At 37.9% G+C, this 72,089-nt stretch overlaps 1 protein-coding gene and 1 non-coding gene across 2 annotated transcripts in view; both read right to left on the bottom strand.

Annotated features, from left to right (window-relative positions):
- Window positions 1-35,415: 35,415 nt before the first annotated feature.
- On the bottom strand, window positions 35,416-35,522 carry LOC118491981. The gene has a single exon (XR_004892425.1). It is a non-coding gene; the product is annotated as a small nucleolar RNA R71 (small nucleolar RNA).
- A 24,519-nt stretch (window positions 35,523-60,041) lies between these two features.
- LOC110933186 (triacylglycerol lipase OBL1) overlaps window positions 60,042-72,089 on the bottom strand; it is a 13,723-nt gene continuing 1,675 nt past the window's right edge. Inside the window, exons 3-7 of the mRNA XM_022176419.1 lie at window positions 67,939-67,993; window positions 67,800-67,908; window positions 62,561-62,594; window positions 60,713-61,350; window positions 60,042-60,296 (exon numbers count right to left, since the gene is read on the bottom strand). Of these exons, the coding sequence (XP_022032111.1) occupies window positions 60,042-60,296; window positions 60,713-61,350; window positions 62,561-62,594; window positions 67,800-67,908; window positions 67,939-67,993 (1,091 nt within the window). The remainder of the gene's footprint in view (window positions 60,297-60,712; window positions 61,351-62,560; window positions 62,595-67,799; window positions 67,909-67,938; window positions 67,994-72,089) is intronic.

Here is a 72,089-nt window from a genome sequence, read left to right as displayed (position 1 = left end):
CAAAGAAATCTGCTCCTAAGCAACTAGAGGGTGTTGCTGTTGGTGTAGATAAGGCTGAAAAAGGAACTCCACAAGTTCCTCGTTTTTAAAGAAATCAACCAAGATTTCAGCCTCAATCTACATCAGGCAGATATGAGAGATCTAGAAGTAGTTCACCAAGAATAAACAATCATAATTCAAATAATTTCAGAAGTCAAGGTCAATATCAAAATCGATACCAAAATAATGGTGGTCGAACTTTTTATAACAATGGCTTTAGAAATTACAACAATCAATCTTCTTGGAATCAAAACTCAAGGTTTCAAAGTCAAAATTTCCAAAGGTCACATAGTCCAAACACATATAGGAACCCTCAGGACCATAGTCCTAGTGGAAATCAAACCCCATTTCCATCAACAGGTCCAAGATCCAAGACTCCAGTAAGGAGTGATGGATATTGGTTGGATGTTTCTGTAGTTGATGAATCTGGACGACCCAAGACCATTAAGGCTTGGGTCCCCCAATCTAACTAATCTTTTAGTTGGTGTGTGCAAGAGCTACTAAGGAGGATTATCAACTTATGGTATGTTGATAGTGGCTGCTCTAGGCACATGACGGGGGATGCGAGGTTGTTTTCTGAATTTGAAGAATATGATGGTGGACATGTAAACTTTGTTGGTGCTAAAGGTGGTAGGATTACTGGACAAGGAAAAGTGACGAATGGGAAGATCACTTTGGAAAAAGTGAACTATGTTGAGCAGCTTAAACACAATCTAATAAGCGTGTCACAAGTCTGTGACGAGGGTCACTCGGTCCATTTTACAAAGTCTGGGGCTTTGGTGTTGAAACCGGGTTTGGTGATACCGGACGATTGGATAGTAATGCGTGCACCAAGGAAAAATGACACTTATGTCATGGACATGGGTGCTAAGGATCCGACTGCTGCGGTGGCGTGTTTGCTATCAAAAGCATCTGAAGCTGAATCAATGTTGTGGCACAGACGCATGGCCTATATTCACTACCGCAAAATGAATTACATTATTAAAAATGAGCTAGTGAAAGGGGTTCCGATGCAGAGGTTTCAGTGCAAGATAAATGTCTTCCATATCAAAAGGGAAAACAACACAAGAAACCTCATAAGTCTAAAACATTAAATTCCATTAATGCCCCTTTTGAATTACTTCACATGGATTTATTCGGTCCAGTGAACGTAAAGAGCATAGGTGGAAAGTACTACTGTCTTGTTGTCACTGATGATTACTCACGTTATTCATGGGTTTTCTTTTTAGGTACAAAAGATGAGATAACGGAGATGCTGATAGATCTTTTTACAAAACTGGAAAACGTCCATGATACAAGGATCAAGAGGATAAGGAGTGATAATGACACGGAGTTCAAGAATTGGATTCTGGATCTCTACTGTCTTCGAAAGGGAATTGAACATAAATATTCTGCTCCTTATACTCCTCAACAGAATGGAGTCGCTGAGAGGAAAAACAAGACGTTGATTGAAGCCGCTAGGACGATGCTTTCAGATTCAAAGCTACCAGTTCTTATCTGGGGAGAAGCTGTGAATACAGCTTGCTACATCCTAAACAAAGTTTTAACCGTTAAACGTTTTAACAAAACATGTCATGAATTAATGTTTAACGAAAAACCGAACTTAACAGGCTTTGAACCATTTGGATTACCCTGCACCATTGTGCGCAACAAAGATAAACAAAAATTCGGTGAGGTGGCTGACGAAGGCTACTTTCTAGGTTACGTGCCTGGCACACCGAATAAAAGGGTTTTCAATCTAAAAACTGGTAAAATTGAGGTTGTTTTTAATGTAGAAATTAGTACCTACAAACCTCAACAATCAACGAATGGTCCTGCTATGTTATATGATTATGAAAGTGTTTTTAAATCATTTAATATTCCTGAGTGTTCTAATGCAAATGATTCTCAATTGCTTTAAACAGTGATCAGTGAAGACGATGAAGGCGAGTTCATGCCTAGATCGAATGTTGATGTGACAGATGCTCCGAAAACTTCCCAAGGTGCTGCTGATCCTGATTCAAGCGATAGTGACCCTGAACCTATTCAGGAGGAGGATTTCATTAATCCGTTTGCAAATCAGAATATTCAGGGGGAGGTTGGATCAAACCTGGGTGATAATCTAGAAGTTGATGACGTTGCTACTACACAAGCAAATAGAGATCATCCAGTTGCCATGATACTTGGAGATCCTACTACAGGTGTTTAGACTAGAAGAAGCATAGCAACAAATTCTGGGTTATTTGTTTCGATTGAGAAGACTGGGATTGTGAATGAGTGCTTGTATAGTTGCTTTATTTCCCAAGAGGAGCCAAAGAACATTCATATGGCTGTAAAAGACAATTCATGGGTCGAAGCTATGCAAGAGGAATTGGCCCAGTTTGCAAAGTTGAAGGTTTGGGAGTTAGTTGACCTTCCTAAAGGTGAAAGAGAGATTGGCACTAAATAGGTATTTAGGTGCAAGAAGGATGAAAGAGGAATTGTAACACGCAACAAGGCTCGATTGGTGGTCAAAGGTTTCAATCAGCAAGAAGGGATTGATTACAATGAAGTGTTTGCACCAGTGGCAAGGTTAGAAGTAATTCGTTTATTTCTGGCTTTCCTTCATTCAAGGGCTTCAAATTTTATCAACTAGACGTGAAGAATGCATTTCTTTACGGCAAAGTCCAAGAAGTGGTGTATGTCTCACAACCAGATGGGTTCATTGATTCAGACTATCCAAATCAAGTTTACAAACTTGATCAGGCTTTGTATGGATTACATCATGCTCCCAGGGCGTGGTACGAGACACTGTCTACACATCTGATCAAGAATGGGTTTGAAAGAGGTCAGATTGACAGTACACTGTTCATTAAGAGGAAGAAGGAAGATTTTCTGCTGGTATAGGTATACGTGGATGACATCATCTTTGGGTCATTAGATGAAAACATGCGTAAAGAGTTTGAGCAGGTGATGAAGAGCAAGTTCGAAATGAGCGCTATGGGTGAGTTGTCTTACTTTCTGGGATTACAGGTTGATCAGAAGGAGGATGGGATGTTTATCCATCAAACAAAGTATGCGTATGACATTTTGTCTCGATTCAAAATGGAGGATTGCGCTACTTTCAACACACCCATTTGCGAAAATCACAATCTTGGCCTAGATCATGAAAGCACTGAAGATGTTGATCCAACTCAATACAGGGCGATGATTGGTTCTCTAATGTACTTGACTGCTTCAAGACCTGACATCATGTTTTCCGTATGTCTGTGTGCCAGATATCAGGCTAATTTGAAAGAGTCACACATGAAAGCAGTGAAGCGTATTCTTCGTTACTTGAAGGGGAAACCCTAACTTGGGTTGTGGTATCCGGCTGATAGTGATCTGAATTTCGTTGCTTACATTGACTCAGACTTTGGAGGATGCAAGTCAAACAGAAAGTCTACAACAGGTGGTTGTCAGTTCTTAGGAGGCAGGATTGTGTCTTGGCAATGCAAGAAGCAATCTTGTGTGTCTACCTCTATGTGTGAAGCTGAATATATTGCTGCGGGTAGCTGCTGCTCTCAGGTTCTCTGGATTCAACAGCAGATGCGCGATTACGGTTTGGATTTCACTCGTAATCCTATTATGATAGATAATAACGCCACTATCTCAATCACAAACAATCCCGTAAAGCACAGTAGAACTAAACATATTGACATACGTTATCACTTTATACGGGATTGTGCTGAAAAGAGACTAATTGAACTACACCGAGTCCACACACTTGATAACCTTGCTGATCTTTACACTAAAGCTTTTGATAGAGCTCGCTTTGATCATTTAGTCGAAATCAACGGGATGGGGAATCCTGAATAACTGGTTTTTCCTAAGAATTTTGTAAATAGTTTACTGCTTTCTTAAAAATTAAAAATACAAAAACATTGAAAAATCAAATACATAAAAAAATATATAAAAAATAAAAAATGAGTTATCACTGTGTGAAAAAGAAGAAATGATAGTACATCAGCAAGTTAGACTGTCACACTCAAACTGAATTAAATTGCTTAAGTGTGATAGCAGCTTCATCATATGATGTACCAGTACGCAAAAAGCATGGAATAATCAACTTACCAATGTGATATAAACCTAAATGCACTGAGTATGAGTGGGGAACACATCAGTGGTGTATGGTTTAATGACCTTAAATCTTGCGTTGATAGATTGCCAAAATATGAGGTTTTGGGTCTTTATACTGTTATTTCATCCGGGGATATCAGGGTTGTCCTTCTGTTGCATCCAGATACATGCTGACCTAGGCACAACTAGGATATCTTAAAAGAGCTAAAAATGCCAAAACCCTGAAAATGAAGAAGCTCTCCTAGAGAGTCATTCAAAAAGTGCAAAATGCATAATTCGTACCAAAAATTGGTATTTGTCTTAGCCCTTGTTAGATATTTTGGTCTCTTTGCTGTATGGAAGTACTGACCTGATCACCAGTTATCTAAATGTTGAAAAACAAAACGGATGAATTCAGTATACTCACCTACTACGATGAATTTTTGTGCATACCTTGATTGCGGGGGTACATCCTGAAGTGGGACATGCTAGTATATAAGTAATAATATTACCTTAACGTATCATACGGTAATGGTACTTGAAATATTCATGCATTTTGTTTAAGTGGAAAAACATACTGGTAATCGTCTTGAACTACTTTTCACGAAAATTACATAAAGAATTATCTAATGGTGTGAAACAGTTTAATTATGCTGATTTGATCTTCTTACCAGCGATTCTCACAAAAATAGAGTGTTTATTGTTTTTATTGTTAATTTGCTTTCAGAAAATATAAAAAATACAAAAATAGTGTCTTTTTTCTGTTAAAAATTCTTAACGTACAGAAAACTATTATTCTTGGAGGAGTTGTTACCGATAAGGGGAGACAGTGTTAGAAAGTGGGTTCAAAATTTTAAATCATGCAGGTTATAGGGTGTATGTATAAAATTTGTTGCATGTTGGTGCTGAATGGAAAATTGCTTAATCTGTGATACAGTTGAACTATCTCTTGAATAATAATAATTTGTTTAACCTTGTTGAAAATTCTTATGGTTTCTCGAGATGTTTGTTTTATAGTATACAGATTGAAGCAGTATGTTGCTGAGAAGTTGCTGTAAAGATGAGAGTTTGATTGGATGCATGGTAGAACCTCCTTTCTACATTGCAAACAAAGTTGAAGAGTTTGAAGATTGCTGTACAAATGCTGAACTTGAGTTTACTCAAGTGCTAACGTTTTGAAGATTTGGTGATTGGATGCATCAGCTTAGGGGGAGTCATCTGTTACTGACAGAAGATGTTAAAGCTGAAGCTATCCAAAGACCAAAAGACTGTGAGATTCTGAAGACTGAAGTTACCTTTGCGAGCTATTGTCAAGGGGGAGTTTGTTGGTGCATATTTGTGACAACAGCTTTTAGATTTGGTCTTTGGATATCTTGTAATTAGTAAAACGATAAACGGTTAGCGGGTTTAGCTTTGTAATAGTTATTTAAGAGTGATTAGGCTAAACCAAACCCACATATGGGGGATGGTAGGCGAAATGCGCCTTGCCCATGACCTAGCCCATATGCAAAGCTTGTCCTATATAAACAAAGCTTAGAATTAGGGTTTAGGTTAATAACCTTAATCACTTTTGGAGAGAATTCGTGAAAGACAAAGGCTTGGACGAATTAGAGATCTTAATTGATTGTAATCGTTTGAAGATAATCAATAAAGATCAGGTTTATAGAGATTTCTGTTTTTCTACTCGTTTTCTGTTAAATCTGATTTAGGGGATTCTGCACTCTAGGTTAGATCGACGATTCTATTACGATCCACACGGATTAGGGGACCTACAGTAAGGAACTTAAAGAAATTCCAGTAGTATCAGAATACTCTGATGTATTCCCAGAAGAGCTACCTGGACTTTCGCCAGATAGGGAAGTAGAGTTTAGAATTTATCTAATTCCTGGAACTGCTCCAATAGCTAAGGCACCTTATCGGTTAGCACCCACAGAAATGTTAGAACTGAAAAGGCAGTTAGATGAATTGTTAAGTAAAGGATTCATACAACCTAGTTCATCCCCTTGGGGAGCACCTGTGTTGTTCGTGAAAAAGAAGGATGGGTCGATGCGGATGTGTATCGATTATAGAAAATTGAATAAGGTTACCATTAAGAATCGATACCCATTACCTAGGATTGATGATCTTTTCGATCAAATTCAGGGAGCTAGGTACTTTTCTAAGATAGATTTGCGCTCCGGATACCATCAGTTGAAGGTACAAGAAGAAGACATACCTAAAACTGCTTTCAGGACTAGGTATGGTCACTAGGAGTTTACAGTCATGCCCTTTGGGTTAACAAATGCTCCTGCAGCATTTATGGATATGATGAATAGGATCTGTAAGCCGTATCTGGATAAATTTATAATTATCTTTATCGACGATATACTTATTTATTCCAAAAGTCAGGACGAACATTGTGAGCACCTACATGCACTCTTAACCCTGTTAAGAAAGGAAAAGCTTTACGCCAAATTTTCAAAGTGTGAATTTTGGCTACAAGATGTACAATTTTTAGGACACATGGTGAATCACGAAGGCATTCACGTAGATCCCTCCAAAATAGAAAAAATCACAAACTGGAAGGTCCCACAATCAGCTACCGAAGTTAGAAGTTTTCTAGGATTAGCTGGCTACTATAGGCGCTTCATCAAAGACTTTTCTAAGATAGTTGTTCCATTAACTAAGCTAACCTGTAAAACAGTTAAGTTTGAATGGGGACCTAAGCAAGAGGAAGCCTTTAGAATCTTAAAGCAGAGATTAACAAATGCCCCAATTCTTGCCTTACCAGAGGGGACAGAAGATTTTGAAGTCTACTGTGATGCTTCTAAACTAGGATTAGGTTGTGTGCTAATGCAATGCAAAAAGGTAATTGCGTATGCATCAAGGCATTTGAAAAAGCACGAGGAGAATTATACGACTCATGACCTAGAATTAGGAGCAATAATTTTTGCCCTTAAGATTTGGAGACGTTATTTGTACGGAAGTAAGTTTACTATCTTTACAGATCATAAGGTTTAAGGTACATATTTGGGCAAAAAGAATTAAACATGAGACAAAGAAGATGGATGGAAATTTTAAGTGATTACGACTGTGATATCCTATATCACGTAGGTATAGGATCGTTTTCGGCCCTGAATGAGTCGATCAGAAGAATTCCTATCCAAAACAAGAGGCGGAAACTAATGTCTTGGTGCGATTTCAGCAATATTCACTTTTAACTGTTGTTGTATTGATTACTGAAGCGATTACACGTTCTGACAACACTTCGGCAGCACTTCGTGGCTTGCCGGAAGAGAACACCTACAACTATATATATGATTTCGCTCTTACAACACTATATATAGGATCACAGATTTCGCTTTTATGTACACGACATATGAGAGAAACCTCACTGTTACCATATAAGCGAAATCTTGCTTTGACACATGAGCGAAACCATAGCTTAACACATGAGCGAAATCACTAACTAACACACGTTTCTTGGATTTCGTGCCCTGTTCTAACCTATTCACCACAAGACTCGATACAAGACGTAGTCGACAGACGGATGCACCAACAAACTCCACCTCGGATGTTGACGGAGTCTTCAGTGTCGAGTCTTCGATTGTCAACCTACAATCTTTATCAGTCTTCGATCTGCCTCTGAAGTATTTGTCGTTGCAAGAATCCGCATTCTCTATCTATAACTTCAACAAACTCCTCTTTCTCAAATGTTGAATATCATGGTGTCTTCAGACTCCCCCTTTCAATCTGCTTGGGATCGTAGTCTAGAATTCACAGCTTCAAGATTCATTCCAAGATCATGATCAGGCTCTCATCTGGTTCAGGATCGTCACCTGGCACACATTTACCTGCACAATCTCTACCTACACATAAGTTTCTTTAAAGATTAAATCTTTTAACAATTTAGAAACTATGTCAGACATTTTATAAAAGATTTGATCTTCTAAAAACCACTTGTAGATACAAAACATTTTCACACTCTCTCCCAAACCTGTTCTTCATGTTTAGCACTTAGAATTTTGAAAATCAGCTTCTCAACATCAGCTGTCGAAAATCTTTTTGAATTTTATAAAATTTATGCTAAAACACACTCAAATCTTTTTGGATTTTTTTGAAAGAAAGTAAATGCAGAAACACATATTTACAGACAATATTTTTGTGAGTTCGCGCAAGAGGATCATATCAGTTTTGAGACATATCACCAACACCGTTAAGCTTGATTTCATTTTAAGTTCTAAACAATTCACCTAGATTGTCAGTATGTTTGTCCACTTAAATTCTCACACAAAGTTCAACTGTTTCGAGATACGCAATTAGTGTTTTAATTACTTAGACGTATTCGTGTGTCCCACCACTTGAATATACTCCCGTATCCAGATCCCAATATTCAGTCTTACAGGTGAGTATACCACAGATGATATCTGTAAAGGGGTTATGTGCGAGGGCCGTGAGAGCTCAGGTCGATACTTCCGTATACGCAAAGAGATGACGGCTTCGACTTTTGGTGTGTCCCCTTTAGAGGATCTTTTGATTACAACAGCAGCGACTGTCAATTTTATTGTTTCATCAGCTTGCTGAGGGCGATGCTATATTTCAAGCATTTGCGGAAAGCATTATCCGGGGACTAGGTCAGTATTTCCATACAGCAGAAGTCCCGGGATAATACCCCAGATATCACAGAGCATAAAGACCTAGTATCTCAGAATAAGGGACCTTTCAAACAAGATTTCAGGGGTTACCTATATATCCAAGAAGTTGTTAACCCACAGAATAAGCAAGTTTGTATTTTGGTTTACATCTCATTACAGTTTACTAAATGTGTAAAAACCTACTGACACATCCGCAGTGAGATTGTTTATCACTTTTTGACTTTACATTTTTTTAGCATGTTGTGACAATCCACTGATGTACTATCATTTCCTCTTTTATGCAACAAAAACTAATTATTCAGTTTTATCATGTTTTTGACTTTTTCGAATTTTCTAATGTTTTTGGATTTTCTAAAAATTTCTTACTCCCCCTAAAATTCAAAAACATTCAAAGAAATTGAAAACAAACTGTACAGAACATGACAACTGATATCGAATTGCCTCAAATTTCATCCGTTTGGCTTAAACAATCAGAACTCCCCCTCACAACAAACTATTTTCCCCATAATGATTTCAAAACACTCAAGTTTGTTTTAATCTAAATGGTTTTTCTGGAAAATAAGTTTTGTTGATTTTACCACTTGTAAAAATTAGGAGATCAAATCATCACATTGTTTGCCAATTTTATGAATGATAGTTAATTAAAATTCAATTTAATGACCTTGATTTAACCACTTGTAGTATCAACCTGGATCACTTGTAAAAACAATCATACATACCACTGGTAGAATTTAACAATTCAGCATTTCAAACCTGTTTTTTAACCAATTACCATCTGTTGGTTGAATTTTCAAGATGCCGATTCCTACTCCTCGCTTACAAACCTGGGAGTTCCGGCAAGTCCTGCAAAACTTCTGAAACACAGATTAAGAAAGATGCTGATTCATGATCCGCGATTACCAACTTGGGATCTCCGGCAAGTCAGGTTTTTACTCTTTGAAAAATATATCCACCCAAGCCTGACCTTCCTTGGGTGTAACAACATTTTCTTCTTCATCTTTTCTTTCAACAGACTTGTAAACACGTCTTTTAGAAGCATAAAAGTCTTTGACACTTTTGGCCTTTCCATTGACCATTTGTCCAGAGATACGTTTCACGTTTCCGTTGAAAGTCTTTTCAACATCAAATTTCTTCTTATCAGAATAAAATTGATTTGAAATTTCAACTTTTCCAACTTTCGTTATAAAATTTTCAGCACGCAAAGGTGGAAAATTTTCATCGTTCATAGTTGGAACTGATTTTTCAACCTTTTTCTCAATACGTGGCTCCTCTGATTTTGTGGAATCAGATTCATCACCAGATTTGTTACCTGAACCCTTCACAATTCATTTTTGATTTTTCAAATCTTCTTTTCTTTTCACTACATTCTTTGAACATTCTCCTTTTTCAAAAGTTGAATTTTCAAAGCCTGTAAACTTTCGGGTTGAAAGTTCAGTTTTCTCGACGACTTTCTCTTTCCGTTTACCAGAGACTTCCTGTTTTGGTTTGAATGTCTTCGGACAATCCTTAGCAACACGACCAACAGTTTTATACTGAAAACAGGTTCTCTTTTCAATCTTCTTTGGAACATCATTCTTCTTCAACTCTTCTTGCTTCTTGGCAAGGAATTCTCGGTTTGTCTGCTTTCTGAATGCTTGTTCTTTCTCAGCTTCTGATGTTTTACCTGAAACAAACACAATTTTTGGTTTATAAACTTTTTCATTATTATAGTTTTTCGGTTGAATAAAACCAAGACCTTTCTTTTTGAAATTACGATTATGGTTTGGTTTCTTTTGGAAACTGTAACCACAATTGTAACCCATTTTCTTGTTAATTCTTTGTTGTTCTCTTGAAGTGTATTGTTTAGGTTTTCCATTACGATTTAAATCTTTTATTTCAGAAATATTAATTTCTGTAATTTTGAAAACCTTTTGAATCATTTCAAATTTAACACTTCTTATTGGAAAAACTTCATCAGAATATAATTTGTCAGAATCTTTCAAAGTATATGCCACTTTGAATGATTCATCATTCAAATTAGATTTTGATAGCAAAAACTCTTTATCATAAACCCGTTTGTCCTTTTTGACTGTTGAATTTGACGCATCGGACTCAGACTTTGACTTGGATTTGGTCTCCGGTTTTGACTCCTCTATGTCATCTTTATCTAACACCTGATCGATCACACTTTTTATCAACTTTGACTCATGATCAGTGTCGGATGACGTATATATGATATCAATATTTTCTGGCAAATTATCCGACGGACCAGACTCCCATTGTAAGTTTATTGCCTTTTCGACTCTTTTGGAATTTGGATTTCGAAGTGAATATCCATTTTCGACCGGGGGCGGACATCTATTGTAGACCACACTTGGTTTCTTTCCAGAAATCTTCACTTTATCTTCGTCTTTTATCACAGATTTCTCTTCTTCTGAAGTCTTTACTTCTTCAAAAGTCTTCAAATTCTCCACAACCGGATAAATCCTGTCAACAACAAAAGTAGAACATGAGTAACTTTCTAATAACTTGTTGACTCTTTCAGTTTCGATTCTTTGTGTTTCCAGCTTTAATTCCAGCTCAGCACACTTCTTTATGTGAAAATTGACATTATCAAGCTGTCCTGTGTAAGCTCTCTTCAGTGTAATTGCAACAGCTTGTTCACCGTTTGAATCAGTATACTTGTTGATTTCTCTGTTCATTGTATCATAGGATTCTTTCAATCTGTTTATGTTATGCAGCAACTCATTGTTCTGTTTGATTAAAGAATCACAATTCATGCACTTTTCAGGAACTTTGACAGGTTCTGTATCAACTTTGACTTCAAATTCAGGAACATCCTTGACTGTTCTGTTTGATCGTAAAAATTCAGCTCTTCTCTTTTTCTCAGCTTCAGCTTCAGCCTTTAATCTCTCTTCCTCTTCTTCTTCTTCTTCTTCTTCAAGCTTCTTCGTCTTGCTTCAGCAGCTTCCATTACTTTTCTACACTTTTCGGCACATTTCAAATCGTAGGCATTAGCAATGAAAGCGTTAACACTTGAAGTGTTTTTGGACATCTCTTTGGCCATAAGTTCTTGATCTGGGCAAAAATTGTCCCAACAGAAACCTTCAGCCAACTTTTCATCATCTTGTTCTGCCAAACACACTTTGCTGTTTGTTGGAAGATATTTATCCCAGCTAAAATTATCATATTTGCCTTGATTAACTAGACATGCTCTTTTTGAACCTTCAATCACATCTCTTCCGTGTGCAGTATGTGCCTGATGCGGTGCTGGTGGTGTGACTTGATGATAAATCGCCTTTTTGTGATAATCGTTGTTTCCAAAAGGATTCTGGGCTCCACTAGCTTCACGATTTTTGCACTCCCTTTTGAAATGCCCCTTTTCCCTGCAACGAATCCATGTAACTTTAGATTTATCAAAGCCTAAAGTTGAAACATTTACATCACGGAAATCATCTCTTCCCGTAATTTGTTTAAACTTCTCAGCTCGTCTCAACACACTAGCCATGCACCATTTAATGTCCATCAATTCCATTTCCTCAGCATCTATTTGATCGTAATCTTCTTTCGTGAGCATTGGATTACCGATCTTTCCGGCCACAAAACTACTATAGGATTCCAACACCATTCCCAACAAAGACATTTGATTTTTAGCAACTTCTTCAGAATAATCTTGATCATTTTCAAGACTTAGAACAATATTGCACTGAAGTTTTCTTCCATTCTTAGTTACTGAAATGTTTGGATCGAATGAAGAAAATCTTGTGCTGCTTGATCCCTGGGATGATTTCTTTTCAGAAGAATCTTTCACACTGAAAGCAGTTTCAATTTTTGGAGAATGATTTGTTGTTCTAGTAACACCACTCTTGTAGTACAAGCTGATGTCCTGTTCTCCATCATAGTTCTTCATCCTGGCAATCTTCCTCTGCTCCATCTCTTGAGTTTCCAGATGTTTGATGAAGTCTCCCAGTGTCAAATTTTTATAATCCTTTCTGTTGGATCTCAGCATCATCAGAAATGTTCCCCATGTTTCGTGTGGTAGCGCATCTGCAAGTTTTTCAATCAATTCATCAGTATCTTTCTTAATACCAAGTTTCGACATATTTCTCACCAAGTTACAATATCTTTTGATAATTTGCTTGGTGTTCTCAGATTTCAAACCACGAAACAGATCAAATTCTTTCTTCATGAGAGACATTTTGTTTTTGAGCATATCATCACTTCCAACAAATTTTGCTTCCAATTCTGTCGCAATTGAATAAGCAGTTCCATCATGTTGAAGCAGTATCAAGATATCTTATTTTATCGCTTGCTGGAGCAGACTCACCATCAATTTCTCATCCCTATATTTCTTTTTATCTTCAGTACTCATTTCTCTAAGTGTTAACTAAGCATTATTCCTTGTGGGCCTAACATATGGTTCTTCAGTGTGTTCCCACGCATCCAAGTGATAAGCCTCAACCCAGTTTCCAAACCGTTCAGACCATGCATTGTAATCATCAATATCCATGAGTTTAGGCGGTTTCTGAGATGTCCTAGTTTCATTTTCAAGTAAAGCATTTTGTGTGATTGTAATCGGGCTAGCAAAAGCGTTATAGAATTCAGTGTCCATTGTTCAAAATTCACAAGTTCACAAATTTCCAAGTTTAGGCAAAATTTATCTTTGGAGCGAAATCCCAAAGTTCCACAAAGACGAAATCAGACTTGTTCCTTGGAGTGAAACCCTAAATGTCACAATAAACGAAATCCTAAGTGTCACAAGAGCGAGATCCTGAGTGTCACAAGAGCGAGATCCTTAGTGTCACAAAAGCGAAACCCCACTATGTCTTATGAGCGAAATCACTCTTGAATTGTCCACAAAAGCGAAATTAGCTTGATCTCTGGAGCGAAATAACAACTAACTTGTTCCTATGAGCGAAATCAAAGATCAATTATGAGCGAAATCAACTGATGACATCATCATTCTCACGAGTCCCTATGAGCGAAACCTCAAAAATACAAAGTTTTAGGTCAATTTTAGCTTTGAAACTTTCAAGGGTTTATTAATGCATGATTATGAGTGCTGTGTGTGAAATTGAGCTGGTTTTACCGTGAAAAATTTTCAAATTTTGAAGAAAGTGTAGAAAATCAGAATAAATGCAGCTGAAATGGCAAGAACTCTTCCTCCTGAGCTCTGATACCACTTGTAGGATCGTTTTCGGCCCTGAATGAGTCGATCAGAAGAATTCCTAACCAAAACAAGAGGCAGAAACTAATGTCTTGGTGCGATTTCAGCAATATTCACTTTTAACTGTTGTTGTATTGATTACTGAAGCGATTACACGTTCTGACAACACTTCGGCAGCACTTCGTGGCTTACCGGAAGAGAACACCTACAACTATATATATGATTTCGCTCTTACAACATTATATATAGGATCACAGATTTCGCTTTTATGTACATGACATATGAGCGAAACCTCATTGTTACCATATAAGCGAAATCTTGCTTTGACACATGAGCGAAACCATAGCTTAACACATGAGCGAAATCACTAACTAACACATGTTTCTTGGATTTCGTGCCCTGTTCTAACCTATTCACCACAAGACTCGATACAAGACGTAGTCGACAGATGGATGCACCAAAAGTAGGAAAGGCAAATGTAGTAACAGATGCCCTAAGTCGTAAGTACCATGAGAAACAAAGGCGAGTCCGTGCTCTTAGACTAAATCTACAATTAGATTTAATGGAACAATTGAAAAATGTTCAAGAAATAGCAATCCAGGATGATGCTGAAGGAATGAAAGGATGGATAAAGGAATTAGAACAAGGGACTGATGGAATTTGGAGATTCCATAAGAAAAGGATTTGGGTACCTAGACAAGGAAACTTACGAGATAAGATATTAGAGGAAGCCCATAAATCTAGGTATACGATGCATCCTGGTAATAACAAGATGTATCAAGATTTAAGGAATAACTTCTGGTGGATAGGAATGAAAAAGGACATAGCTAGATATGTTTCTAAGTGTCTAACTTGTTCGCAAGTTAAGGCAGAACACCAAAAATCTTGAGGTTTACTCCAACAGTTAGAAATGCCTGTGTGGAAATGGGAACTACTAACAATGGATTTTGTTACTAAGCTACCCAAAACTAGGAAAGGTAACGATGCAATCTGGGTAATTATAGATCGGTTAACCAAATCGGCTCATTTTCTACCAACGAGAGAAACCTTTAGCATGGAAAGATTAGCTAAGTTATACGTAGACGAGGTAGTATCACTACATGGAGTTCCACTCTTCATTGTATCAGATATGGATAGTCGTTTCACTTCACATTTCTGGACAAGTTTCCAAGAAGCAATGGGGACACGATTAAATTTAAGTACTGCATACCATCCCCAAACAGATGGACAAAGTGAAAGGACGATCCAAACCCTTGAAGACATGCTTAGAGCATGTGTAATCGACTTCGGTGGAAACTGGGATGACCACTTACCACTAATAGAATTCTCCTATAACAATAGTTATCATACCAGCATCAATGCTGCCCCATTCGAAGCACTTTATGGACGAAAGTGTCGAACTCCGGTATGCTGGGCAGAAATAGGAGAAAGTCAATTATCAGGTCCCGAAATTGTGCAAGAAACCACCAACAAGATAACTCAAATCAAGGAAAGACTGAAAACGGCTCGAGACCGCCAGAAGAGTTATGCAAACAATCGATGTAAACCGTTAGAATTCCAAGTTGGGGATAAGGTACTATTGAAAGTTTCTCCTTGGAAAGGGGTAGTTCGGTTCGGTAAGAAAGGAAATATAAGTCCAAGGTACATAGGACCATTCACAGTTACCCAACGAATAGGACCAGTTGCCTATCAGCTGCAATTACCAGAAGAGCTAGCCGGGGTACATGATGTGTTTCATGTATCTAATCTTAAAAAGTTTTTATCTGATGAATCACTGGTAGTACCTCTTCAAGATATAGAGGTGAATGAAAAATTGAAGTTTGTGGAGAAACCTCTTCAAATAGAAGACAGAAAGGTTAAGAACCTCAAAGACAAGAGATTGGTGCTAGTCAAAGTCAAGTGGGATTCGAAAAGAGGACCTGAGTTCACATGGGAACTGGAATAGAAATGAAACGAAAGTACCCTTACTTGTTCCAGTAAATCTTAAGGATGAGATTCTAAATAAGGTGGGGAGGATGTAAGGACCTGCACAAAAACACCCTGAAACACTTCGTAAATAAAAACCAGAACCCCTAAAACCCTAAATTTATGAAAAATCAAGAAAACAAATTTTATTAACCGGTCGCGGGCTGCGAAGGAATTAAGGTGGGTCTATGCGAGGCGCGACAGCTCTGCAATCTCCGGATAACAATTAAGGCCATGTGTCGCACACGTGGCAGGTCTAGGGTGTGACACGGCCGCCCCAGCCGTAGCTAGGGTGGCCCTCGCGGGCCGGGAAGGAACCCCCTTCAAGTTTACACGGGCCGCGAGAAACCTAAAAATTCAGCTATAAATAGAACATTGCATAGGCAGGCTTCTGTGTTCGAAAATTCCTTTCTAAAACGCCATATTCTGCTCAAATAACATATAATTAGTGTCGAGACGCTACTACGATAACAGGGTAATAACTCGATCACTGCTACGACCCAATGTCCGATCGATTAAAACCAATCCGTTGGATGTTTAAGTGCTGCCTGAATTCGGGCTATACTTTGTCATTCGTCGTGAGGGTTTGGATCTCGTGAAATTATCGTAAATGTTGTATTAAGTTACTAACCTAGTTTTGTTTGCATTATTTAACTAGGTTACCAGGCTTAATCAGTAGGCAGACTCTGTCCATTTAAACCTGCAATGTGAGTCATTCTGTTTTTATCAAAGTTACTATGTAAAACCCTAAATGTTTTCCAGTTAGAATTACAGGGATTAAGTCTTTGCAAATCTTTAATTACTGGCAGTAAGCGGGGTATTGTGCACATTACTGCTCTTTTATCACTATTAGGTGGGCGAGCCTAAATAGTGATACTCATCACTATTGGGTGACATGACCCAATAGTGGTATGACCACAGTCATAGATCCGGTCGAGTGACAACTGGACCAGTTAATTATAAGATAGGAGCAAATATAAAAACTCTTAATACTGTAAATTATGACAATGTGTCATTTTGTACAACTTGAATGACTCGCCAATATTTCTCGCTGATCAAATCTTTTTAAAACATGTTTCAGGTGATTTACTGTGAACAAGAAAGGTGCCGCGTAGCACTCCAGTTTGAATGAAGTGGCTCAGTAAATAAATAAACATGTTTTTTAATCAGGGGATTTCCAAGTGAAATTCCTTTATTGTAAATTACGGGTTTTGTCCCAAAACTTGAAATAAAATATTTTAGTATTTTCAGTTTAAACGATCCTATAAAAATTTTCGCTGCCAATTAAACATTAACACCACAGGTTTCTGTCCCGCGACTTCTCAACATGGTAAATCGGGTCGGGGGCCGTGACAGTGCAACATGTATATTATACAAAAACACGCAACACTTGAGACTTGTTTATCCAAAATCACACTCTATCCACTTTTAAACATGAAAACATGTGATACTTGTTAATCTCATATGCTATGTATAAATTTGTGTCTATATGCTCATTAACTTTGCTAGCCTACCTTAACAATTATAGAGCTATAGGATTAATGCACCACCCTTGATTCTTGGGGTATTGTTAAGTAAAACATGTTAAACTCCCTTCGTTTCGACGATGTTGGAAGTCAAGATTGCGTTGGAAACTTGGGATTGACATATAGTGACACTAGTTCAGCATATTAGTAACTTGTATGTGTTATTCATGTTGGATATGAGCATGTTTAAACATTTTATTCTTATTATGCTATGTATCAAACTTGTATACTCACCAACATTATTGTTGATCATTATTTTAATACATGTTGCAGGTTGATAGACGAAGTGATGAAGAAACAAGCTAGGGTGAACTTAGAAACACACCTTAGAAATAAACAATGTTTTGATTTATGTTTAATACAATTGGGTTATGTTTGAATCATGTATGACATTTTAGTATTTATTGAAATTTTGATTTAATTATATTGTCACAATTAGTGTTATGATGCTTTGAGCGATTTGTTTTTCGTCTCACTCCGATGTTTCTGCCATCGGTTGGGGTGTGACACTCAAACTCTCCCCAAGAAAAAGGACACGGGGTTGCCGGTGTGTCATGCGGTTTTAATACTTAAGTGTTCAAATTTAGACCATTTTTTCGCTTGATTTCAAAATTTTTTACAGTTTTTCAAAAAAAAAAATCCCCCATCCCCACACTTGGGATACATTGACCCTAATGTATGGCTTTGGAAAGGAATGATCGCTATCAACATCACAACATCAACTTTTGTTTCTCAACTCAACCCACAATTTTTTTTATATTCTAAATTCAAATTACTAACACCACCAGCTTCCACAACCTGACAACATAAACATTGAAACATTAATACGCCACCCTAACCACCCAACCATGAACATAAGCACAAATATATACACAAAATATACAAGATAAGACTAAGCACAACCTGGTCAATAGTAGCGTGGTTGAGGAGGTTCAAAGATGGACGTCATCATCTCCGAAAATTCCTCAAATCCAAATGCTCCACTTCCACTACTACCTTCACCGGATTGCTGACTTGGCATTGGCATTCCCCCGCCTTGATGTGGATCCACCCATTGAGAATGGTGCAATGGTGGGGTGGGATAAGTCACACTATCGTCATAAGGCGGCAACGTGATATAGTCTATAATAGAGGGATCTGCCACAACTGGTCATCCCGTATGCCAGTCATCATGCAACCTCCGGTTTTGATCATCAATGTATTGGTTGTTCATCTCTTGTTCAAAAGAATACACATGGGGTCCTATTCCACTGTTCTTGACGGTCATAATTTTGTTTCATTAACCTCTCCATGCTAGCACCCATAAACGTTGATGATCGAACACGGTTTGGGCCGACTCATCCCAATCCGTGTAAGTTGGCGATCGTGCATTCCCAATCACTTCTTGCATCGTACCGTGGTGAGCCCAATTTGGATCCATTTGCCTTTGAGAATAATCAAAATCACTCGGCCCACCACGCCTTTTACTACCTTAACTTGAACCTCCTTGAACCCAATCCATTGGTTCATTCTCGGGTTCAGAAACATAATCCTCATCTCCACTTGGCTGTTCACCGGCACTCTCAGGCTCATCCTCCTCGTCCGGTTCCAATGCCCTCACATCCATCGTTGACCCTCAGATTTCAATTTGTGATACCTTTCTGATTCTGTGTATGTCCATCCCGAAACCAGTTTTGTCAGCTCAAACGGTTTATGCTTTTTTGGCGCCCCCTTATCATCCGGCCCGATTTCCCATTTAACTTCAATAATGTCGTGATCAATCGGCAATGGGGGATGATTCTTCGCCCCCCTCCTTGTTTCGGTAAATCCATACATTGTTAGGTACTAGAAATTGGAATGGAACCAAAGGTGCCCCATGAAGTAACATGTAAAGAACGGGCACCTCCGAATACCGGACCTCAACCTTGTCTCCTCTTCGCGGCATCACGTTGCAAACAACAATCATCAAGAACAACTTTGCTTCAATTTTTAAATTTCTTCTATAAAGTTGTCGCAACCCTCGTTCCCTAACAACCTGGGAACGGGTGATCGCGGCCAGTTTGGGTGGTATCTCTTATTTTATCCATTTTGGCAGCGGAAATTACATTAGGACCGTAGTTAGGAAATTATTTATCAGAGTAAAATACCACGCTTTTAATATATTAAACACATGGGAAAAACCCAAGTTTCAAGTACACACATTTTCATAGGGATAAACCCTATTTTATTTAATAAAAACATCTATTTATTTTAGGTAACTTTATTGCCACTTTTCCAAGCCTTCAGTGCTGTTCAGCTGGCTTCTATTTGGCTTTCACAATTTGTTACCTGAAACGCATTTAAAAACATTTTGTCAGTGGGAAATACTGGTGAGTGAATCCCAGTTTAATCAAGTTTAAATAAAAACCATTGTGCAGTATTGAGGGCGATCGCGCAATTACATTTGTTTCCAAGTCATACTAGTTACCACCCTCGGTACTGTCAACCCGACTTATTGAAATGTTACTCCTCTCAAGGCAGTAACAAATTTTGTATACAAAACCCCAACATACCGACGATAATTGTATCCTTACAAATACTCAATAAGTGTTTTATATATATTATTAATCGTGTGAGGTTTTGTAAAAACTATTTGCAAAAAGGAGATTACTCACATTGCTGTCTTAGCTTTTCTGTAAGGGTTTCCTGGTGAAAATCTATAAATTACACAATTTAACATGCGTTATTATAATAACCCATTTTAACACTAGTAATACCCTCCCCGAGACGGCATTCCAACGACTACGTCGGGCAGAACCACGACAGCCGTTACGGAACCCCAGATCAATCGGGTAGCGTATCTAATACGTATCCAGGGGTTATGATACTTACAATGGAGCAGAAATTCGTTAATTAGGGGGGTATTATGCCCGAGAATTATATTAATTCTTCAAAAATTTGAGAGAGAAAGAGTTTGTGAGCGATTTTCGACTGAAGGCCCGAGCTCCCACTTTATAGGGCCAGATTTCGAGTTTCACGCGGCCTGCGTAAGACGTAGCAAGCGGCTACACGGCCCGCGAGGCTCCCTAGGGTAGGCCCTAGCTCGTCCGACTCAGCCCTAGCTTCGACACGCTGCACGACACGTGGCAGCACCAGGTGTCGCCCTGATCCCTTGCTGTCGCGGCCCGCGTAGGCAGTAGCCAAAGGCTACGCACCCCGCGAGAGCCTCATTTTTCTTATTTTTAATTAATTTTAATAATATTAAAGGTATTCGGGCCCTGTTTTCGCGTATGGGGTATATTTTAGGACATATTGGGATATTTTAAATATTTTTAGGGTGTCGGAAAAATTTCAGAAGGGTTTTTATATCCTCCCCACCTTGTTTTGGAGCTTGTCCTTGAGATCTACTGGAACAGGTGTGGATATTTCCTTTGCATTTCTGATTCAAGTTCCCATGTATATTCTGGTTCTCTTTTGGAGTCCCATTTAACTTTGACCAGAACTAGTCTCTTGTGCTTGAGGTTCTTAACTTTCCTATCTTCAATTTGTAGAGGCCTCTCAACAAACTTTAACTGTTCATTTACCTGTATGTCCTTAAGAGGTCCTACCAGTGACTCATCGGCTAAGCATTTCTTGAGATTAGATACATGAAATACATCATGTATTCCTGCCATTTCCTCTGGCAGTTGTAGCTGATAGGCTACAGGTCCTATTCTTTTAATAATCTCAAAAGGTCCAACATACCTGGGACTTAGCTTTCCCATTTTTATGAATCTTACCACTCCTTTCTAAGGAGAGACTTTCAATAACAGTTTGTCTCCTACCTGAAACTCCAATGGCTTGCGTCTATTATCAGCATAACTCTTCTGTCGATCACGTGTTGTTTTCAATCGTTCTTTGACTTGAATGACTTTATCGGTTGTTTCTTGTACTATCACAGGTCCAGATAATTGCTTTTCTCCAATTTCTGCCCAACAGACTGACTTTCGTCCATAAAGTGCTTCGAATGGTGCAGCATTGATACTTGTGTTAACTGTTATTATAAGAAAATTCTATTCAGGGTAAGTGATCATCCCAATTACCTCCGAAATCAGTTACACAAGCTCTAAGCATGTCTTCCATTGTCTGAATCGTCCTTTCGCTTTGTCCGTCCGTTTGAGGATGATAAGCTGTGCTTAGATTTAATTTGGTTCCCATGGGTTTTTAGAACTTGTCCAAAAATTAGAGGTAAAACGGCTATCCCTATCAGAAACAATTGATAAAGGAATTCCATGTAATGAAACTACTTCATTTACATATAACATAGCTAATTGTTCCATACTGAAAGTTTCCTTCATTGGTAGAAAATGAGCTAACTTAGTTAGCCTGTCTACAATCACCCAGATTGTATCATTACCTTGTCTTGTTTTGGGTAATTTGGTAACAAAATCCATTGTTCTCAATTCCCATTTCCACACTGGCATTCCTAACTGCTGCTTGGTTTTGTAAACGAACCGAACGAACACGAACATAGGCATGTTCATGTTCGTTCATTTAACTTTAACCAGACACGAACACGAACACATACTCGAACACATTTTTTTGTTCATGTTTGTTCATTAAGAAATCGGGCATGTTCGTGTTCGTTTATGTTCGTTCGTTTAAAGCCTAAACGAACAGTTCACGAACATAAACAAACACAAACGAACATAAACAAACATAAATTAACATAATTGAACAAACATTAACGAACACAAATGAACGTGATTGAACAAATATAAACACACACAATTTAACATTAGTGAACACAAATAAACAAGTCTAATATTTTACAGTTTATCCGAAAACACATCTAAATTTGGGTTCATGAATGTTAAAATTAAGTAGGTTTTTATATAAATATTACGTAAGTGATCGGTTACGATCTAAGAAAAAGTTTAAGATTCATTTTTTTTACAAGAAACTTAATTACTAATTAGTTATATTTATATAAGTAGTTAGAAAAGCAAATATTCATTTAAATATAACTATTGATGTATTTACTAAAATTTAAACGAACATAAATGAACGTTCACGAACATTTCCCATACATACATTTACCAAATGGGGAATAGTGCCAGGCAGCTGCCTCGCACTCCCCCATTGGACCAACAATTTTATTATTTTATATCCATTTTTAAATTACGTTTTTGCTCCTGTTTCAAATTACCGTTCTACCCCAGCTCAAAATAAAATTACGCTTTTGTCCCCCATCTTAAAATTATGATTTTGCCACATTTACCAAATAGGGAATAGTGCCAGGCAGCTGCCTGGCACTCCCCCATTGGACCAACAATTTTATTATTTTATATCCATTTTTAAATTACGTTTTTGCTCCTGTTTCAAATTACCGTTTTGCCCCCAGCTCAAAATAAAATTACGCTTTTGTCCCCATCTCAAAATTACGATTTTGCCCTCAATTCAAAATTACGCTTTTGCCTGGCCCTCCCCCGTTAAACTAACCAGTTTATTATTTTATATCCATGTTAAAATTACGTTTTTGCCCACAACTAAAAATAAAATTACGCTTTTGTCCCCAGCTCAAAATTACGATTTTTCCCTCGATTCAAAATAAATTGTGGTTTTGCCCCCAGCTTTGAATTACCTTTTCGCCTCCTAGTTCAAAATAAAATTCTGTTTTTGCCCCCAGCTAAAAATTACGATTTTGCCCTCTGTTCAAAAATGTGATTTTTCCCCGTTTAAAAAATTATGATTTTGCCCTCAGTTCAAAATTACGTTTTTTCCCCAGTTCAAAATAAAATTATCCTTTCGCCTCCAACTCAAAATTACGATTTCGCCATCGGTTCAAAATAAAATTGTGGTTTTGCCTCCAGCTTAAAATTACGATTGTGCCCTTAGTTCAAATTTATTTTACGATGTTACCCCAAGTTCAAATTACGAATTTGCCCCTGTGAAAATTTACAAATTTGCCCCTGTGAAAATTTACAGTACTGCGATCATTTTAGCTTTTGGCAAATTACGATTTTACCCCAGTCAAAAAATACAACTTTCCCTCAGTTAAAAATTACAATATTGCCATTGTTTTAGTTTTTTTTATCAAAACTATGAAAGTGTTTTGTTTTAATTGGTTGACTCGATTTAATTGTTAGCTGCCTGACACTCGCTCATTATTCGGCCATCGCCCCGCAACACGGGCGGGCATCCACTAGTTAATGAACAAACACGAGGTGTGTTCATGTTCGTTCATTTAATTAAATGAACAAAATTTCTTGTTTGTGTTCGTTCGTTTATTAAATAAACGAACATAAACGAACTTCCCGCCGAACAAGTTCATGAACAGTTCATGAACGTTTGGTTCGTTTACAGGCCTAACTGCTGCAACAAACCTGAGGGTTTCTGGTGTTCAGCTTTGACTTGTGAACAGGTTAAACACTTAGAAACATAAGCTGCTATATCCTTCTTCATTCCTATCTACCAAAAATTCTTTCTTAAGTCCTGATACATCTTATCACTTCCAGGATGCATCGTATACTTAGACTTATGGGCTTTTTCTAATATACGGTGTCGTAGCTTTCCTAATTTAGGTATCCACATTCTTTTCTTATGGAATCTCCAAATTCCATCAGTTCCCTGTTCTAATTCCTTAATCATTCCTTTTAACTTTTCAGTATCGTCATTGATTACTGATTCCTGTGCTTTTCTAATCTGATCATTTAAATCTACTTGCAAATTTAATTTAAGAGAACGTACCCTTTTTCGCTTTTCATGATACTTTCGACTTAAAGCATCAGCCACTACATTTGCCTTTCCTGCATTGTTTTGTTCAAAAATTACCTAAGCAATTAAGTGATCAAATTAGTTTTGTGAGGTAGTGTGCTAGTAATAGTTTGTAAGAAATATGTTGGTTTGTTAGTTTGCGAAAACAGTTTCAGGATACGGCTCAAGATATAGAGTTGTATCTGTGATCAAACAATGAGAAGAAAAGTAAAGGTTGACACGTGATGTACGAGGAAAGCCCTTGATCAATCTAGATCGCCGGCATAAAACCTCGGGAGCTGACAATCGCAGCTGCCTTGTTCTTCTTATTGCTTTAAACTTCAGGATACAGTGCAGGATGTAGAGCGAATCAACTAGGTGTTATAATGTGATTTGAATACAAGTGTTTGTGTGTAGTGTTTGCAGAGAGCTAGAGAGAAAGTGTTTGAAAATGTGAAAGTTGCGTGCCTTAATCTGATCCGCCCCCATCTATTTATAGTAAAACAAATATAACAAACTATCCTAAATAACCGGGATCCAACGAATATTCCTCACTCGAACGTTGTAGACCTAGTCTTTCGGGTTCAACGTCTTTCCCATAACAAACATGCCCGAGTCTTGAGGAGATGAAGTCCATTTGACCGTTTGCAAACCCCAGCCTTTAACCTGCACGTGGTTAATTCAAACAACCTCAGGATATCGCCCAGGATGTTAGCAATATCCCCGTCCAGTATCCTGGTCACAAATAAACAACTAGAAGCAGGATATTGATCAAGATATGTACGCTTAGAAAATGACCCATAACAATTGTCCCCAAATATATCTGTTGGTATACCAATCCAACGGATATATTTTAAAAATTTTATCTCATAAATTAAAGCAATTAAACCTAGACGACGGTCAAAATTACATCATAACCTCCAACGCGCTTTTAACTCGATGGAGATCCACAATGCCCCTATATCTTCTCTCTTCTTGTTTGAAAAGCAGATATCTTCAACAAAGTCTCCAGGTAATCCCCTACTTCTTGTTCATCTTTCATCAATCTTTCTTTCTTCATCTGCCATGGCCACCAGGACTCATTCCCAAACCGGTGAATCATCCGAGACTTTTACCCAACAGAATCTTCTCAAAAATCCTGAGAAAGCAGTCTGTGCCTTTGATAATGCAGACATTGCGGCTTTGAGAGCTTCCGGTGCTTTTCCTGATAACACAGTCTTTAGACCATTCGATCGGTCAATTCGATCGGATGTTTCTTCCACAGATTGGATTTGCTTTCCAGCATACCCTTTTTCACTGGGTCTTCGATACCCCTTTCCCGAATTCATGATGCAATTCTTCCGGACCACCGGCATCTCTTTTGCTCAAACCATGCCTATGGTTTGGAGAGTATTAATCGTACTTAACCAAATCAAAAACCTTCACTGTCCCGACCTTTGTATCGAGGATCTGCCAATCTCTTATCGCCTCCGATCTCACGGTTCTAGCCGATTTTTGCTTTTTTCGACTTCCAACAAACCCCTTATTCTTAAACCTACTAAAAAAGAAGACGGATGGCAACGCAAATTCTTTTTCGTCAAACGAGACTCCATTGCTGAGGGTGCCAGCCTTCCGGTGGAGTGGTTAACCACCGGTAGGGTCATAAATGTTCTCATGTATCCTTAGATTTTTATTTTTTGCTAATATCCTTCTTTTTGATTCTTATGCAGTAAATTTCAAGGAAGTAGCTCCCCCTACCGCTGAATCAGAGGAAAGAACCAATACTGTTTACCGATTACCTGCAATAGACAGGAGTTTCACCACACATATCCCGAGTTCCAGTCAATACTCGTCATCTGAAATGTCTGGTAAGGACTACTTTTAAAATAGTTAGTTAGTATAGCATAATAGAATGGAGAGTAATAATAATGTAAAACTTTTTCCTTTATGCAGCACCGGCTAAGATCCCTGAAGTCTTTGATCTCGACGAGTTGGACAGCTATTCTGATCAGCTTCAGATCAAGAAGGAACCCAATCCTAAGGCCACAGCCTCATCCAAACCCAGTGGTTCCAAAGCCATTGTCATCACCAAACCTTCGTCAACTACCAAGCCCCGGAGCTCCAGCTCTCATAAAAGGAAAGAGCCCGACTCCCCCGTCATCTCTGACACTTTTCCCTATGAGAAGCACGGGTTCATCGAATCCAGCGGGTTTATGACTTCCTTTCTTAACCAGGTTAGTATTCTCAAACCACATCCTGCAGCTTATATCATTTACAAAGATTTATCAAAATCAATACCTGTCCTCTTACTTTCGCAGGGTCTTGAACGTCTGGTTCATCTATATCAAGAATCCTGCGGGCTTAACAAGACGCTTGAGTCCAAGTTGAAGGAAGCAGAAGTCACGATCTCCGATCAAGGCATGATTGCAGCCGCCAAATCTCGTCACTACGAGGAGAAGTTCAAGGCTATGATTCAAGAACACCCGACTACTCTCAACAAAGCTACTCTTCAAGCCCAAGCCGATCTTGAAGCTGCCCATGCGCAACATGAACGGGATATGGTCAGCTACCGAGATAGCCTTAAGAGTTCCATCGTCACTTCTCTTCTCCAGGCCAGGCTGAAGATGGCCCATGAAGCCAAAACACTAGGTTTTGAATGCCCTTCTTGGGACGTTGGTGCCTGGGAAATGAAGCTAAAGAATCTTGGCGGCATTTCTACCACACCAACTGCCGAAGGATCTTCCAAAGTAGCTGAAAAAGCTAACGATGCTGAGAGGGATGTTGAGGTGGATCCCGAGACGGGTGCTGCTGAAATTACCGCGAACGAAGATGGCACTGCCCCCTAAAACTTATTTCCTTTTGTTTGAACAATCTTATGTCTTATGAACAATTTTTATTTCCGTATCAAAACAATTTGATAGCCGAAGGTGGATGGGTCCTAGGTTTCAGGATGAAGCCTTTGGTTATCAACTAGTACCGTTTATTTCCAATAATTTCATCTTTCATTTTTCTTGCTATTACTTCCTGTCTTTCTTATTACAGACCTTAGTTTTGCAAAATATACTCAGTGATATATTATGAAAATAGATTTTCTAAAAATTCAATCACCTTTAGAGAAAATTAAAAGATAGTCCATTTCTAAAACCTGTTTTGACGATACTTGCTCGATCAAAGTTTCAAACCGGTACCAGCTTCAAATATCTTAATCAAATATCCTGAAAAGTATTTCGAAAATATATTTTGAAAATACATTCCAACAACTTATCCTAATCAGGATGTTTAACCTTTTGTCAAACATAGTATTGTCAAAAATTAGCATTTACAAGATCATACCAGGAATAGGGTATAATCCTATTCTCAAACTTCAATCCCTTTGCAACTCTTCCAATGAAGATGTCCCCTGTCTGAGACACTTAGTGTATTAGGTCCGAGCCTTATCCTTTGAGCTTTACACCATTGCCTCAGTAGGAATGTCCCCTGTGTACAATGTCTTCAAATACTTAGAAATCTTCTGGATATCAGTTCCAATTGTATAGACAATTTTTCGTGTTACAGGGGTAAAACCCCAGAATGTACTGGAGATAAATCCCTTGTGTTCTGAGGAAAATCCCAAATTTTTGTGCGCTACAGGCGGGAGTGTATAAACTCCAAGACTTAGAAAGGTGAAAACCTTTAGACCTTAGAGAGTATGAAAATACCCTTTCGCGAAAGAGGGTGATCAATCCTCATATACCTTTAGGATTCAGGATATAGCCAACAGTAACGAAATTGTCAGCCACTTTTACATGGACTGGTCCCGCCACCTTGAACTATTCCCGAATAACTTGCGCTCCAGGCGGGATGTTTAAACCCAATTCGGATGAAAGGTGAATACCTTTGAACCTATGAAGGGATCAGGATCCCTTATACGTGAGAGAGGGGGCCAATCCTCTAATCTTCCGAAGCATCCTGAGTGTGTATCCTGGAGCTATATCTCGAAGCATATACTGCAAAACATTTAAAAACTAAGGTGGGTGTTAGCTTGGCTAACACCCCTCCGATGCTTAAGTCAGTATTGGGTTTCAAAGAATAAATTAAACCAAACACATTTAAAAGAGATAGAATTCATACCCTGCTGAGTTAGAAATTAAATTCTAAACTCACTTGAAATAAAGCTTAAGGTGTATAGCATTCCAAGATCTCGGCAGCATATCCCCCTCCATATCCTTGAGTCGGTATGCACCTTTTCCTGATTCTGATTCAATCTCATATGGTCCTTCCCATTTCGGAGCCAGCTTTCCATCAGCAGGATTGGTAGTATTCTGAAAAGCTTTTCTTAACACCCAATCTCCAACTTTGAACCTCCTAATCCTTATATTCTTGTTGTATGTTCTGGATATCCTTTGTTGATATGCCGCCATTCTTAGCCGTGCTGCATTTCTTGTCTCATCAATAGTATCCAGCTCCTGGCATAGGACTTCAGGATTCTGCTCAGGATTCCAGAGGTTGGATCTTGCTGTGGGTATCACCATTTCTGTCGGGATCACTGCTTCTGCTCCAAATACTAAGGAAAACGGGGTTTGACCAGTTGCATTTTTTACCGTCGTTCTATCAGCCCACAAAACAAAGGGTAATTCTTCTGCCCATCTTCCTTTCTTGGCCCTAATCTTTTCTTCAAGTTGTTGACAATTATCTTGTTTGAGGATTCAGCTTGTCCATTTACTTGAGGATGTACCAGAGTAGACGTAATCATTTTGATTCCCCAACTCTTGCAAAAGTCAGTAGTCCTCTTACTTATAAACTGGGAACCATTGTCACAGATTAACTCGGCTGGTACTCCGAATCTGGTCAAGATATTTCTCTTTATGAAGGATACCACTTCTTGATCCCTGACTTGGACAAATGCCTCGGCTTCAACCCATTTGGAGAAATAATCTGTCATTGCCAACATAAAAACCTTCCCTCCTGGAGCCTTTGGAAGCTTTCCCACTATATCCATACCCCACTTCATAAATGGCCAAGGGGAAACAATAGGATATAATGGTTCAGCAGGCTGATGCAGTATGTTACTATGTCTTTGACATGCATCACATCTTCGAACATATTCTGTGGCATCTTTCCTCATTGTCGGCCAATAATATCCTGTCCTTAATACTTTTGAGAATAATGACCTGCCCCCAGTATGGTTATCACAATCCCCTTCATGTATATCCTGAAGTACTTCCTTGGTTTCAGGATCCTCCAGGCACCTCAGATATGGTCCTGCAAGAGATTTCTTATACAAAACATCATTTATAATAGTGAATCGTGATACCTTCATCCTAAAGGCTTTAGGATTCGCATTCTTTGGGATGTATCCTTGCTTGAGATATCTCATGATTGGAGCTATCCAGGACTTAGGATCCTCCTCAAGATAGCCATCATCAGGATCCTGAATATTTATTACTTCCTTATCCTGAGGATTCGTCGCAGGATATAGGATATGTAATATTGGTATCCGGGTTCCTTCCGGTATCCTGACCGATGATCCTAGATTTGCCAAGGCATCTGCTTCAGCATTGTCTTCTCTTGGTACCTGCTCAAGTGTAAAAGTATCGAAATATCCTGCTAATTTTTTAAGAATTTCGAGATACCCGATTAACTTCTCTCCTTTAACTGCATAGCTTCCATTAAAATGATTAGTTATTAACAAGGAGTCAACATACACTTGCAAATTTTTGATATTCATATTCTTAGCCAACTCTAATCCTGCAATTAAAGCTTCATATTCTGCCTCATTATTAGTAGCAGGAAATTCACACCTAATAGCCTGGGGTAATATGTCCCCCTATGGCGATTTTAGTAGTATACCTAAACCTACACCTCTTACATTGGATGCACCATCAGTATATAATGTCCAGCATTCTAAGTTTTCTCTTAGCTGCTGTACTTCTAAATCTACTTCATTTTGAATGTCACTACTGAAATCAGCCACAAAGTCAGCTAAAGCCTGAGACTTTATGGCATTTCTAGGTTCATATACTAAGTCATAAGCACTCAATTTCACTGACCACTTGGCCATCCTACCTGACATCTCCGGTTTCCTAAGCACGTTTTTAACAGGATAATTGGTTTTAACATGGATCCTATGTGTCTCAAAATAATGTCTAAGCTTTGTCGATGCCATAACTAGGGCTAATATCAATTTTTCTAAATGAGAATATCTAGTTTCAGCATCTAATAGACTTTTACTCACATAATAGACAGGATATTGCTGACCTTCATGGTCTTTTATAAGAACGGCACTTACAGCATTCCCTGGTACAGCGAGGTATAAGGATAGTGGTTCACCATTTTCAGGCTTCATCAATAGAGGTGCAGTCGAGAGATATCGCTTCAAATCGTGCAAGGCTGCTTCATGCTTTACTCCCCATTCGAACTTCTTATTCTTCTTGAGGATATCATAGAATTCCATGCATTTTTTCGAGGGTCTTGAAATAAAGTCTGTTCAATGCTGCTACTCGGCCTGTTAACCGTTGAACATCCTTCATATTCGAGGGTGATCTTATATCCAGGATAGCTTTAATCTGCTCCGGGCTTGCCTCTATCCCCCTTTTCGTCACCATATATCCTAGAAACTTTCCTGCCCCCACTCTGAAATGGCACTTAGCAGGATTCAGCTTCATGTTATACTGATCCAGGATATCAAATGCTCCCTTGATATCCTGGAGGTGATCCTCAGCCTTTTTAGATTTCACCACCATATCGTCAATATATACCTCCATGGTGTCCCCCAGCCTATCTTTGAACATCACGTTCACCAATCTCTGGTATGTTGCACCTGCATTTTTCAAACCGAAAGGCATAGCAGTATAGCAATAAATACCTGTTGGTGTCATGAAAGCAGTATCCTCCTGGTCTGAAGGCTCCATTTGAATCTGCTGAAATCTTGAGGATGCGTCCATGAACGTTAACATCTCATGCCCAACAGTAGCATCCACCATTGCATCGATATGAGGAAGGGGGAATGGGTCTTTAGGACAAGCCTTATTCAAGTCTGTGTAATCTACACAGAGTCTTCATTTCCCATTTTTCTTCTGCACTACGACCACATTTGCCAACCATCTTAGGAACTTGACTTCTCTGATCATTTTGGACTTCAACAATCTTTCGACTTCCTCTTGGATGATTATATTTCGCTCAGGAGCAAACTTCCTTCTTTTTTGCTGAACAGGCTTGAACGACCTGTCAATTCCAAGCTTGTGAGTAATAATGTCTTTGGATATACCTGTCATATCCTCATGCTTCCATGCAAACGTTGACATCCTGCACTTCAAAAAGTCAGTTAATTGTTCTTCAATATCCCGAGGGATATTGGTTCCGATGAGCACCGAGATATCAGGATTATCCTGATCCAGGATAACTTTCTTCACATCCTGCTCCGAAGCTTCCAAGGTATCCCGGGCCCGCATCTTTAATTGCTATGCTGGATTAGGCTGGGTCGAGGATTTCATCGAGGATGTGTAGCATTCCTTCACCTCCTGCTGATCACTATCAACTTTGACGACCCCCCAAGGGGTTGGAATCTTGTTGCATTGGTGATAAGTCGAAGGCACAGCCTTCATGTCATGGATCCACGGCCTGCCTAGTATTATGTTATAGCAGGATAAGGAGTCCATCACACAGAAGCGTTGTATCAAGTTGACCCCTTCAACATATACTGGTAACTTTATCTCTCCTACGGTATTTCTAGCTTCTCCACTGAAACCAACGAGCACAGTGGACTTCGAAGTAATGTCCATCGGAGATACACTTATCCTTTTCAATGTTTCCAGCTGAATTATATTGACAGAACTACCCTTGTCCACCAATATCCTGCGTACAAAATGGTTAGCCACATATAATGTTATTACCAAAGCATCATGGTGAGGATCCTGAACAATATCCCTGTCATCACTATCGAAAGTGATCAGTTTATCAGTTGTGAGGGTAGTCATCCTGACTGGTTTGTCTCCCCTTTCACTCTTGGCTTCCTTTGCATGTCTCTTAGCCACCGAATACGAAGTCCCACAAATGCCGGATCCTCCTGAAATAAAGTTAATTATCTTGGCATCTGCTGGGGGTGATGCTGCTCGTTCAGGATCCTTCTCGGGATCCTGCCCTTTATTTTTCTTTCTTCTTAGCAAGTCCTTCAGATACCCTTTGCTCAACAGGTAACTTATTTCTTTCCTTAAAGCAATGCAATCCTCGGTCATATGTCCGAAGTCTTCATGGAAGGCACACCATTTGGATTTATCCTTCCAATCAGCTTTCTGCTGGTTCTTTCGAGGCCACCTAGCTTAGTCCCCTAAACCCTGCATAGCATACATTAACTCAGGTATATTAACAGAAAAGCAGTATTCAGATAAGTCAGGATATTCTTCAAGATCCTCGTCTTCAACAGCATTCACTCTCTTGTTATCATTTCTGCCATATGGCTTGGAGGGATATGGCTTATATGAGGATTCTGATTTCCTATTGGTTGATTCATAGGTTGAGGTAGAATTCATCCTCTCTTGCATCTTCTTGTCATCTTCTAATTGGATATATCTCAAAGCCCTGTTACGAGCTTCGTCGAGATTCCTGCAGGGATTCATTACAAGATCCTGATAAAACTGAGAATCCTTTTGTAACCCCATCTTAAAAGCTTGCACAGCTGTTGCAACATCAAGATGTGGGATATCCAAGGATTCTCGACTGAAGTTGTTCACATAATTGACGGGTGGTCCGTAGGACAACCCTTAATGGTGTTAAATGACAATTTAATCCCTCATTTAATCATGTAATTGTCTTGAATTAGATGACTACAGTTGCTTATGTTTCAGGTACATTCGGAGCTTAAAAGTGTGGAAATGAAGCTTCAGAATAGGCGCGGTTGGACAAGAGATTGAAAGATGGAGCATACATGAAGAAAATAATTTATTAGAACTGAAGAATTAAGAAGATAACATGATTGATAGAGGGCGAAATTACGAGAATGTAGGCGAAAACGGTGAAGAAAACGGAGTTGAAACGAAAAAGTTATGCTGAAAACAAAATTTCATGTTGAAGCCTACCGTAGTTTACGGTAGCTACCGTAAATTACGGTAGCTACCGTAAATTACGGTAGACCCCAGCATTTTTCATCCACCGTAAGGCAGTAGAGACCCACCGTAACACTTTTTGGTCCACCGTAACTTACGGTGGTACTGTAATTTACGGTGGAGATGACGGAGAAATGTGTAACTGCCCTATTTTATGATGTTTTATTGTGTCTTTTCAAATGCAATCATTCCCATTCGGTTACCAGCAGTCTAGGGGCGATTTTTGGGTGTTCTTGAGAGCTTGAAACAATTTCTAATCATCTTGTTAGTGTTTTTAATTCCTATGAACATTGATATGTATGTGATGATGATTGTCCAAGTCATGAGTGGCTAAACTTATGGTGATCATCCTAGGTTGAAGGTTTGTCTAAGACATTTGTGTTTTGATTCTTATTTCTAGAATAACAGACTTGCTATGATGGTTTGTTTATTATGGTGTGTTGTTTGATTATTCGTAAATTGTTAATTTGTATGTTAATCTTAGTCTAAACCATACGTTCTTGGTGCCATTGGCAATCGAGATATCATGGGCGGGATTAGGATTGGGTATTGATTAATTGGTCATCGGGTAACAACCTCGCGTTCTAGGAATCCAAGTACTTAGTTCCCTTTCATCACGACAAGTAATAACATATGAACCATGTCTATGTGGTTCTTTCTAGTTGAATATTAGCATGATTGTCAAAGCAAACCGGAAACTTAGGATGGTCATTTGTCTCTAAATTGTTTACAAAACCAATTCTCAATTCGCAATTTAATTAGTAATCTCAGTTTTAAAAAATCAAACAAACAATCCAACTCTTTGAATTTACTTTTTATTGTAATTAGTTTAATCTTAGTTAACTTAGATACACTTCTAAATAACACATTTTCCACATACTCCCTGAGTTCGATACCCACTTACCGCTGTCTATTTAGTTGTATTTGGATTAAATTTGATTGTGGCCACGACATCACGTCAAATTTTGGCGCCGTTGCCGGGGAGTAGTGCGCAACGTGTGTTAATTTAGTAGTTTTGTTTGTTATTTTCAGGTTTACGCTGGTTGTGTTTAGTGTGCAGGTACTTTCAGGTGTATGCATACTAGAGGCTCTCACAAGTCGTCACCACTATCGTTCGATCCGGAAATTGAAAGCACATTGAGGCAAAACAGAGTTCTATTACGAGAAAACAGAATTGTTGGTTCACCTACTTCACCCATTACACCAAGAAACATCATGCAAGAATCTCAAGTACCACCCACAACGGGTCATACGACCTCATCCTTTATACCAACTTCCACCCAACCATCATCAAACACCACTTTACCTAATACCACTGTTGAATTCACACCAACCAATGTCACTCAACCGATCACTACCCAAGTCGAACCCACCATTACCTTTAACCCTTCTACCACAATCCCACCATTTTCCCATTTCTTTCCCCCAACTACGGGTCAATCATCCTCGAACTTCACAATTGCACCAAATTCAACTATTGTGCATGCTACTTCATCCTTTAGACCACAATACCAATCGGGTTTTCAGTACTCGACTCTCCCATTTGGGCAAACTTCAGGAATTCAGGGAGATGGTTATGACGAGGGATATGAAGATTTTGAGGGTTATGATGAAGATGGTTACGCTTATGGAGGTGATGGGGATCAAGGAGAGTTCGATTATGTGCAAGGTCAATTTCAAGTAATGCCAAGTGTTGGTGGAGTGCCACAACAACAGCTTATACCACAACACATTAGGCCAAGACCACAAGGGCCGCAATTGCAACGTCCGGTGCCTTTGCAACAAGTTCGCCCACCAAGGCCAATTCAACGCCCACCGGTGCCACAACAACAGTTTCAACAACCAATTGCACCACAAGGGCATATGCCAAGACCAGTGGGTCCGGTGCATCCAAGAGTTAGGGTGGGTGTACCAAGAAGGCATCTTCGAGATCATGCAAGAGGTATAGAAGCGCATTTCAGGCCGATAATCACTCATAATTCCTCGCCGGTAGTTATTCCTCACAACGACCAAGGACGAACTTTTGAAGTTAGAACGAATTCTTTGCAAAGTTTGCCGAAATACAAGGGTCTAGCGACGGAGGAAACTTATTTCCATTTGGAAGCTTATGACTCAATTTGCAATACTATTGGGAGTCAAGGTTTTTCGGCCGATGATGTCAAGTTGGTCTTGTTTCAATTTTCGTTGGAAGATAAGGCAAAGAAGTGGTTCTACACTTTGCCTTCAGCATCTATATATACATGGGGGAAATGCAACAAACCTTTTTGGATGAGTTTTACACCGCCCAAAAGACCAACGATGCAAGAAAGGGATTGAGGAGTTTTCAACAACAACAAGGCGAGATGTTTCATGAAGCTTTCGAGCGATTTAATATGATGATTAAAAATTGTCCTCACCATGGAATTGAGCTTTGGGAGTTGATGAACGCCTTCCACGAGGGATTGAGTGCCGAAGATGCTCGTGATTTAATGTCCATCACAAACGGGACTTTTGGCACAAACTATGAGCATGACGATTGGGAGTTCTTGGAGCAAATGGCCATTACATCAAAGAGGAAAACTCAAGCATCAAGGAGAGCACGACCGGCTGTCACAAGATCACAAGTTCATACGGTTGACGATGGTAATGTTCAAACTTCTAACCAAATTTATGATGTTTGTGCTATTTGTAATGAAATAGGTGATGTGTTGTAAAATACAAATATTTGTCCCGTGTAAATTGTATAGTTTTTGTATAATTTTTATCTGTTTATTTAGTTTTTAGTATTAGATTACATTATTTGGTGTTTTTGGCAGGTCCTGGTGCAAATGGAGCGAAAACGAGTGTCACGGCCCCCGACTCGGTTTGACCCGTTGCAGGAGCCGCGGGACAGGAATCCCGTGGTATTTAATTTAGGCGACAGCGGAAGTCTTTTTAAAACATGATCTTTTAATAATTTAAACTGCTCGTTTCATAACTTAGGGATAAATTCCCGAAATTTACAATAATGTGATTTCTCAGGGAAATCTTTATTTTCAAAACATGTTCATTTATTTATTTACATTGAGCCACTTTTCTAAGCTGGGAGTGCTCCACGGCACTTTTCTTTGCTCATACCAGATCACCTGAAACATGTTTGAAAAAGGTTTTGTCAGCGGGGAAATACTGAGTGAATCATTCATTTTACTGAAAACGACACATTTGTTATAATCTACAGTATTAAGGGGAATTACAATGTTTCTGATATCAAACCAACTACCCACAGTATTTGTCACTCGACCATCCATTGGCTAGCCCATTTGTCCAATGGTGTCTGTGACTGTGGTCAGATCACCCCTTGGCCACCCGTTTGTCCAAGTGTGACGGGAAACAAGTAATGTATACAAAACCCCACATACCGGCTGTAACTTGGTGATTACATAGACTTAATCACTGTAACTATAACTTTGAAAATAATTTGGAGTTTTGTAAAACAGTTGATAAAAAGAGAATGACTCACAAACTGTGAGAAAAGAGTTTATAAAAGGGGAATGACTCACATTGCAGATTTACGAGCAGAGTATAAGCTTTACTGATTAGCCTTTTAACCTAATTTAAATAACAATGCACACACACAAACGGGATTAGTAACTAATTCAGCAGTTACGTCAATTCACGAGATTAAACCCTCACAACTATTATCAAGTGCGATACTTAACACTCCAATGGATTCACAACGAATGACAGAGCATAGTCCGAATTCGAACAGCACTCAAACATTCAAGTTGAAATCACAATGAATAACAAAGTACAAGCTCAATTTGAGCAGCACTCGGCAATCGTTGGATAGTTATAATCGATCGGACGTTGAATCGTAATAGCGATCGAGTTATTACCCTGATTGCGGCAGCACCTCGTGATCGTGTGTGTGTGTTGTGAACTGAATTCAGAATATCTCGACGTATACAGAAGGCTTTTACGTCGTTTTAACTTCAACAGTTAAGTGCCAAGGTCGGCTATTTATAGTAATTTTTGGGGCTCCCTTACGGACCGTAAGCCTGACCCTTTACGGTCCGTAAGCTAAGCAGTCTAATTCATAGGCTGCCTAGACTCGGGACTAGCCTTGGTGACTCAAAGATCCAGCCAATTAGAACAGAGCAACGTTTTAATTTAGATAATTATCAGCTAGGGTTTGCCCCCCTTGAGTTTTAGGGGCCCTGATCCTGATTCCGATTATTCTGAAAATTTTAGGGCTAATGCAGAATCACTTGGGTGTCTTAATTAGGGTTTCCTTTTTGACTAATTATTGTCCTAATTATTGATTTTTGTGGCATTTGTTACAACGAGTAATATTTAAATAACCAGCCAGTTGAGTAGAGTAGACCACCAGGGACCGAATAAAAATCGCAGCCATTTTTCGTGATTGGGCCGAGACCACTATCTCTATTTTTATTAAAAAAGACTGCTATATATATTTATTATTAATATTGTTAAGAAAACAAAAAAAAGAAAGAAAAAAAAAGGAAAAAATAGATGGACGTAAAGTCCATATGTCTTGGGCTTTGAAAAAGAGTGCATGATATTGGGGTAGTAGGGTTCTAAAAGAGACACACATCAACGAAAGAAAAGGAGAGAAGTCAACAAGCATAGGCGGCAACAGAAGCGTAGTGACGGCAGCAAGGTTTTGGGAGGCCAATTGTTTTTTCGACAACAGAACGCATAAAGAGAAACTTTTGGGATTAAAGAAAGACTTGGCAGTTTACTACTTTTATTTAGTTAGACTTTGTTTATTTGTTTGGGTTTTATTGACTTGAATATTTAGACATGTTTGCTAAATTTATTCGTTTTAAACATGCTTGTGCTTTGTTTATGAACATGAGTAGCTAAACTTTTAAACTACCTGGGTTTTGATGAACTAGAGGATTGTAATGCACTTGTGACATGTTTTCGGTTATTTGATGTGATTTACATAACTTTTCTTTGATATTGATCTTGATATTGCATGTTGGTATGTTTTGGTTATTTTATTAGTCAATAAATTCAGCGGTTTAGGCACGAAGAAATTCCGCCTAGACTTAGGATTTAATTTAATTCGTTGATCTTAGGATTTCCGGGTTAGGTATTGTGTTGAGAAATTGACCTAGTTGACTAATAATTAAAATCACTATATTAAAACTTGCATCCTCATCTTGTGACTCGGAAGACGATTAGGGTGAGCTAGGTTATTAGCTAATTATTGGTGGGTAGATTGGGTGACCGATAGCTCGGGCTCGTTTATTGCATCGTAATTAAGGTTTCCTAGGATTTCAATTATCAAAGTTGGGTTTGCTTTGCGATTTTGGAATCTTCTCTTAACATAACTGTCTCTGAGGTCAAAAGGATTCTATTTTCGTAGGATTTGGTATCGATAGCTCGAGCCGGTTCGTTCTAGCACTTCACATTTAGTCTTGCTTCTTCATTTGGGACATCTCTAGCGGGGGGTCAATTGAGGGAAATAGATATTTAGCTGTTATCATTGTCACATTAGCATTGCATGATTCTAGGGATTCGATACCTAGGTAGTTCTCTCTCATCACTGTCTGCTTCCCGTCACTTCACCACCTTGCTTGCTTTCTTTGTTCTTTTGTTTACTCACGTTAGTATAATTAGGAAAAAATCAAAATACAAATTAAAACCAGTTAAGTATTAGTTGAGTCAGAGTCTAGTTTAGCGTCGCTAGTGTCTCGTGGGTTCGATACTCGGACTTCATTAGGCTTTACTACGTACGGTAGGTACACTTGCCTGTCAGTGGTCTAGCATTTAGAGAGTCTTAGTTTATAAATTTAAAACTAGGGTGTCTAGATTAGGTTTAGTTTTTACAGACCATATTTGCACATCAATAGGTCATGCGGCTGAAAATTGCCAAGGGATGGTTGAAGGACAATATGAAGAAGTTCATGCGGTACAAGGTAAAGGAGGGGGTGGTAGAAACTACAACATGAATTCCAATACTTACCACCCCAGCTTACGAAATCACCCGAACTTTAGATACGGGAATTCGTCAAATCAAGCCAACCCGAACTTCCAAGGAAACCAAGGATTTCAAAGGCAATATCAAACGGGTCAAAGTTTTTCGGGTGGAAACGAGGTAATGGAGATGTTGAAGGCGATGCAAATTGAGATGCAACGAAGGAATCAACTTGATGATGCTCGCATTCAAAAAGACGAAATCCGTGATAAAGCAATTCAGTCGTTGACTACCCAAATGAGTCAACTTGCGAGCGATGTGGCAATATTGAAGAAATCAAAAGGCCAACTACAAAGTGACACGGTGACAAATCCCAAAAACATTAAAAGTGTTAATATCAATGTGGTAAGTACCGTTCCTAATAGTGAATTCAATGAAACATTTTTAACATCTTCTTGTCAAGTGAGTGCAGGTATAGGAAGGGATGCCGAGGTTGAAACGGACAAAGAGCATGGAGCACCACTCGTGCCTATTCAAGTGGGAAAATTAAAAATTCCTCAAGCATTGTTGGACTATGGGGCGAGTATGAGTGTGCTACCAGGCGATCTATACGATATGTACGACTTTGGTCCGCTTCAAGATATAGACACCATGGTGAGTTTGGCGGATGAAAGTTGGAGGCGTCCACGGGGAATGGTTAAGAATGTTATGATTCGGTTGGGAGAATTTGACTATCCGGTGGATTTTCTGGTTTTAGATTATGTTTCTACCAAAACGACATCACAACAAAGGGTAATTTTAGGTCGACCATTTCTTTATACGGCAAGTGCTCAAATCAACTATAGAGACGGGATCATTACTATGACCGAAAAGAACCGTAAGTTGTACTTTGATATTCATACTAGGGAGATTAGTTATGAACCTATTGAAGAGAAGGGTAGAGAGTCTAGTAACCATATGAAAAGTGTGCATCAGAGAATAAAAACAAACAACCACCGGGGTAAAGAAGTATGAAGGTTCGAGCAGGTATGTAGTTGATTATCCACCGAATGGACATTTGATGGATGCATTTCAACCAATGACAAGCTACAGTGGGGGAGGTGATAGGAACCGATTCTTTGAGCCACCATAAATAGGGGTGGCACGGTCTGGCTGAAGACTCGAAACTTAGCGCTGCTCGGGAGGCAACCCGGGGTTTTATATTGATCTTTCTGTGATTATTTTTCTATGTTTCAGGGCCATGGCGACATTAAGTGTGGGGAAGATGTGCGGATACTTGTGTGAAGGTGGTGTTAGGAAGTCGGATTATCCACAACATCTGTTGTGTCAAACTTCACCAGGTCAATGTACTCTTTCCTTAGTCTTGTTATGTTCTTTAGCTTTGAAATATTGGTAGTTAGTTCGTTTGCTTTTAGATTAAGAAAAAAAAAAGAAATTTAGGGTTTGAGATTTTGAGCTAATATTGATGTTGAATGGGTTTTTAGTGATCAATTCCTTCCAAAACCATACATTGGGGTCAATGTATCCCAAGTGTGGGGATGGGGGAAAATTTTGACGGTTTTTAAAATTTTTAAATCAAGCGAAACATTGTTGAAATTCCAACACTTTGAACTAACCCCGAGTGACACACCGGCAACCCTTAATTACCCTTTTTCTTGGTGAGAGTTGAAGCCACACTTGTACATAAATAAAATTTATCTTTGACGAGAGTGGCAACGGGCGGGGGTGCATTAGAACTTGTGCTTGAATGCGGTTTGAGTCCTTAGTTGGACGTGAATGTGAAAAGGATAGAGGCATTTAGGTAGCCTCATCTTTAGAGTGCGAGTGTGGGATTTGGGGGGTTGGACCTCATTAATTATATATATGAGCTTGATAGTGAGAGGGGCGGGGGTTTGGACATTTAGTTGCCCAATTTTGTGCCTAAAGCCTATCATTTGTTACCCCTTAGCTAGTTTCCTAAAATTTTACCCAACTTGACCCGGTCTTATAGTGTTAGTAGTGTTTTAGTAGCGTGTAGATATGTTATGATGTTATGTTGAATGTTTGCTTATTGATTAAAAAAAAAGAAAAAGAAAAATAAAGAGATATGAAAAGAAAGAAAAAGAAAAAAAAAGCGAAAAAGCAATGAAAAAGAAAAAAATTGATGTTGAGTTGTCTTGTATATAGAAGTTTAAGTTTGGTGTTTATTTGTTTCATTGTGTAATAAAAGACCGGGTAAAGTCATTCGCTACTACAAATATATTTCATTTCCAACCCGTACACCTAGCCACGTTATAACCTTAAAGCCCATTTGATTTGCATTCATGTTTTGACAATTGTTAGGTGAAGGACCGATTCAGGTACAAGCATATAGTTGTGCAATTACCCGTTTGCCTTTTGTGTGTCTAGCTTATCTTTGCTAGTGCTTACTTGTTGCCGAGAGGAGAGATATAGCGAGGGGTGTGTTGTTTGGGTGTTAGGAAAAGGGCTAGTAAAAGGATGATATGTTTATGCTTGATTTATGTTGATCGCTTGTGCATTTGAAAATGGTTTTTGATGGGTTGCTTGGGACAAGAAACGGTTAAGTGTGGGGATGTGACGGGTGGTCCATAGGACAACCCTTAATGGTGTTAAATGACAATTTAATCCCTCATTTAATCATGTAATTTTCTTGAATTAGATGACAACAGTTGCTTATGTTTCAGGTACATTCGGAGCTTAAAAGTGTGGAAATGAAGCTTCGGAATAGGCGCGGTTGGACTAGAGATTGAAAGATGGAGCATACATAAAGAAAATAATTTATTAGAACTAAAGAATTAAGAAGATAGCATGATAGAGGACGAAATTACGAGAACGTAGGCGAAAACAGTGAAGAAAACGGAGTTGAAACGAAAAAGTTATGCTGAAAACAAAATTTCATGCTGAAGCCTACCGTAATTTACGGTAGCTACCGTAAATTACGGTAGACCCCAGCATTTTTCGTCCACCGTAAGGCAGTAGAGACCCACCGTAACATTTTTTGGTCCACCGTAACTTACGGTGGTACCGTAATTTACGGTGGAGATGACGGAGAAATGTGTAACTGCCCTATTTTATGATGTTTTATTGTGTCTTTTCAAATGCAATCATTCCCATTCGGTTACCAGCAGTCTGAGGGTGATTTTTGGGTGTTCTTGAGAGCTTGAAACAATTTCTAAACATCTTGTTAGTGTTTTTAATTCCTATGAACATTGATATGTATGTGATGATGATTGTCCAAGTCATGAGTGGCTAAACTTATGGTGATCATCCTAGGTTGAAGGTTTGTCTAAGATATTTGTGTTTTGATTCTTATTTCTAGAATAATAGACTTGCTATGATGGTTTGTTTATTATGGTGTGTTGTTTGCTTGTTCGTAAATTGTTAATTTGTATGTTAATCTTAGTCTAAACCATACGTTCTTGGTGCCGTTGGCAATCGAGATATCATGGGTGGGATTAGGATTGGGTATTGATTAATTGGCCCTAATCTTTTCTTCAAGTTGTTGACAATTATCTTGTTTGAGGATTCAGATTGTCCATTTGCTTGAGGATGTACCAGAGTAGACGTAATCATTTTGATTCCCCAACTCTTGCAAAAGTCAGTAGTCCTCTTACTTATAAAAGTGAGAACCATTGTCACAGATTATCTCGGCTGGTACTCCGAATCTGGTCAGGATATTTCTCTTTATGAAGGATACCACTTCTTGATCCCTGACTTGGACAAATGCCTCGGCTTCAACCCATTTGGAGAAATAATTTGTCATTGCCAACATAAAAACCTTCCCTCCTGGAGCCTTTGGAAGCTTTCCCACTATATCCATACCCCACTTCATAAATGGCCAAGGGGAAACAATAGGATATAATGGTTCAGCAGGCTGATGCAGTATGTTACTATGTCTTTGACATGCATCACATCTTCGAACATATTCTGTGGCATCTTTCCTCATTGTCGGCCAATAATATCCTGTCCTTAATACTTTTGAGAATAATGACCTGCCCCCAGTATGGTTACCACAATCCCCTTCATGTATATCCTGAAGTACTTCCTTGGTTTCAGGATCCTCCAGGCACCTCAGATATGGTCCTGCAAGAGATTTCTTATACAAAACATCATTTATAATAGTGAATCGTGATACCTTCATCCTAAAGGCTTTAGGATTCGCATTCTTTGGGATGTATCCTTGCTTGAGATATCTCATGATTGGAGCTATCCAGGACTTAGGATCCTCCTCAAGATAGCCATCATCAGGATCCTGAATATTTATTACTTCCTTATCCTGAGGATTCGTCGCAGGATATAGGATATGTAATATTGGTATCCGGGTTCCTTCCGGTATCCTGACCGATGATCCTAGATTTGCCAAGGCATCTGCTTCAGCATTGTCTTCTCTTGGTACCTGCTCAAGTGTAAAAGTATCGAAATATCCTGCTAATTTTTTAAGAATTTCGAGATACCCGATTAACTTCTCTCCTTTAACTGCATAGCTTCCATTAAAATGATTAGTTATTAACAAGGAGTCAACATACACTTGCAAATTTTTGATATTCATATTCTTAGCCAACTCTAATCCTGCAATTAAAACTTCATATTCTGCCTCATTATTAGTAGCAGGAAATTCACACCTAATAGCCTGGGTAATATGTCCCCCTATGGCGATTTTAGTAGTATACCTAAACCTACACCTCTTACATTGGATGCACCATCAGTATATAATGTCCAGCATTCTAAGTTTTCTCTTAGCTGCTGTACTTCTAAATCTACTTCATTTTGAATGTCATTACTGAAATCAGCCACAAAGTCAGCTAAAGCCTGAGACTTTATGGCATTTCTAGGTTCATATACTAAGTCATAAGCACTCAATTTCACTGACCACTTGGCCATCCTACCTGACATCTCCGGTTTCCTAAGCACGTTTTTAACAGGATAATTGGTTTTAACATGGATCCTATGTGTCTCAAAATAATGTCTAAGCTTTGTCGATGCCATAACTAGGGCTAATATCAATTTTTCTAAATGAGAATATCTAGTTTCAGCATCTAATAGACTTTTACTCACATAATAGACAGGATATTGCTGACCTTCATGATCTTTTATAAGAACGGCACTTACAGCATTCCCTGGTACAGCGAGGTATAAGGATAGTGGTTCACCATTTTCAGGCTTCATCAATAGAGGTGCAGTCGAGAGATATCGCTTCAAATCCTGCAAGGCTGCTTCATGCTTTACTCCCCATTCGAACTTCTTATTCTTCTTGAGGATATCATAGAATTCCTTGCATTTTTTCGAGGGTCTTGAAATAAAATCTGTTCAATGCTGCTACTCGGCCTGTTAACCGTTGAACATCCTTCATATTCGAGGGTGATCTTATATCCAGGATAGCTTTAATCTGCTCCGGGCTTGCCTCTATCCCCCTTTTCGTCACCATATATCCTAGAAACTTTCCTGCCCCCACTCCGAAATGGCACTTAGCAGGATTCAGCTTCATGTTATACTGATCCAGGATATCAAATGCTCCCTTGATATCCTGGAGGTGATCCTCAGCCTTTTTAGATTTCACCACCATATCGTCAATATATACCTCCATGGTGTCCCCAGCCTATCTTTGAACATCACGTTCACCAATCTCTGGTATGTTGCACCTGCATTTTTCAAACCGAAAGGCATAGCAGTATAGCAATAAATACCTGTTGGTGTCATGAAAGCAGTATCCTCCTGGTCTGAAGGCTCCATTTGAATCTGCTGAAATCCTGAGGATGCGTCCATGAACGTTAACATCTCATGCCCAGCAGTAGCATCCACCATTGCATCGATATGAGGAAGGGGGAATGGGTCTTTAGGACAAGCCTTATTCAAGTCTGTGTAATCTACACAGAGTCTTCATTTCCCATTTTTCTTCTGCACTACGACCACATTTGCCAACCATCTTAGGAACTTGACTTCTCTGATCATTTTGGACTTCAACAATCTTTCGACTTCCTCTTGGATGATTATATTTCGCTCAGGAGCAAACTTCCTTCTTTTTGCTGAACAGGCTTGAACGACCTGTCAATTCCAAGCTTGTGAGTAATAATGTCTTTGGATATACCTGTCATATCCTCATGCTTCCATGCAAACGTTAACATCCTGCACTTCAAAAAGTCAGTTAATTGTTCTTCAATATCCCGAGGGATATTGGTTCCGATGAGCACCGAGATATCAGGATTATCCTGATCCAGGATAACTTTCTTCACATCCTGCTCCGAAGCTTCCAAGGTATCCCGGGCCCGCATCTTTAATTGCTATGCTGGATTAGGCTGGGTCGAGGATTTCATCGAGGATGTGTAGCATTCCTTCACCTCCTGCTGATCACTATCAACTTTGACGACCCCCCAAGGGGTTGGAATCTTGTTGCATTGGTGATAAGTCGAAGGCACAGCCTTCATGTCATGGATCCACGGCCTGCCTAGTATTATGTTATAGCAGGATAAGGAGTCCATCACACAGAAGCGTTGTATCAAGTTGACCCCTTCAACATATACTGGTAACTTTATCTCTCCTACGGTATTTCTAGCTTCTCCACTGAAACCAACGAGCACAGTGGACTTCGAAGTAATGTCCATCGGAGATACACTTATCCTTTTCAATGTTTCCAGCTGAATTATATTGACAGAACTACCCTTGTCCACCAATATCCTGCGTACAAAATGGTTAGCCACATATAATGTTATTACCAAAGCATCATGGTGAGGATCCTGAACAATATCCCTGTCATCACTATCGAAAGTGATCAGTTTATCAGTTGTGAGGGTAGTCATCCTGACTGGTTTGTCTCCCCTTTCACTCTTGGCTTCCTTTGCATGTCTCTTAGCCACCGAATACGAAGTCCCACAAATGTCGGATCCTCCTGAAATAAAGTTAATTATCTTGGCATCTGCTGGGGGTGATGCTGCTCGTTCAGGATCCTTCTCGGGATCCTGCCCTTTATTTTTCTTTCTTCTCAGCAAGTCCTTCAGATACCCTTTGCTCAACAGGTAACTTATTTCTTTCCTTAAAGCAATGCAATCCTCGGTCATATGTCCGAAGTCTTCATGGAAGGCACACCATTTGGATTTATCCTTCCAATCAGCTTTCTGCTGGTTCTTTCGAGGCCACCTAGCTTAGTCCCCTAAACCCTGCATAGCATACATTAACTCAGGTATATTAACAGAAAAGCAGTATTCAGATAAGTCAGGATATTCTTCAAGATCCTCGTCTTCAACAGCATTCACTCTCTTGTTATCATTTCTGCCATATGGCTTGGAGGGATATGGCTTATATGAGGATTCTGATTTCCTGTTGGTTGATTCGTAGGTTGAGGTAGAATTCATCCTCTCTTGCATCTTCTTGTCATCTTCTAAACGGATATATCTCAAAGCCCTGTTACGAGCTTCGTCGAGATTCCTGCAGGGATTCATTACAAGATCCTGATAAAACTGAGAATCCTTTTGTAAACCCATCTTAAAAGCTTGCACAGTTGTTGCAACATCAAGATGTGGGATATCCAAGGATTCTCGACTGAACTTGTTCACATAATTGACGGGTGTTCCGTAGGACAATCCTTAATGGTGTTAAATGACAATTTAATCCCTCATTTAATCATGTAATTGTCTTGAATTAGATTACTACAGTTGCTTATGTTTCAGGTACATTCGGAGCTTAAAAGTGTGGAAATGAAGCTTCGGAATAGGCGCGGTTGGACTAGAGATTGAAAGATGGAGCATACATGAAGAAAATAATTTATTAGAACTGAAGAATTAAGAAGATAGCATGATTGATAGAGGGCGAAATTACGAGAACGTAGGCGAAAACGGTGAAGAAAACGGAGTTGAAACGAAAAAGTTATGCTGAAAACAAAATTTCATGCTGAAGCCTACCGTAATTTACGGTAGCTACCGTAAATTACGGTAGACCCCAGCATTTTTCGTCCACCGTAAGGCAGTAGAGACCCACCGTAACACTTTTTGGTCCACCGTAACTTACGGTGGTACCGTAATTTACGGTGGAGATGACGGAGAAATGTGTAACTGCCCTATTTTATGATGTTTTATTATGTCTTTTCAAATGCAATCATTCCCATTCGGTTACCAGCAGTCTAGGGGCGATTTTTGGGTGTTCTTGAGAGCTTGAAACAATTTCTAATCATCTTGTTAGTGTTTTTAATTCCTATGAACATTGATATGTATGTGATGATGATTGTCCAAGTCATGAGTGGCTAAACTTATGGTGATCATCCTAGGTTGAAGGTTTGTCTAAGACATTTGTGTTTTGATTCTTATTTCTAGAATAATAGACTTGCTATGATGGTTTGTTTATTATGGTGTGTTGTTTGCTTGTTCGTAAATTGTTAATTTGTATGTTAATCTTAGTCTAAACCATACGTTCTTGGTGCCGTTGGCAATCGAGATATCATGGGCGGGATTAGGATTGGGTATTGATTAATTGGTCATCGGGTAACAACCTCGCGTTCTAGGAATCCAAGTACTTAGTTCCCTTTCATCACGACAAGTAATAACATATGAACCATGTCTATGTGGTTCTTTCTAGTTGAATATTAGCATGAATGTCAAAGCAAACCGGAAACTTAGGATGGTCATTTGTCTCTAAATTGTTTACAAAACCAATTCTCAATTCGCAATTTAATTAGTAATCTCAGTTTTAAAAAATCAAACAAACAATCCAACTCTTTGAATTTACTTTTTATTGTAATTAGTTTAATCTTAGTTAACTTAGATACACTTCTAAATAACACATTTTCCACATACTCCCTGAGTTCGATACCCACTTACCGCTGTCTATTTAGTTGTATTTGGATTAAATTTGATTGTGACCACGACATCACGTCAATAATCCCTCAAGGATTCCTGAGATCCTTGAGTTATCCTGTAAAGGTCACTGGTTAGTTTTTCAAAACTCCGACTACAAGAAAATTGACTGTTAAATAAATTAACCAAATGAGCAAACGAAGTAATTGAGTGAGGAGGGACGTTTAACAGCCATTTTAAGGCTGATCCTGTCAAGGTAGAACCGAATCCCTTGCATAAGCATGCTTCCTTGAGATCTGGAGGGATAGGATTGATTTCCATCCGTTCCCTATACTGGGCAATATGCTCTTCAGGATCCGTAGTCCCATCATACAGTTTCATGTTGGGAGTCTGAAATCTTTTTGGGATTTCAGCATCACAGATAGGATACGCAAAGCGGGATATCCTGTGGCTGTCTTGGGATACTTCCGGAATTGGCTGGACCACTCCAGGTACACTGGATATCATGTCCTTCAATTTCTGGAGCTCCATGGTAAACGTTGACGTCACACCTGCATCCTGAAAGACCCATTGTTGTTAGTAGCAAGAATATTATTATTTGACACATTACCGATCTGAGGATTTTGGCCATATCCTGAAGCATATCCTGAACTCCTCACAGTCGACATTCTGACCGAGGAGGGTATCTCAGGGGTATGATTCTGAGGATGGCTTGGGACGATATTCCCCCTGTTATCCTCAGTGTAAACTGCGGAACTAAAGTTCAAAGCCCTGGGCTGTATAGGAGTGACAGTTTCTTCAGCAGGTCTACTCGAGCTAGCTTTTAAGAGTTGTATTTCTCTTAACAGCATTTGGTTAGTTTCCTGTTGCTGCCTCATTTGTTCCAGCACACTTCCAAATAAAGTTAGAATTTCATCATTAGAGGCTAAAACGGGAGCAGATCCCTGAACACTCCGAGTAGGGATAACATCCTGAGGTTGTGAAGAAACTGGCATCCTTGGAGGTGGTGGTGGAAGCACCAAACCGGTAGCAGCAGAAGTCGTAGCGGACATAGTGGAGGAGCTTATGTTTGATCTCGAAGCCATTGAAAATAAGTTAGAAAAAAGTTTTGACAAGAGAAAACCGAATAATGATTTTACTAAAGTTTTTAGCAAAAATAGCACCACTCGCCCCACGGTGGGCGCCAAATTGTTTTGGTCAAAAATTACCTAAGCAATTAAGTGATCAAATTAGTTTTGTGAGGTAGTGTGCTAGTAATACTTTGTAAGAAATATGTTGGTTTGTTAGTTTGCGAAAACAGTTTCAGGATACGGCTCAAGATATAGAGTTGTATCTGTGATCAAACAATGAGCAGAAAAGTAAAGGTTGACACGTGATGTATGAGGAAAGCCCTTGATCAATCTAGATCGCCGGCATAAAACCTCGGGAGCTGACAATCGCAGCTGCCTTGTTCTTCTTGTTGCTTTAAACTTCAGGATACAGTGCAGGATGTAGGGCGAATCAACTAGGTGTTACAATGTGATTTGAATACAAGTGTTTGTGTGTAGTGTTTGCAGAGAGCTAGAGAGAAAGTGTTTGAAATGTGAAAGTTGTGTGCCTTAATCTGATCCGCCCCCATCTATTTATAGTAAAACAAATATAACAAACTATCCTAAATAACCGGGATCCAACGAATATTCCTCACTCTAACGTTGTAGACCTAGTCTTTCGGGTTCAACGTCTTTCCCATAACAAACATGCCCGAGTCTTGAGGAGATGAAGTCCATCTGACCGTTAGCAAACCCCAGCCTTTAACCTGCACGTGGTTAATTCAAACAACCTCAGGATATCGCCCAGGATGTTAGCAATATCCCCGTCCAGTATCCTGGTCACAAATAAACAATTAGAAGCAGGATATTGATCAAGATATGTACGCTCAGAAAATGACCCATAACATGCATGATACTGGATATTGCAATCATAATCACTAAGTATCTCCATCCAGCGTCTTTGCCTCATATTCAACTCCTTTTGCCCGAAAACTTACCTTAAACTCTTATGATCAGTGAAATGGTAAACTTACTATCGTAAGGGTAATGTCTCCAAATCTTAAGGGCAAAAATTATGTCTCCTAATTCCAAATCATGGGTTGAATAATTCTCTTCATGATTCTTAAGTTGTCTAGATGCGTAAGCTATAACCTTTTGACGTTGCATCAACACACATCCATAACCTAACTTAGAAGCGTCACAATAGACTACAAAGTCTTCAGTTCCTTCTGGTAACGCTAGTATGGGTGTGTGGGTTAATCTTTGCTTAAGAATTCTAAATGCTTCTTCTTGTTTTGGTCCCCATTCAAACTTAATGGATTTATAGGTAAACTTGGTTATAGGAGTGGCTATTCTAGAGAAATCTCGAATAAACCTTCTATAATAACCGCCCAATCCTAAGAAACTTCTAACCTCGGTTGGTGACTCGGGGGTTTTCCATTTAGTAATCGCTTCAAACTTGGTGGGCTCCACATGAATTCCTTCATGATTGACTAATTGCCCAAGAAACTGTACCTGTTCTAACCAAAACTCGCACTTTGAAAACTTAGCATAAAGCTTTTCCTTTCTTAATAAACTTAAAAGTGCGTGCAAATGCTTTGCATGTTTCTCTTTACTCTTAGAGTAAATAAGAATATCATCAATAAAAACAATTATGAATTTATCCAAATATGGCTTACATATTCGGTTCATCATGTCCATAAATGCAGCTGGGGCATTGGTTAAACCAAACAGCATGATGATAAATTCATAATGGCCATACCTTGTTCTAAAAGCGGTCTTAGGAATGTCCTCTTCCTGTACCTTTACTTGATGAAATCCTGACCTTAAATCGATTTTTTAGAAAAATCGAGCTCCTTGCAATTGGTCGAACAGATCATCGATCCTTGGTAATGGGTACCGGTTCTTAATCGTGACCTTGTTCAATTCACGGTAGTCAATGCACATACGCATTGATCCGTCTTTCTTTTTGACGAATAAAATTGGTGCTCCCCATGGTGATGAACTTGGCTGTATGAATCCTTTCTCCAATAATTCGTCAAACTGTTTCTTCAACTCCTGCATTTCTGCGGGTGCCAAACGGTAAGGTGCTTTGGCAATTGGTGCTGTCCCTGGTAGCAGATGGATTTTGAATTCGACTTCTCTGTCTGGTGGTAGTCTTGGGAATTCTTCTGGAAATACATCTGAAAACTGAGACACTACTGGAATGTCTTTTAGTTCTTTTCCTTTAGTGTTAGTGATTATAGACATCAAATACACTATAGATCTTTTCTTATACAACTTGTTGTTTTCATCACAAAGATGAATTTTGTGGATCTAGACGGTTTATCTCCTTTAATTGTGATCTTTTCACCCTTTGGTGAATTTACTTGAATTGACTTTTGATCACATAAAATACTAGCTTTATTGGCTATTAACCAATCCATTCCTAAAACGACATCGAATCCTGCCAGATTCATTGGGTAAAGGTTTGCAATAAATTTTTGATTTAAAAATTCTATTCTTGCTCCCTGCAAGATTTCAGAAATCTTAGTGGTTTCTCCATTTGTTGTCTCTACTAGACATTCTTGCGAGAGTTTAGTTAACGGTTGATTGAGAACTTTGCAAAATGAAGTATTAACAAAACTTTGGTTCGCACCAGAGTCAAATAATACTTTAGCAAAAACATCATTAACTAAAAACGTACCGGCTATCACGTCCGGAATCATCTTGGCTTCATCTGTCGTTAGAACAAATGCTCTAGAATTTTAATGTTCTTGTTGCCCATGGCTGGAACTAGTTTTGGACAGTTAGGCTTGATGTGGCATTTTTCTCCACAATTGAAGCACATCACATTGTTTGGTTTCCTCCTGCAATCTTCTTCCTTGTGTCCTGGTATCTTGCAGAAATTGCAGTAAGTGGACCATTTTCCTAAATGCTTTTTCTTGCATGCCTTGCAGTAAGGTGCAGAGGTAGATCCTGAATTCCTACGGTTGGAATTTCCATAGCGGAATTCCTGGATAAGCCTCTGAGCTAGGTTTCTCCTCTGATCTTTTTCTCGTGTACGAACTAACTCATCTGTCAAGGTGTTTGCTAGTTCTACAGCTTCTTCTATGGTTTGAGGTCTAGCTGCCTTGACTACATGTCTAATCTCCCCGATCAATCCCCAGATATAATGCTGGTTCAGGCGATGCAAGGGTTGGTACTATTCTAGCATATTCAAAGAATGTAGTAGTATAACCCTTACTATCTACTCCAGTCCTTCTAAGGTTGAGAAACTTATTTGCTATCTGTTCTTTTTCATTGGGAGGGCAGAATTTCCTTTCTATCATATTCTTAAATTCCTCCCATTCCATGTTGTAAACCCTGTCACTTCCCCTAGACTGGAGGATAATGTTCCACCATTCTAAAGCTGAATTCTTAAACAGATTAGAAGCAAACATTATCTTATCTTCTTCTGTACACTTGCTTATTTTCAAGACTGCCTCAGTCTTTTCTATCCAGCGTAGAGCTGCAATGGGTCCATCATTGCCCGAGAATTCTATGGGTTTGCAGGACCAGAATTTCTTGTTAGAACAACCATAAGGCATGGTTCTTCTTCTTTTGGGAATGGGCACTTGAAATAAGGGTCAATTGTTTACGTTGTGTTCAAGTTCAGTTGGTCGCTTACTACTATGTTTACTTTTATTATCAGCTTCCTTAATAGTTTGGATAATAAACGGCATTGCATCTATAATTCCTTATGCCACTATGTGTTGGATGGCACTATTATCCACTTGGTTTCCATTGTTATTGTTTTTCGGATTCTCATTATTCGGGTTATTGTCATTCAGGTTTTCATTGTTCAGGTTTTCCTGGTTCACTTCGTTGTCCATCTGAATTTTAAACATTTTCCACGTAATAATATCAGAAAATAATATTAATATAGCCAATCACATGACACGCAGTTTGGTTAAAAGCGTCGATCATTGCGACTTACTCTATTCTTATATAATATGTATCTAGTACAAGCCAGAACTGTAAATCAAAATTACAATACAACTGAAATAAAAATTACACTACTAGTAGTAGGCATCCGTAGTTTTTTTTCGTACACATATATCATATATTATTATTATTACTATCTCCACCATTATCTTTACGGATATGGATTCATCCAGAAATCCATATTGCGCTCGTCGTACTTCCAGACGAGACACTCTCCTACCTGCCTCATTCTCTCACTGTTTTCTAAAATCTCCTCTCCGAAAGTTCGGAGCTCTTGCACATTTTCTGCACTCATTGGGGGTGCAGGTGCGGGTACCGGATTTGGGAACAGAGGTGCGGGTTCCTGGTACGGGTAAGGATTTTCTAAGATCTCCCTAATAAATACATCGTTATCGTAATAAGGATCTAGAGGGTCCAAACCTGGGTAAGCTCCTAGATTCGGCATGGGCATGTCTTCTTGTATGGGGTAACATTGCACATAATCCCTATTATCATCCCACCATGGGTCATAATCTGGGTCTAAGGGATTGGGTGCTGGTACCCTAGGTATCTCCTCCGGGTTAAAATCATGCATTTCTACTTGATTTTCAGGGTTATTTTCTATTTCCATGGGCTGTAATGGTTGGGGTGCTATCAGTTGCTCCAGGTTAGGGTCAGTTGTTGTGGTTGCTAAGATATGGATATTTGCTATACCCCTATTGAGCATGTCTTGGGTATGGGCATCAGTTTCTCTTTTGGCTGCTGCTAGCACTCGTTGTTCTTGCAACTTTTTCATTCGCTTCCTACGCTCATGTGCTCCCCTACTGAACCAACCTCTCTTTTTCTGAGGGAATGGCTCTTTAGACTGATCCTTAAACACGAATATTGCTTCTTCATTATCAGCAGAATACCCTGAGAGGGTAGGCTGAGAAGAGGCGCCTTCGCTTCTAAGCGAACCAGACAACTGACGGTACGCGTCGGATGGTCCTTGGTCGCTCATACTGTAAACTAACAAATAGTCAAATAACACACAACAATAATATACAGTTATGCACGTAGTTCCATAATTAATTTCCTAACATATGATATTTTGGTGTCAGCAGAACACTTCTGCGGCTGAATCAGTGGCTTAGCTCTGATACCACATTCTGTCGCAACCCTCGTCCCCTAACAACCCGGGAACGGGCGGTCACGACCAGTTTGGGTGGTATCTCTTATTTTATCCATTTTGGCAGCGGAAATTACATCAGGACCGTAGTTAGGAAATTATTTATCAGAGTAAAATACCATACTTTTAATATATTAAACACATGGGAAAAACCCAAGTTTCAAGTACACACATTCTATAGGGATAAACCCTATTTTATTTGATAAAAACATCTATTTATTTTAGGTAACTTTATTGCCACTTTTCCAAGCCTTCAGTGCTGTCCAGCTGGCTTCTATTCGGCTTTCACAATTTGTTACCTGAAACGCGTTTAAAAACATTTTGTCAGTGGGAAATACTGGTGAGTGAATCCCAGTTTAATCAAGTTTTAATAAAAACCATTGAACAGTATTGAGGGCGGTCGCGCAATTACATTTGTTTCCAAGTCATACTAATTACCACCCACAGTACTGTCAACCCGACTTGTGGAAATGTTACTCCTCGCAAGGCAGTAACAAATTTTGTTTATAAAACCCCAACATACCGACGATAATTGTATCCTTACAAATACTCGATAACTATTTAATATATATTATTAATCGTGTGAGGTTTTGTAAAAACAATTTGTAAAAAGGAGATTACTCACATTGTTGTCTTAGGTTTTCTGTAAGAGTTTCCTGGTGAAAATCTATAAATTACATAATTGCACATGCATTAGTATAATAACCCATTTTAACATTAGTAATACCCTCCCCGAGACGGCATTCCAACGACTACGTCGGGCAGAACCACGACAGCCGTTACGGAACCCTAGATCAATCGGGCAGCGTATCTAATACGTATCCAGGGGTTATGATACTTACAACGGAGCAGAACTTCGTTAATTAGGGGGTATTAGGCCCGAGAATTATATTAATTCTTCAGAAATTTAAGAGAGAAAGAGTTCGTGAGCGATTTTCGACTGAAGGCCCGAGCTCCCACTTTATAGGGCCAGATTTCGAGTTTCACGCGGCCCGCGTAAGACGTAGCAAGGGGCTACGCAGCCCGCGAGGCATCCTAGGGTAGGCCCTAGCTCGTCCGACTCAACCCTAGCTTCGACACGCTGCACGACACGTGGCAGCCATAGTTATTAAAGGCGCTAGGCGCACTCAAGGCACAAAGGCCTCGCCTGGGGCCTAAGCGTAAAGCGCAAAAAAAGCGAGGGCCCAAGAAAAAAAAGCGCACAATAAGAAAATAAAAATTTTTTTATGCATAAGAATAGTAATACTATTGTTCAAATTAGATAAACAAAAGTTATTATATAACACTTAATGTCATCTATTTAGTACCCAAAGTATAAAATTATTAGTGTAGAAAAGAAATTTTCCTTAGATAAGAGTAGAAATTTGGCCAGCAACTTTCCGAAATCTAGAAATCTTGCCGGAATCTGCGCCTGAACCATCACCTAGAAAATTAAGCGCAATTGCCTTGACCTAAAGCGCAATTGCCTCGCCTAGCTTGGAAAATGGGCCTAGGTGCAAGAGGCGATGGCTTTTCACAACTATGGTGGCAGCACCGGGTGTTGCCCTGATCCCTTGCTGTCGCGGCCCGCGTAGGCAGTAGCCAAAGGATACGCGCCCTGCGAGAGCCTCATTTTCTTGTTTTTAATTAATTTTAATAATATTAAAGGTATCCGGGCCCAGTATTCACGTATGGGGTATATTTTAGGACATATTGGGATATTTTAAATATTTTTAGGGTGTCAGAAAAATTTCAGAAGGGTTATTATAAAAGTTTACCGTGCCATGTGCCCGGTAGAAACAAAGCCTCCAACATTTGGTTCAAATGAGGGTGTGCTTCCGGTTTATTGTACAAGTCATCCAAACTCGGGAACATGTATTCCCTCGCTGGCTTGCTATCGAACTTAACCAATCTTCTCAAGGTGTCAAACGACATTTCTACGTCCACATTGTTTACAGTACCAATGAGCTTCATCTTCTGCGGCTTATCATAACATGGACATCTAAGAGTGGCCATCCACTCTTGTATTTCTTCCTTAAGCAAATTCTTCTTATCATGATCATAACAGTCCAATGCCGCTTCCCAACCCAACGCCTTGAAATGGTCAATAACATTAAATGGCCCAAAATCAACCTCTCGAACCTCCTTCTCACATATAAATGTCGCAGCCCGATCCTTCAATTTATTCATTTGTTCATGGAATAGAATAGGCTGCCAGTAATCCATTTGACCCGTTTCCTTTTAGGTAAGTTTTTTTGTTGGACCCGTTTTCTTTTAGCAATTTTTTGGTTGGGCATGTTTACAAGTCATTGTATCAAAATAGCCACCTTTAATCTTTAGCATGCATAAGGACCGTATTGGTTTATAAATATCAAGGGAGTCTGTTCTTACTTAAATTATGTTTATTTGGTTCGACACTTTAACGCCTTTCCTTTTAGCCACTTTTTTATTTGACCTTTTTATAGGTAAATGCATCAAAATTGCCACCTCTACGATTCCTTTGCATGCGTATAATATTAAGGGAATCGGTTCTTACTCTAGATTTTTTTTGCTTAGATGAAATGGAAAAAAAGAGATCGTCATCAATGGACAGGATTATCCATAAACTACAGTCAGCTCAGAAGAAGGCTCACGAAATGAGAGAGTTAGTATCATCTAACCAACCTCACCAAGTTGCTAAATCTTCACACAAGACCGTGTCGCTCATCAAGACTTGCCATGTACGTTTCTTGACCGGCTGCTTTACGTGCCCTGCTTTTTGACAAACTATCTGTATTTGTTTTAATCTAATCAAGTTATCTGTATTTGTTTTAATCTAATCAAGTTCTAGTTTCGAACATTAATAAACCATGTGTCTTGAATACACATCCCATTAGATGCATTCCAATATTCCACGTAGAATCTAATCTTTTATTCATTACTAGTTGTTTTCATTATGGCTAATGCATACAAGCAGTGGTGGAGCTTGAACGAAAACTCAGTGAGGGCCGGACTCTCAAAATCCAAATTAGTGGGGCCGGACTCTTAAAATCCAATATTATACACTATAAAAAATCAGAAATTTTTGGTAAAATTAAAACTACATGCGAAAAATCAGTGGGAGCAGGGTACCCCTAGCCCCAATAAAGCTTCGCCCTGAATACAAGATCAAAACTAGAGATGGCCATTCCTTGCCATGAACACAACATGAAAATAATCAACATCAGGTTTGGGTTGTCATTTCCAACCCGGTCACCTCTGTAACAACCCGCACTTTTGTGCGTTGTTACTACTCGCTATACTCGTTACGCCAAGCACCGGAGATTCAGATCATAATGTATCAATATCTATTATGATGCTATATCTCAGTATTTTCAATATAAAATCACATCAAACATACCAACGCTCACGATGACATCAAGAGAGGACCGATACTACCCTCCTTGATGGCCGCGATGCGTCGCAATATTCGAAAGCGCACTCGAGGTCACGCGTAACCCGATTACCGCAAGGTGAACCGAAATATGGATAATTACGTATGGACCTCTATATATATATATATATATATAATAAATAATGATAATAGTTGTGGTGTTGGTGAAGTTAATTGAATCGAATCAAATCAATTCAAATCGAAATCGAAAAGTGTTAACCTGTACTGATGTATAATAATGATGATAATAAATAAATACAAGTTTATGTACGGACAAAACTATCGCAACACCGAAACGAAACGACGAAGGACCAGTCGATAGGTTGGGCCGGCCGAACGGCCAGGCCAGCCGATCGGTTGGGCTAGCCGAACGGCTGGGCCAGCCGATCGGACAGGCCAGCCGAACAGCTGGGCCAGCCAATCGAACGGCCTTCCTTTCCCTCCCTTTCTTCCTCCTTGCCTATAAATAGCTATTCACTTCACTTGAACAGTGAAGTGACAGCTCTCGACCGGCCAGGACGTTTTTGCCTCTTTTTCTCTCGATTCCTCGCGATTCTTGTAAGTTTTCAACCCAAATCTTGTACTTTCTTGATCAAAACGCAACCCTACATCTTTCTAACTTTCAAATTCTAATTTTTAACCGTGAAATCAGCGGATTTGAGGTGTTCTAAGATGATGTCATCATGGTGTTCTTATGAACTTCATGTTTTGGCCTCATTTCACCAAGAACAACTCAGATCTGGAGGATTTCCACAAGATTTAACAATGTTTTTTTTTGTATAAATCTGCATTCAATCATGTGTGAAAGGACTGAAAGATGGATTTCCAACCTTCCTTCAACTCTTTTACACTCAATGCACTTAAAAACCAAGGGAATCAGAGTTGTACCGACTTTTCTACTCATTCTTAGTGTTGAGTTAGTTCAAGATCTGATTTCTAATCAAGAACGGGTGATTTTCGGGATTTACAAGGGAAAACCGTCAAAAACCGGCCAAACCTGATGGACGGGGTGATTCCCGGCCATCAGAACAAGTCGGAAATGTTGTAATTTCAGTTGTTTAGCACGAAAGCACACCGTCTCAGTCAAAACCACCGAAAAGCCTTCGAAACTTAGTCAAAAACCAGCTGAACGAACAGGCCAACTGGTCGAACAGGCTAGCCGATCGAACAGGCTAGTCGATCGGTCATGCAAGCCGATCGGACAGCCCATTCGATCGGACAGGCTAGTCGATTGGACAGGCTAGCCGATCGGACATGCTAGCCGATCGGACATGCTAGCCAATCGGACAGCCCATCCGATCGAACAGCAGCCTTTCCGACCAGATTACTGCTCAACTTCTTAACACACTATCCAACGCTTACACTATCGAACTGTAATCAGGGTAATTTCGGACGTGCACCCCTCAATCCAACCAAGTTGTGTGTACTAGTTAAACACCGACTGTGAGTATACTCGAATCCCTTTTTAATCATATTTTGGGTGTAACATACGTTTACAATGAATCAAGCAAATCGAATGTGTTCAATCAATCAATCAATCTATCACTTGCGAATGACTTATGCATAGTTACACGTGATGCTAGTATGTATACGCTAGGACTTTTACTCGCGGAGTCCCGCCTTAACTAGTATGGATCTGTAGCACCCGACGGGGTCTAGTTTAGGTGTTCGAGCAATCGAGAATCTAAGCCGTAGAGACAAAGCTGGAGCATTAGTCTTGTAGTGCGTATGTTGTGTATCTCGTTATGTATATAGGAATTCGCAGCACTTGTTTTTATCTATTATGCTACTATCAAAATTTGTATACTCGCCAGTACCCTTCGTACTGACGTTATTTTAACGTATGTTGCAGGTATATAAGTCGAGGTCTACATCAAATCAAGCTAGGAAGTCTAGAAACTCACCTAAAATCTAGGTTGTCGGATTTGAATTGTTCGAGAGGACAAGAAATCTGTGATAACTTATGTGATTGTATTGTTTGTTAGTATGGGATAACAAATGTAATGAATATTATCGCAATATAGTCGTTATGGATTCTCTTGAGAAATCTGATTCGCCTAGTGCCGCGCTCCGATGATTCCGCCATCGGTTGGGGTGTGACAACCTCTTTAATTCTTTTAGAACCTGAGTAAATAAATATCTTTTTATAAGCTCAACCTGCCAACCCATTAACCCGTTTGACTCATTTAGATAAATGGGTATTGTGTTCAACTGTTTGAGTTCCATGATTTTAAATGTATTTGTGTTAAGGTTGATGTGTTTGACATAAATAAATATAGAGGTTGTGTTTGGGTTCATCAATTCAAGCCGTAAATCCATAACTAGATCTAAACATATATTATTTTCATGAACCGAGAGATAACGCCTTGAAACGGTCAATAACATTAAATGCCCCAAAATCAACCTCTCGAACCTCCTTCTCACATATAAATGTTGCAGCCCGATCCTTCAATTTATTCATTTGTACATGGAATAGAATAGGCTGCCAGTAATCCATTTGACCCGTTTCCTTTTAGCTAAGTTTTTTTGTTGGACCCGTTTTCAAATTCAAAGTTTTTCAAGCATTGAAGATTTTAGTTTGTATTTATCCGTTTGTATGTAAACCGCGTTAAATCTAGAATTTTCTCTAGTCAAACATGAGTTGAATTTATGGTTTATGGTTTAGGGTCAAATCAATTTTACAATAATACCATCTTCTATGCTAACTTATTCATTTATGGTTGGTACAAGTTGAGTACCTAGTCTAGTGACATCAACATAGTCTTTTGGACCATGAGCTGCTAATCCTGGAATAATCATTCCAACAATGCGGAATAATCTTTCAACATGTGATTCCTTGTACTCTTTACCCTTCCAGTACGGCAAAATGAAACTCCTAGTTACCTCCCAAAACGCGTTGATATACTTGGGTATTGTCCACACTATCGAGAAGTAGTTCTTGTTTGGTTCTTCCTCCATAACCTGAATTTAGGTGCAAAGATTAGTCATAAGAACATGAACTCACAAGCGCATAGAACTTTATGTTGATCAAAGTGTAAAATACGAGTAAATTTTGGGGGTGTTTGGGTTAGCTTATTTTGGAGCAACTTATGACTTATTGACTTATAAAAGTTAATAAGTCATTTTTTGAGTGTTTGGGTTAGCTTATTTTGAAGAAGTTTGTGTCTTGAGAAGTCATTTCTTGAGAAGTTAGAATTTCTAACTTCTCACTTTTGACTTATATAAGTTAATAAGTCACTTGAGAAGGAATGCCAAACACCCACTTTGTTTATGTTAATCTTTAATGAGTCAAACAGGTTAACCCAACAAAGTTAGCTAAGATAAAAGCACGTCAAATGAGTCAGACGAGTTGAATGTTGTCAAAAGTGTATATATACCTTGTCGTCGTAGAAGCTGTTGAAGTATAGAGTTGTCCCAAAGTGCTTAAAGAATAGAGATTTATCATCAAAAGGCAATCTAAGCACTATATCATTGCCATACACATACCGAAAATACCTTACATCTTGATCTTCCATCATCTTCATCATGTATCTCCCAAACCTCTCATCCCCTACTCTTGGTTGACCAAAAGTGTATACCCCTTCTAACCTCTTCAACAACCATGTCTCCTCATGGAGCCCTAACACCCCCGCGAACAATATCGCTAACGCCCCTCCTAAACTATGGCCCGTCACTATAAACTTTGCATTTGAATTCTTTTCTAAAATATCCTTGAGCATTTCTCTAATCTTGTAAAAAGCAAAAGGGTGCTCCTTGGTTGCATTTGGTGGTGGTTCGAGTTCTTTTGGCCAACCTTTGATCTTTTCTAAGCCGAGCGCTTTCATGAACCCACCATGGATTCGATCAATGGTTTTGGAGTTGTTTTCATCTTTGAGCTCGTACCATGAGATATCGAAATCTGTCATCCAGTCTTTCGCGTTGAACGGGCTGATTCCTCTAAATGCTACTACTATCAAGTTGGGATCTAATGTATCTTGAAACATTGTTGCATATGTTGTCAACTGATTTTGATAATCTGGATATAACAATCAAGTCAAAATAGAATCAAAGTTAGCTATTTATATAACCTCGATCATCACAAGAAAATCTAGGACGGATCTATGATAAAACTCAATAATAAAAGAAGAATTCTAAAGAGCGAAAGTGAGTAATGAGTTGTGTTTAACAGTATCCCTCTCATATTGTTTTTACTAAATGTATTCGCGTCATCTCTCTACTTTTGCCTATGGGTCTGCATGGGTTGGTTTTGGCCCAAAACCATATGCATAACCACGATGTCGGTTAATGGATAACCATAAGCGATTGGTTATGGCGTTTTGGTTAATCGGTTTTGAAGATTATAGTAGGTCCGTTATGAGTTGCTTAACCGTGGATTTAAGCCTAGCTAAAAATGACTCAATTTTTTACCATTGTTATTACACATTTATATATATTAGTATGTTTCATAGTTTTAAAAATACATATAATCCATAATATTAATACTAATTATTACTAAATATTTAAACAAAATGACATGATATAATCTTAAATTAAAAAAAACATTCAACTAAAACGCTATGATATTACACATAAATTCTAACAATCAATCAATCAATCAATCAAAAACATCAAATATTGAAAAAAATGGTGAAAAGTCCAAAATCCGACAAAAATTTTACTATATCGTCGGTTCAATTATGGCAGGGTGGAATCATTGATAACTATATCCAACGCGCTACTTTCGGTTTTCAGAAGTAAAAAAAACAATTAACCAACCCACCGATTTTTTATTTGGTTCGATTTTCTCGATTCGGTTTTATTGGTTAATTCAGATATGGGTCAATTAGTTCGGTTTTTTTGCACACCGTTTTTCTTACCATATGAGTAATTTTCTTCAAATATACCTCTCTTCATTATCGTTGCACTCTTAGTACATAAGTACTAGATGATTAAATGCTAGCAACCAACTTTCCAATGACTTATCGTTGTCATTATTAGTTGTTACAATAATACCCCCTCAACAACCCTTTGATACACTTATTCGATATACTAATTATTTATTTTGTAGCAATATTCTTGGTAAACAGTATTTGTGTTTTATTCTTAAATTTTCAAACAATTTATACATAACAAATAAACTGTAACTTTATGATCGTATGTCCATTTGTATCATATCATTCAAATGTATAATATTATGTTATGCAAACAAGAAATCAGCTTGATATACCACATTTATAGTAACTTACCGTTCCAAAATTTGTAGAAGCCTATAAACGCCATCTGAGGAAAAATACCAAAAAAAGAAAGAAGTTACAGAATTAGTGGACTAATTTTTAAAATAATAGGCGTGTCTGTTAATATGGGTAGGAAGTCCTTGCTTTAAGTAAACTAGTATTTAGGACCCGTGCTTTGCATTAAACCGAACAAATAGTAAACATAACTCGCAAAAAATAGATCTAAACGTTAAACATAGAACATAATAACTAACTTGACTTATGACCCGCGCGTTGCGACCAAATCGTTAAAGCGCAAAAAATAGACGTAAAAACGTTGAACCACACACGCATGTAGCGTGCGAAATTTTGACCAAAACATAAAAATTATCGTAAAAAAGTATAAAGAAATCGAAACCGTAAATAATCAACATAAAAAAGAAACTAGAAAGGTAAAAATAAAAAAGTTTAAGGTTTACATAATAAGCTTAATGAAGTGTAAAAAATAAAAGTTGAGGGGTCAAGATAAAAAAAATTATTAGTGAAAAGCCCTCACAAACCTTTTTTTTTACCAATTAATAGATAGGAAATATAACTTATAATTACATATTAACTAGGGGAATACCCGTGCGATGCACGACATGCATAATAGTTATTGTTTTTTCCTGGAACGACGACTGATATAGATAGTGCGTGACACGGTACGAAAGTGCGAATATAGTATAGATTTTTAAAACAAAAACCGGGTTTTTTTAAAGTTAACCGTTTGACCATGGTTATTTTGACCAAAGTTCACTCCTCATTCGGCGCTTTGTGGTAGCACCACCAGTCAAAAAAGGCCCAAAACACCCGAGGGTACAGTGTTCCTCCACGTTTTTGAGACGCTTTGAGAGAGGTTTGCGCCCCACCACATGTGGTCTCACAAAACTTCAAATCTATGGACGTGTGGTTTCTCAATCCTCTTCAAAAGACGTCACAGTTTTCAAATTTTTTTTATTTTTTTCTTTTTCATTGTGTTTTAAATGGTGTAAAATAGATGTTATATATATATATATATATATACATATTATACTACATACACATATACATATAAATTTAGTTTTAACATCTAAAAGTCAAATTGCAGGTTTTGTTCCCTTTTATAGATCAGAAAGCAGTTTATAAACCAACAAAATTAACAAATCCTAACAGTTCTTCAAGTGTTTAGTTATATAATCTATATATTTATTTACTAAAATTTATTACAATTAACCCAATACTTAATAAATAGGGTATGCAGGACTTAAAAAGTGTTATCTGGACACGTATGTCACTCCAGCTTGCCAATCTTGTGTACCGACTCCAGGGTAACATTTTCAGATGACTGCAACACATCTGGTTATAAAGTAAAAAATAAACAAAAATGATGTTTTATATTTTTACCCTGGTCTCAAACTTAATGTAGTTGTTTAGTCCATTTAATTAAATTTTATTTTTAGTTGACGCATAGGTACAATGTAGTCCTCTATTTGTGACAATTGTCATTGTGCTTATAGTCATGTGATGTTGTTTTAATACCCGTTAACCAACTCGTTTCGCCTCTATTTCTCAGTTATTTAAAGAAGCAACATATACATCAGAAGTAAATTTCTAAAGATAATGGTGAACCGTCAATGGTACAATAAACTTACCTCAAGGCTACCATTTGCTAAACTGGTAGTGTATCTCAGAGTCCAGAAATCCCGTGCTAGAGCTATTTCAATTAATATATGGAGAAAAGGAAGAGCCGCATTGATTAAACATGGTCATAAAGGCTCGTACTATTTCATTAAAGTTAATTGTAATATTAAGTATTAGTTATCTAATAACCAATCAATCCTTTAAGGTGAATTGTTATGAAAAGTCTATAAACCCTAACTTAAACATTAATATATGGAGAAAAGGAAGAGGCTCATTGATTAAACATGGTCATAAAGGCTGGTACTATTTCATTAAAGTTAATTGTAATGCATTTAAAGCAACCATAAATTTTGATTTTAAATATAAGATATAGCTAAACTTAGAAGTTGTTTACTGAAAGTTGAAGTTGAAATAAATCATATTCAGATAATTATTTTTTATATGCAAATTCAAACAGACCTATCAAAATATGTAGGAAAACTCCATGCAAGTCTAACTCCGTCACGCTTAAATTCATGTAACCTGAATGCGGTTCATTACTTATTTAACCCATTTATTTAAATAGGCAGGCGAGTAGTAATCGGGTTGGTGGGTTGTAAAACTGTGTTAATTTTACCAGCATGGTGGAAGTCAATATTCTACCAGTATCATTACATCCAACTTTTTAAAAGTAAACAAATGGTTTGATAATATGAAAACTATTTCAAATGAATATTAGTAATGTATAAATTTAAACGAACATTCAAATGAAAATAAAGAATGGTTACAAACGAACGCAAATAAGAGAGAGGATAGACATAAACGAAAGTCAATCATCGAACATAAATGAACGAAAATAAACGAACATAACATTGAACTTCCAATTCGTTTACGGGTTGCACCTACTTCTGTTTAAAGCAAGATGTATAGATTATGCAACGTACCTTAACCACGCGTGTGTGTGTGTATGTGAATATATGTTTTTAACTTGATCCGCATAAATAGTTTTGAGCCAATAGAAAGCGAACCGGGGACTAAATAAAAATTGGAACCCAACTAAAAACGAAAACCAAGGAAACTGAAACCAAACCTAAACGAACCAAAAAACAAAACCAGACCGAAATGAACCTATAAACTGAATAATTTTACCGAAACAAATAAGCTGAGACAAATAATGTTGCTGAAATGAAAACCGAACCTGAACCAAAAACAAATAAAGCGAATCTAACCGGAAAGGAAACTAAATTTACACAAAACTAAAAAAAACTGAAAACGGAACAAAAAACGTAAAAGATCTTACCGAAACGAACTCAAAAAACTTAGATCGAAACAAAACAATTCCTGGGAAAAATCAAAACCAAAACGATGCAACTAATGAGATGTCGTACGGAGGCGAAACTAATGAGATGTCGTACGGAGGCGAAACCAAAACCTCTGGCGGAGGATTTAAAGCTTTTCCGGCGAACCTCCGATGACTCGCCTTCTCTTTCTTCTGGTTAGGTTTACGGCCGCGACAGTTAACCTGTTCACTACTGGTAAAGTTTTCTTCAATAGCTTCAATTACTTGATGAATTAGCTCTCGGTTAACAGACGTGTCCCACCGGAACAAGTAGTTCGTGTAATAATCGAAGCAATCGCAGTCGAATACCGGAGATTTGTGTGCGGCCGGAGCTTTCTTCTTATTGTTATTATCAGATGATCTAGGGTTTGTGGAATTATTTTTGTGGAATTATTTTTGATACAAATGATTAAAGTAATGTAACTTGTGATTATTAAACTAGAATTGTTTTTGACCCAAATGATTAAAGTAATGTAACTTGTGATTATTAAGTATTAAATGAAATTAATAGGATTCTTATAGGCTGGTGCATTTAAAAGGAATTTTTACATATATCCCCTTATTAAAAGCCCTTATTACATATTTGTCCAATCTTTAAAATCAATTACATATTTCCCCCTTTCTTTATGAAATTACCCTTTTACCCTTTTTCTTAATTTCTTATCTCTTAACTTCAAAATCAATCTAGTCAATACTCTATATGTTGTGATAAAATCTTTAAAATATTTCTTTGAAAAAAAAAACGGTCATACCCATTTTATAAAACAAGTGACCTTTTTACATATCTAGTTACTGGTTAAGTTTAAGTTTACATATTTTTTACAACCGACCCATTATACATTTAAATTTTAGTAAACTACACTAACAATTTACGTTAAAATATTGATTATCTAAAATATCTTATATAAAAAAACATATTGTTATACAATATACGTTTGTTTTTTTCAAGTCGTAATCAATTTTTCTTTAGCCTAAATCTTAGTTCGATCATCAACATTTTAATTGTTTTGAAGCAGGAGCTAAATTTCCATTTTTTTGTGTAATGCTATTTCAGAAATCTAATTGTCATGTTTTAAACATTCAAAATAATATTGAAAAAACTATTTTACAGCAAAAGTAAATTTTTAAACCATGGTCGCATGACTGTTTTCTTTAAAAAAAATAATGCTTAAGAGCTATGACGTATTATATATAAGCAAAACTTTCAATTTTCAATAACAGAGGCAGAAGCTTATAAAAAAATAGACAGGGCTTATAAAAAATGAATTCATATCATTAGGTTAATATCTTATTTGTAAACAATTATATTACACATTAAATCATAAAATATGTAAGTAATGGTATTAGAAAGGGGAAAAATGTAATAATCATTTAATGAGTTCATTAAGGGTAAAATAGTAATTCAATAGGAGTGATTTTAATAAAATGGGTAAATATGTAATATGTATGGTTTAAAAGGGGGAAATATATAATTAATTTTATGGGTTGGGTATATATGTAATAAATGATCTTAGGAGGGGGATATATGTAAATGACCTCATTTAAAACAACCATAAATTTTGATTTTAAAATAGAAGATATAACTAAACTTTAGAATATATATAGATTCCGTGTAGCATTAAACAAATTGTTCTCCTAAATTAGAACACGTTTGTAAGAAAACAAAAAAAAAAATATTAAGATTTTCTATATGATAGTTGTAAAAGAGAATTATATTTTTATGAGAAATCTATCATAAAGTAGTTATGAGTAAAAATATTAAGATTTTCTGTATGATAGTTGTAAAAGAGAATTATATTTTTATGAGAGATCTATCATAAACTAATTATGACTGAGTAAAAAAAATTATATGATAGTTGTAAAAGAGAAGTAAATTTTTATGAGAGATCTATCATAAAGTAATTATGAGTAAAAATATTAAGATTTTCCATATGATAGTTGTAAAAGAGAATTATATTTTTATGAGAAATCTATCATAAAGTAGTTATGAGTAAAATTATTAAGATTTTCTATATGATAGTTGTAAAAGAGAATTATATATTTTATGAGAGATCTATCATAAACTAATTATGACTGAGTAAAAAAAAAATAAGAGATCCTCATTCTTTGGTAGCATAACCATAAACGAAAATTCAAACAAGTTAAAAAAAAATGAGTTAGGAATTTATTTTTTCTCACCTATCTTACCAACCTCAAGATAACCATAAACTTTCTATCCATCAGTAAAATCAACTAAAATTGAACCAATCTAAAACAAACAAATATCAACATGTAACATTCCTGATAGCAACTCACCTTCAGTTGATCTTGTATGGCAGCTTCCACAAAAGCCTCGTTTTCATATGATAACTTTGCAGCCATCATTGCTAGCGACGAATTATATCTTCCATCGCCTTTTTTAATACTTGCATCGAGTTTCAATCACTGGTCAAGTTCTCCGATGAATGACACAAACTTTTTCGACAATTCCTCAGGCTTCACCACCTTCCCTGTAATCCAACCAATACCCAAATCAAAACTATACACACAATGCTCGGCTAATACGTCGAAGACATGCGTATACTCTAAAACAGCGTTGAAACCATAATCTTTTTTTACCGGATAGAACTAAAGGTCAAACTCATGTTGTTATTAGAAAGACCCATATTTTATATACATAAGTCTAATGGGTTAAGTTATTGTATATATGAGTCTTAACCTACAAAATACCCTTAACGTAAAAAGTGAAGGGGTGATTTTTTCCCCCATCTTATTAAGCACGTATTTTAGTCACAGAATAAAAAAATTAGTGATTTTACACTAATAGAGTAATTATGTAATTTTGTAGAATAATTATAATTACTCTACGATAATTACTCTACTACTGTAAAATCAAGAATTTTTTTTATATATTTTGCAACTTAAGGGTATTTTGTATGTTAAGACATGTTTATATTTGATTTTTATGCTAAGTCTAATAAAAAAAAAAAAAAACCCTCATGTTTTTCCTAAATAGAATCAAACTAGAGGGATAACCCGCGCTACGCAGCGGGTTTTCTATCGGTATCAATTCAATTAGTGTGATACCGACATTTTATGTAGCAACCGAAAGAGGAATTTGATTGGTATTGTTATGCCTTATTATGGTACCGATACTCACTCTAGTAACCAAAAAAAGAAACCAAAAAATAAAGTTCTAATATGTTCAAAAGAATATTGCGGCGCAGGTACATTGCAAATATCGAATGTATTAGTCTAATCGTTACGCAACGCGTTAAACATATGAAAAAAATATGACCCACGCGCGTTGCAGCGCGAGTACGTTGCAAATATCGAATGTATTAACGTAATGCGTAAAAAATATGAAAAACGCATTTAGACGTATTTGATGATTTCAATGTAACTTGTAGATGTAAGCTCGAAACTTTAGAGACTTGAGGGAGTAAAAAAGGTTTTACAAAGTTTTTAAAGACAACGATAAATTAGCGAACGAAAGTTACTGAACGAAAATTAAGTTAGTAAAAAACTTAATAGGTTGAAAACGTATATTATATGTGATACATGGGTAAAGCTAGAATGTTGAAAATTAGATGGGTTAGTTTGTATAACATGTAAAATGGAGTAAGGGCTAAAATTACTAATTACGAAAATAAAAGAGGTAGCAAAAATGAAAAGAAGTTGTTGCACTCCCCTTCTCTTGTTCGCCTGTCTTTCTCGGGGGGGGGGGGGGGGGGTAGAAAAATAATAAGTATATAAGTATATTAACAAAGAAGAAGGAGTTGAGCAATAAAAGTTAAAACCTAAAGGGGCCAAAAAGAAATAGCATAAGGGACTAATAGGAAAAAAAAATTTAAATAATATTAAAACTACTGTACATGCGTCTTGCAAAATGTTATATAGATAACTAGCAAAAAGCCCCCGCGCTTCACTGCGGGGTTTCGGTTGGTAGTATATCGACACATGTTTTACATCGATCGAAAATTATAAAAGAATCATGAGTGTGAAATGTTCTATGTTTTTTAATTTTTTTTTTAATTGAATTGCAAAGTTATAAGCTAATTTTTGAAAAATAGGTTGGTTATCATTTATTCATTTTTCACGCGTCAAGTTATGTTTAAAGGAAGTCAATTTTCCTCCAATGTTTGGATCCATGATACAATTTCAATAAAGTTAAGTGTTAGTGTTTAAATGAAGGAGAAAACACAAATGAGAACCAATTATATTATTAACGAATATAAAACTACAAAGATATAAATATTCTATGTATAGCAACCATGGGGAGGGTTATCTTGAGAACGCTAAATATTGCGAGAACCGTGAGAACGAATGAAAACACCAATCAAAACCGAATTTTTTTAATACAAACCTCATTGTAGTTAAAATACAACATCAGAAAAGAATTTACAACATCAAATAATTCATTTCTCCTCTCAAAATCACCCTTACTAGATTTTTTACGCATGTGTAAATATAACGAATTTACACATGTGTAAATCCCAAACTTACACATGTGTAAATTTTCTTTATTTACGAATTCACGTAAATTTAAACGTGTAAATTTAATTTCTAATATTGTATTCGAAAAATAATGATAAGTGTAAAAAGAAATTTTGAATTTCAATTGTTTTTGACCAAGTTCTCGTGGTTTTTTCATTCGTTCTCACGGTTCTCGCGATATTTAACGTTCTCATTTAAACCCTCCCCTAGCAACCATATATACACCTTTATAATAACGAAAATAGTAAAGAAACTTTAAGACGTAGATTTTTTTTATGGTTTATCATATTTATTTTCTAAACTAGTTATTTTCCGCCCGCGCGTTGCTGCGGGACCCAATGACTACAAAAGGCATGTCAGCAACGACAAACAGATACCGAATATCAAAACATAAATAAAATGACGTGGTAAGGATAATCACTCCGTCATAAAAAACGATTTTAAATAACCTAATATACAATAATAGGACCCACACGCCCTACATGTTGGAAATTCGGTTGTTTTCAGTTCAGTTATTACGGTGCTAACACGTTAAAATATGGATGAGCTCGGTACCAGTAACGGCACCGAAAGTACCGATCCGAAAAATCATCGAAATTAGGTACCGGCACCGAAAATGCTCGGTACAATACGATATGGTATTTGAAGGTAAAAATCAATAAATACAAGTATGGTGCTAGACCTGTGTCGAACCGAAAGTAACGATTCTGAAAACGGCAAAAGGTGGGTACCAAATTGGTACCAAAAATGATTTGATATAGTAAATTTGGTACCGATACGATACCGATTCGTTCACAGGATTTGATACGATTTGCTCATCAATATTCTAAATATCCAAGTTAATTTTACATGTTACAATTAATTAATTACAGAAAAAGACAAAAAAGAAAGCAAAATAAGTTGTTGTGTATATAAAACCTCATTCAAACGAAATACAATTTACTTATTGTGTGTATGAAAAAGTAATCTAAACGGTGCAATTACTTGCATTGCTGCGTTGCTACAGGATTTGATGAGCTCGGTATCAACCGGTACCGAAAATACCGTTACCAAAATCCTCAAAAGTGGGTACCGACGCCGAATATACCTAGTATGGTACAGTTCGGTACCGGTCGGTACTGGCACGGTACCGGTATTTGAGGGTAAAAACCGGTGAATACATGTGTAGAACCGATACCGAAAATACACCGATTTGGTAAATTTGAGACCGATACCTATATCCGATACCATTTGCTGATCTCTTAATGATGTATTCCATTCTAATTTTAATTTAAAAAATAAATTATAAAGCACTGTTCCCGTTACCGAAATCCCCAAAAGTGGGTACCGGTACCGAATATACCTAGTATGGTACGGTTCGGTACCGGTCGGTACTGGTACGGCACCGGTATTTGAGGGTAAAAACCGGTGAATAACTGTGCAGAACCGGTACCGAAAATACACCGATTTGGTAAATTTGAGACCGGTACCTATACCCGATACTATTTGCTGATATATATCTTAATGATGTATTTCATTCTAAATTTAATTTAAAAAATAAATTATAAAACACTGTTCATTCACTTTCTTTTTTATTATATATAGATTTTAGTCCTACATTAAACCTTGGTAGATTTTTTTATGGTTTATCATATTTATTTTCTAAATTAAGAGGTAGATTAAATATATTGAAGAGAATTTTAGATTCCGGAGAAGTAAATTATAAATACTTTTGTCAAAAAAAAAAATAATTTTATGACATATGTTTTGGTAAATCAGATTAGCTTAGTAGACTTTTTTCATTATATGCCTATATATATGTTACCAGTTATATCCTATAAAGTTAATTGTTTTCCTTAACCAAGGCAAATATGGATATACATCTGCTAGAATGCACCTGTGACCTGTCCAGTGATTATTTCAGCCTTTTTTGTATTTTTCAAGGCAGAGAATCAAAACCATGGTTCACAGTACCTGGTATATTGATATTTACCAGAATAAAATCAACTTTCCCCCAAATGAGACCTCCTCTCTCTAGCTCTCCACCCGCCGTCGAGTCCCAACCAACTTTTTGCCACCTTCGCCGGCCTGAACAACTCCGATGACTTGTTTTTACGATTTTACCCCCCT

Source organism: Helianthus annuus, chromosome 4 (genome assembly GCF_002127325.2).
Source record: "Helianthus annuus cultivar XRQ/B chromosome 4, HanXRQr2.0-SUNRISE, whole genome shotgun sequence".
NCBI lineage: Eukaryota > Viridiplantae > Streptophyta > Magnoliopsida > Asterales > Asteraceae > Helianthus > Helianthus annuus.
This window is presented reverse-complemented; position numbering and strand designations above follow the sequence as displayed.